Source organism: Sturnus vulgaris, chromosome 25 (assembly GCF_052056855.1).
Source record: "Sturnus vulgaris isolate bStuVul1 chromosome 25, bStuVul1.hap1, whole genome shotgun sequence".
Classification (NCBI taxonomy): domain Eukaryota; kingdom Metazoa; phylum Chordata; class Aves; order Passeriformes; family Sturnidae; genus Sturnus; species Sturnus vulgaris.
The window spans coordinates 3,595,714-3,666,436 of record NC_142267.1 but is presented as its reverse complement, the minus strand read 5'-3'; the positions used below and the strand labels follow the sequence as shown (position 1 = coordinate 3,666,436).

The 70,723-nt window shown below is 52.8% G+C and overlaps 1 protein-coding gene and 1 long non-coding RNA gene across 2 annotated transcripts; one reads left to right on the top strand and one right to left on the bottom strand.

Moving 5' to 3' along the window:
- Positions 1–15,699: 15,699 nt before the first annotated feature.
- AJAP1 (adherens junctions associated protein 1) lies at positions 15,700–53,658 on the bottom strand. The gene is made up of 6 exons (XM_014883891.2): positions 53,575–53,658; positions 36,468–37,141; positions 29,226–29,313; positions 26,230–26,472; positions 24,957–25,087; positions 15,700–20,361 (listed from the first exon to the last, which is right to left on the bottom strand). Exons 1-5 carry the CDS (start codon positions 53,601–53,603, stop codon positions 25,015–25,017), a joined length of 1,107 nt encoding a protein of 368 aa, XP_014739377.2. The 5' UTR covers positions 53,604–53,658; the 3' UTR covers positions 15,700–20,361; positions 24,957–25,014.
- On the top strand, positions 51,721–64,447 carry LOC148221246 (uncharacterized). Its single transcript, XR_015808455.1, has 3 exons — positions 51,721–53,041; positions 55,138–56,353; positions 62,866–64,447. It is a non-coding gene; the product is annotated as an uncharacterized LOC148221246 (long non-coding RNA).
- Positions 64,448–70,723: the final 6,276 nt, after the last annotated feature.

Genomic DNA, 70,723 nt, shown 5'->3' with positions numbered 1-70,723 from the left:
AGGAGAACTCTGGCCAAGGAGATGGATGCTTGGGACCTCCTGCTAGAGAAATGGCAGCTGTGAAAATCAGATTGAGCTGAAGTCTGAGCACTGCCTCGATCACAGCACTGGATCTGTCGTGGTGCTGTGTCTGCTCCCAGCCCTTGTCCCTCTGGTTGGTGATTTGGCTCCTTGGGGACTCTCACAGCAGCACAGCCTCCCTTGCCATGGCATGAGGGCAGAGCCATTGGGGCCCCACATCACTCCTGTGGCACCAGGAGCTCATCTGTAAATGTTCCAGAGGTGTTACACAACCCAACAAACCCAGCGCTGTGGAGAGTGTGGTACAAGACACAAGGAATTTAGTAGAGCATGTGAAAGATGTTACAAACCCATAAATTTTCCCCTAATGTAATCCTTATGCAGATCTGGGCACAGGGCTGGGCCCTCTCTGCCATCACTCACCCTGACAAATGAAACTTTCCCAAACTTTTGCACATGAAGGAAAGGTTTGCAGTTTGGTTTCCCGGTTTGCTTGTTTTTAAATGCATAACATGAGTGATTATGTCTCAAAACAAATGCTTCAACGGCCTTCTAACCTTCTGGAAGATTCATGGCACAGCTTCCCCATGTTTTTTGAAGAGGAAAGTACATTTATTTATTGCACTTTAAGGGAGAGATAGTATCTCTCAGCCAATTCCCTAAAACAGCTCTGCTGTCCTAAGGCACTTATCAAGTATTGCTCTGCTCAGCTAATATATTACTATATAAAAAGAGAACAAATGACCTTAAAATTCGGACATCTGTCTCTGATGGGTTTCTCTGTGGTTCTCAGAAAGAAGTAACAGAGACAGACCTCCCTCAGGCCTGTGCAGAAAGCAGGAGCTATTCTGGCTGTCCTGCTGCTCCTGCCAAAAATCTTTGGCTGGAGCAATGCCTGAGCATCTCTGTGTCAGCACAGGGAGAGGTGCCCTCTGTGAGGACCTGACCCAAAGGCAGGTTTTTCTTCATGACTTTGTGGACTCAGGACTTGCCCCATCCCTGGGCTCTGCCCCACGTGTGGCTTTGGGACAAGGTCACAGCACCTGGTGGGAGGCCAGCGATGGCTCCCAGGTACCCCTGTGCTCACACCCAGCTCACCTGGGTTTGAACATGGAGAACATGCCTAGGTCTCTGCAGGCACTTCTCTTCTGGTGGGGAAGGCTGAGGGCCCTGAGCCTGAGCCATGCACCAAGTTCCTGGTGCTTGAAGGTAGAGGAGATAATCCTGAGGCAGCACGCTGGCTGTGTGTGGCTGTGTCACAGCTCCTGTGTCACAGCTGGTCCCTGCAGTCACAGGCTGAGCATCTGCCCAGTGTCATCCCTGTGGCAGGGCCCTGAGGCCAGTGGGCACATACTGAGCCACATCCTGTGGCCTGAGATGCTGGAGGCAGCAGTAACTCCTCTGTCCTGATCTCCCCCCACTCTTCCTCGCAATGCTGCAGGTGATCAAAAACAGGCAAAGAACGAGCAGTCAGCATTTGTGCTTGAGATGTATTTAAAAAGGTTAAAGCAAAACAGATCAAAACATCCTTTATTCTACAGCCTTTTCCCCAAAGTAACACGTTAGCCCTAAGGTAAAAATCAATGTTCAAAGCCTGTACCAATTTTCAGAGAGATAAATGCTGTGTTTAACACTTTGCGTCCTCAGCGTGCGTGAGGTGCTGCCAGTGGTTCCCAGTTAATGCCTTTGTACTGGTGAGGTGGTTCTGCAGATTGAGAAGGAGCTAAACCAGGCACTTGTGAGAACTCCTTTCACAGCATTTCACACTGAATGACTTCAGAGGATGCCGACACTCTGAGTTTGTCAGCCACATCTCCCCGGGACAAATGCAGGAATTGGGCTTCCATGCCAAATCAAGACAGCACGTCCCCGAGGATGTGCCAAGCATGCACTGCCCAGCCCCGTGTCCCACTGGAAGAGTCTCAGTGGCCCAGCACAGTGCTGGGGCATCGCTGAAACCAAGCACGTACCAGTTTTGATGACCTTCTCAAGTCTTTAAACTCAGCAAAACAGGCAGCACTTGCTCAGACTTGTAAGGAAAGATTGGGTTTATCCACAGGAGCCTTTCAGTACTTGTGAAAGGTCAGTGAGGGATGTGAAACTCGCCATGGAACCACAGTGGTTTGTTCAATTTACAAGCATCATTCGTTTCAGTGTGACCAGAAAGTTATTCAGGTCCCTGCCTGCAGCTCTGCCCGCTCTCAGCAGAGGCTGGGGCTGGATCAGAGCATCAATGTCAGCCCCGAGCCAGTAGGTTGTGATGCCCTGGCAGAAGATGAGAGATGCCAACAAGGTTTCTCATTAGCCCACAGCAGTTTAATTATTCGTGGCATGGATGTCTCCTCAGAGAGAGGACAAGGGGCATGGATTCTTGCTGCTTCTTTCTAAGCAAATGCCAGGGGTCTAATTCCTAATTTTTCAGATATTTTCCTGACTAGAGGCTGCCTCAAGTGCCAGGGAAAAGCCAGCAATGGAGCAGAGGTTCAGGTGCCTCGTTGACCCTTGCTCTCCACAGAGATCCTGGCAGTGATCCCTGCTTCCCATCCCTGCAGAGCGGCTGCTCCTGCAGGCACCGGCTCATTCCACACAGAAACAAGTGGCCGATCAAACATGAAGCAATAAAAAATCCCCTCAGCCCACAAACACCTTCCCCAGTCAGCTGGGCATTTTCTGAGCTAAAATGGCTTTTTTTCTTCCTTGATGGATCCCTAGAACGATAATTGAACGATTTGCTGTAATAAAAAGTTAAATTGCATAAAATTAATATTGATCCAAATTAAACCATTTGTCTCCCTTCCCTTTTCGGCTCCACAAACACGATTATTGCTTTGGCTGTTACAAATCAAATACAATCACAAATTGCAATTACAGCTTGTTTTCTGCCCTTTGCTCCCCTTCCCCAGCTCCCTTCTCCTGCAGGGGAGAAGGCAGCACCTGGGCCAGCAGCTTTTGGATCTTCCCAAGCACCAGGATGCCTCTCTGGCCCTGGCCAGGCTGTGGCTCATGCTCCAGCCTCAAATGTTTGCAGGAGGAGCCACAGTGGACAAGGAAGGTGGAAATACCCCATTGACAGACTTTTCAGAGCCAGTTTCCTACTGCTTTCTCTTCCCCTCCACCATTTTCTCATGGTGATAATTGGAAAGGAAGGAAGGAGCTATAAATACCTCTGGAAATTAAAAGGAGCATGTATAGTCTTGGCAGAGAGGGAGAATATCTGGAGGGTCTCAGCTCTTCCCTACACCTACTGGCAAGTGTTTACTATGAAATTTTTCATTTGTCTCCTCTGGGATTACAGGCAAAACAATATTTGACAGCCCAGGAAAACTGCAGTTTCTATGGAGCCAGGGATGAAAATCTGGCTCGGAGTAAAGCAGGCGCAGGAAAGCAGGGTCTTAAAAACGAGTGAGCCTCTGCAGTGGGATGTGGGAAAAAGATACTTCCACTGCTTGCAATGAACCTCAGAGCAGGGATATGGTAACCAAACCACTCCTGCAACTGGTGAATGGAACCAGATTCCCAATGTCCACCTGCAGGTGGACACAGCACCACACAGAATCCCCACAGCACTACCCAGACAAACCCTGGGTTCCCTGGAAAACCCCCTGGCTGCCATCCCCATCCCCAGGAGCAGCTCAAGGCAGCAGCCTCCCCATCAAAACCTTCTCTCTACAGGCCAGGGAGCTGCTGCTCAGTGGCTCTGGGACATCACTGCTGGAACCAGAATTTGCTGGGGCAGAGTGAAGCAGAAGGAAATCCAGGCTTGCCTGGGTAGGAAACACATTTCACTGCATCTGGGCTTGTTCCAGAGCAAGTCCCTGACTGCAGGGCTGCTTGCCAGGTCTAGACCCCAGCCTGGGAGGCAGAGAAAGTTCATGGGACTAAAGAGGTTTCAAAGCAAACATTCCTGGCTCAGGGAAGCAGGGCTGTTCCTGCAGAGCCGTTCCAAACCAAATCCAATGCCAAACAGGTTTATTCTATAAACTTTACAGATGCAGAGGCAGGGCAGAGTTACTGAAATAGCTCTCAATGGGCAGGTTTGGGGCTAAGCTGCCACGTAAAACTCCAAGGAAATATTCGAGGTGAGCAGCTGGGGCCAAACTCCGCCAGTACTCAGCCTAGAGCATCGCACAGGACCAGGGACAGCTCCCGACTGCCGCTCCTCGTGTGCTGGATTTATCAGGACCAAGGAGCAAGGAAAGGAGATTGTTCATTGTTCATTCAGTTCAACCCCGGATTGTTCTTTCACCATGTTCAGCTGAGCTTTACAGTGCTTAATTTAAAGTGCTGTTCTGTGTGGGAAACTCGCAAAACAACACGATCCATATTTATTATCTCTTGATGATTCTGACTGAAATCTTCCCATTTTGTGAGATTAAGGGGAGGGAGAAAAGGCTTGTGCTGCTGTGCCAGAGGGTCACACATGGGTCTGCAGACTGACTGTGCTTGCTGCTCTGCTTGGCCACCTGCACAAGGAAGAGTCTGCAGCAGACACTGTCCTTACCAACATCAGCCTCCTGCCCCTTATCTCCCACTCCTTCCCCCCCAGGAAAACACAAACCAGCACCTCACAACGCCTTGGAGGAAGGCTTTTGAGCTGCTAGGTAGAGCCCAGCAAATTAATCTGTCCTTTTCCCTGGGAATCCACTGTGAGCAACTCCTCCAGTCCTCCCCGTGCCTCGCAGCCGCTCTCCAGCCCAGCTCTGCTCCTGCCTATTCTCCGATGCCTTGTTGTCCTCCAAAGTGAACATGAATTGCTGCCAGCTCGAATTAGTGTCTTACACTCGGCCAACTGAGCTGCTGAAGGAGGAGAAGGAACTGGGATCTTCCAGCCTTTAGAGTTTATTCAACTTCTGTTACACACTGTCTGATTGCCGAATGTGTGAGAGCCTTTGGAAATTGAGTCTCTCTGTCTCCTTTCCAGATTGGAATCTGGCTCTTCCTGGAGAAGCCACGGAGCAAACCTCTTGCACAGGGATCTCAGACAAGGCTCTGAGGAGATTAAACTTTGTACACAGGACAGAGAAGCAGCAGCAGCTGAGCCAAAGGTACCAAGGGCAGGGTTTCAGCAGGAAATGCCAAAGATGGTTATAAAACTGCAAACCAACGAACCAAACCAATCTACAACGACAAACTGGCTCCAGGAACAGCTCAGTGATCAGTAACTGGCCACAGCAGCAGTCCCTGTAGAACATCCTGGAAATGCCTTGTGCAGGAGTTGGGGAAGAGGGGAATCCCTATTACATTTCTTCAGAAACATTAATAACTCCAGGGACTGAACTGGATGAAGAAAACCTTTCACCAGGGCCATTGGTTATTTGATCATGCGTGGTTGATTGCACAGCTTTGGTGTCTAGCTGCCACGCATGACATCCCTCTGGAATGGCATTTAGCTGCCAAAAAAATGAACAGGATCCAGAAAAAAACCCAGCTCAATCCAGATACTTTTGCCTGGTTATTTTTGTTTGTCCTCCTGGTCTGCTTGCAGACCCCATGGAGAGGAATAGGCATTTTATTGACCAGATAGCTATGGCTGTAATCTCTCTGAAAATGCACATTAAAGGAATTTTAAAATCGAGATTATCTCCGTGAGTAGTCCTTAATGACTCCTTCACAGCTGTTACAATGCTTATGTAAATATTGCCAGTGAATATTTAAGGCTCTATTAAAGAGAAATTTACTGTGCTGTCCATAATTGAATCTCTACATAAATCCCACTCCACAGGTTGGCTCTCTGGAACACAACCACTGCTTCCCTGTTGAGCTCAGTGCCAGGATCCTCCCCTCCACAATCCTTATGTGATTGTGGATATGATGCCTGCAGCATCCTTGGAGAGACACGAGTCCCTGGAGAGGACCTTCACCCCAACTCCAGGAACTTTAAAATCAAAATGTAGGAATAATGTTCAAGTAGGGGAAAAAAGCTAAACTAGTAAGATGTAACAAAATGTGATTGAATTCAGTATAAATTAATATTCCAGGTGGGAAAAACACGTGTATGTATGCACAATTACCATCAGCTCTTTTGTTCTGAAGCTGGAGGAGCATGAAAACAGAAACTTGTCTTCTCTCTGAGCTCAAACTTGCCAGAAGTAGCTGAGACATGAGAAGAGGCTTTGGCATTTCTCTGGGCTCACGAAGAGAAAGCCAAATGAATTCAGATTCATCTGCACTTGAAAAGCAGGACTTCTCTGCAGGACTGGAGCAGCAGATGGATGGAGAACAGGAGCACCATGATCTTCCAGAGCATCTCCCACCACCCAGCACCACAGTGCCCAGGACAGGAGCTGAACCAAGAGCTGAGCCACAGAAATTCCAGCTTTCCCAGTAATGCTCTGAAAGATCAGTACAATAAACTGAACAAGACGGAGTTCTCTGAACCAGAGGGGCCTTTTCTTCTCCTTCTCCACTACCAGGTCTCAGTCTGCTCACACGCACCTGCCCCTGTGGCAGTGGCATCCCCGTGGGCTCAACCCATAGCTGCACACGCCCAGGAGCTTAAAGAGAAGAGGAAACCAAAGATCACAACTAGCTGGACCTTATTTTTCTTAGTAATTATTATTATTGAACATCTACAAGCAAATATAGCATCAGGATCTTAGGAAGATTTAATGGAAAAAAATTAATTTTCCTAAACTAATGAAGTACTTGAGCTCCAGGGCAACAACTGCTAATGGTGCTTCTATCTCAGCTGAAGAGGCAAAAAAAATGTGTTTAATAGTAATTTTAAATATAGATTTGAGGTTCTTTCCCATAAATCATGAAGTCAGATAAGGACTGTGCATAATATCTTGTCAGATTACATAAACAAAACTGATTTAAAATACTTTTAAAAACACTTTTATTCCATTTGCAGGGCTGCATGCTTGCAAGGAGACTTCACATCTGCGTGAGCCACCACGCACTTAACCCTTCACCCATGGTAACTCTTCCTATTTAACAGCACCAAATGTACTCATCACACAGCCTTTAAAAAAAGAATTTAAATTGTATATACATGAATTCTTCCAGGGAAGGATCCTGGCAGGTGTGCACAAATGGGAGCCGGAGGGGACCCAGTGTGACAGCAGCCCAGGCACCAGGAGATGTCCCAGGAGATGCTGAGGTCAAACACAGCCAAAACCTCTGCTGGTGGCTCAGGGCTGCTTCCCCCCAGGTTTCCAGCCCCAGCAGCCTCGCAGTGCCTGCTCACAGGAGCACTGTCCCTCCATCACAAGCCCTGCATGTCAGGGAAATGCAGCATCCATCAGTTTTATTCCCCATGTGCTGCCCTGAGACACCTCTCAGCTGCTGCTGTGCTGAGCTATTACTCTGAATGTAAATAATGGCCCATGCTCTTCCACACCTTTACAGCAGGTACTTTTTTAATGCTTCCCTCCTTGAATCTCTCTTCCCCCAAGGACCACAGCACCTCAGGCTGCCACGTTACTGCGGCAGAACTCCATCAGCAGAGCAACACCCGCCGGCTCAGCATCTCCAGGGCTTTCACTGAGGGAGCAAACACTCCTCTCTGATCCTCTGAAAACGTCAAGATGATCATTAACATCCTCCCTGAAACTCTGCTCCCTTCAGTAAAGGGATGCTAGGGGGAAAAAACCTCACTGACAAAACCTGAATTAGCACTTGAGGGTCTGTAGACAAATACTGGAGGATTTGTACCATGAGCCCTCCAAATTCACCATCCTCTGGTCTTGGACCATGCCTAAATCCCTGCTGCCAAGACAATCATCCATCCCCAGCTTGAGGGCATGTTGATTACCATTAATTATCACCAGTTTGTGCTAAATTGAACATTCCTATGAGGGGATGCCTGGGTTGAACCAGTGGCTTACACTGAACCCTCTGTCCCTGGCCAAAGTGCTTGTGCATGGAGGGAGCTGCCAGCAAAACCACCTTCAGGGACCAGTGGGAACTGGGACTCCTTGGAAAGCCCAAAAACGCTTCCCTTCTCCAGAACAAGAAGAGGGACTGAATATCTCCATCCCAAATGCCTTACCCTTTTCAGTGCTTTATAAACTTTTTATCCAGCTGTAAAATTTCTAATTACCTGAGTTAACTAACCAACGTTGCATGAACTCAAACAGAGACTATTCCAGTCAAATACATAATTAAAAATTTCTGCTGTGCTGGTTCCTTCCCCCAGTTACATGAATTACTGTGCAGGGTACAGCACCACAGCTGGGACCCCACCTTGGTGACCCTGATCGTGGTAAATGCCAGGACTAGGAGGAAGGAGATGCACCCTGCCCTTGCCTCCAGTGCAGTAGCACTGGCCAGCATTCTCAGCTCTCCCAGCCATCATTCCCTGCTCTCTCCATCTGCACTTGCTTTGGAGAGCCTCAAGCACTGGGAGCCCCAGGCTGCAGCTCAGGAGCAGACTCAGCTGGCAGAGAGGGTGCCAGAATTAGAGCAAAGCACATCCTCAGCTCGCCCCTCCTCAGAATCCACTCCGGGAAATGTTGTTCTGTAAGGAGCCAGCAGCAGCTGGAGACTGACAGTTTGGAAAGCCACAAAGAAGAGAGGCTGTGGCAGGGAGAAGCTGATGCTCCCAGTTTCTCCAGGCTATGCATGTCCCAGCTGCTGGGACCTCAGCGTTTGCATCTTACTGAGCATCGGGAAACTTCTGCGTCTCCTCAAGCTGTGCCAGAAAACCTGATATTCCTCCTAATGATTCACCTGCCTCCACACTGCATCAAAGACATCAAGTGGGTCTCATAGCAACTGCCAGATTAGCACTTCTCCCTAAGCCAGGCTTATCACCAGGGCTGGAAGGGAATGTGTGTGATGCCAGCTGGGAAACAGGAGCGATTCCCCCCGCCTGCCACATACCTGCTAGGGATGAGCTGCCACTGGGTCCCTAGAAAGGACGAGCAGGGGCTGAGCCCCAGGCAGCGCTGGCTCCTTGCTTGGCTCTTAAAAAACCTCTGCCCTGGCCTAATCAAGCCTGGGAGGCTCCTGCCCCACAAGCCTTCCTGCAAACCTGTGAGAGGAGCTGACTTTCAGAGCTCGGCTTTGGCTCAGCTGTCTCCAGCTGTAGCCTCTGGCACATCCATGTGTGCCGTATTCAGGATTCCCTTGGCTTCCCACAGTCCATGTGAGCAGGGAGAGGGTCTGCAGCAGCTTGCTGTGCTCGTGTCCATGCTCCATGTGCACTTGTGTTTGATGTGGGAGTGCTGACAGGGGATGTCAGCCCCGTTCAGCTGCAGGAAGGATTTAGAATCACAGAATCACAGATTGGTTTGGGTTGGGAGGGACCTTGAAGTTCATTTCATTCCAACTCCTTGCCATGGGCAGGGATAACTGGAACTAAACCAGGTTGTTCCATGGCTCCTTTTACTCCAAGGGTCCTGCTGGATCAGCCCCAGCCCAGGCTGGCTGGAAGTGCTGGTGGGAGAGGGAAGCCAGCCATGCTAAATGCTCCTGGCAGCGAACACGCGGGTGGACAAGCACATCCAACTCCACTCCAAATCCATTTTAGATCAAAGGCATTTGATTCTGTCTAATTTCAGAGAGCCATCCCGCTTCCCCCGTCCAACTGTAGGACTTCCTAGGCACAGCCCAAATCCTGCTGCTGCCCCAGTGCTGAGTGTGGGGCCTGCCTGTGGGTGCCATGTGTCTGATCTCCGTGGCAAGAAAGGAAAAGTCCTGAGCAGTCCGGACAGTTTCAGTGGCTTTTTCAAAAAGAGCTGTAGAAATCCTGTCCTTTGAGTCTCACTGCTGCTGCTTTGCCTGAGCATTTCCAGCTTCTCCTTCATCTCTGGGATTTACTCTGCTATCTGATGATTTGCCCTGCTATCTGCACTGATTAGTGATGCCAGGGAAAGTGGCAGGACCTTGTGACCCCATGCCTATTGTGCCACAGCTCTGGGGATTTTGCTTACCAGGGCAGCTGGATACAGAGACATCTCACACAGGAGTGTTTAACAGCTCCTCACAACAGATTATTGGAGGGCATTTTAAACCCCAGGGCCATTATCTGAGCCTAATTTTCCGTTCCAGCCCCTAACATTTCAATTTCCCCCTTCACTGATCTCTGGCTTTAATGGCTCTCCCAAAACTTTCCTCAAGTTGAGAAGTGCCCATTTGGTACTGTTCCTGCTGCATCCTACCAATTCCTCAGTTCTTTCTTTCTTTCTCCTACCCCTTTCCCTTTTCTCATCCTTTTCACCTTGAAAACACAGCCTCAATGTCCTCACTTCCCTGGGAGTTGTGGCACTGGCTCTGTCCCTGCGGGGGATGCTGCATTCCCCCTCTTGGCTCGCTCACATGGGGCTGCAGCCGGACCCTGGGAAGGAATTTCATGGAGCTTGGGAACCTTCACTTCCCCTTTTCTTTCGTCTCTTTGAGAGCCAGGCTGGAGCTGACACTCCATGTCTCTCTGGCTGGACTGAGGGCGGTGCTTGGCCACCAAACCGCTCCAAATCCATTCAGTGGGGCCCAGCAACACCCGGTGGTCTCCAGTGGTTCAGGGGGCTCTCGTCCCCCTGCTTTGTCTGCTCTGTCCGTGTGCCCAGGGCTGTTGGCTGGCTGCCTCCAGTGAGGCTGCACTGTCCGGTCTCTTCCCAGCCCCCTGGGGATAGGATGCTACTGGATTTTGGCAGCTGCTGCTCGGTGCCACTCAGCTGTCGCTGCCTTTGTCCCTGCCAGCAGGCTGCCTCCCTGGAGAGGGGCTTGCTCACCCATTCCCAGTCTCCCTGGCACTAAGCAATGCTGTGGGCTCTGGAGAGAGTTTTCTTGGGCTCTTGGCTGCTTCTTTTCCCATCCTGCAGAGTTGTTCCTCAGGCAGAGCCAGCTCTGGGATGTGTGCACAGCCCTGCACTGCTCTGCCCTCCCCTCTGCTCCAGGAGAGGTGACCTCAGTGCCTTTGGGAGTCAACTATTCAAAGCCAGACAATTCTAACACCTGCCAACACTCAGGGAAAGGGTTTTATTGGCATTTATTAGTCCTGGCACCTGATTTTCAGCCAAGTTCCCTGCCGGACTTGGAGAAATGCTGGTGGGACAAGGGACACTGAGCCAACTTCTGCCCGGGTGATGTGAGACATGCAGCCACAGCAAAGCTCCAGCATGCCAGTGTCTGCCAAAGAGGGACAGGTTTTGAGGGCTCCTGTCTCCTTAACCCCTGGGAGGATGCCAGGGCAAATATACCAGCCCAAACATTAACAGCACCCATGGATGCAGAATGGTCTTGGCCAAGAGGCTCTTGGGGCTGATTGAAAGCAGATTGGTGAATGTGGGGCTTTTTCTCTCCCAGGGGCTGAGCACGGCTAACTGCTCGGATGGACAGCTTTATGGACTGTTACATGGATATGGCTCTTCCCATGGCTTCACAGACCCATTTCACAAATGGTGCTGGCTGCAATCCACTGCTCTGTGCCGAGCTGCTGGTTGGGACATCGTCGTGGAGGCTGAAGTGATGAGAAGGAAAAAGACGGATGAGAAATAGACAGGGAAAAACAAATGTCAAGCTGTGCTTTTCATAGTGCGAGGGCAGAATACTGGCTGGGCTTTTAAGAAGAGAAGGATGTGCTGGTAATTGGAAAGATGCTGGGGGGAGGATGACAGCCTGGCTCCTGTACCTGCAAGCACTCAGCACCCCTGGCCAGCCAGTCCTGGGCTGGGATGCTGCACTCTGACTGCCCACATTGAGCCTGGCTGAGACCAAAGGCACTGTGTCCCTCGCAGTGCAGCCCAGGCATGGGCCAGTCCTGATCACCTGCAAAGTTAGAGAGAGCAGATTCAGAGGAAAGGACTGAGCTGGATCCCAGTTTTCAGGCAGGGTTGGCCTCATGTCACCACAAGCAAAGCAGTCCTCTGGGTTAGCAGAGGGCTTGAAAACACTCACTGGCAGCCAGAGGCTGAATTGGTGTTGCTTAATGGTGGCTTTTTCTGAGAAACTAAACCCCCAAGGCCGCATGTGGGCGGACCTGTTAGTGCTGTCCATCAGACACATCGGGCGATGTGCTCCTGCCAATGAATCCTGTGATCTATTCCTAAACATTGTGTTATCGAAGGCCAGAACAAGTATCAGGCAGAGAAATCAACTGTTCCCTGATCTAAGCCGACTGGAATCAATTGCTGCAGGGGGAAAGTGCGGTCAGCCACCTCGGAGCCCTCTGACAGGTCAATAAATACACCTGGGAGGACACTCTCGCCTGACGAGGTGGACGTGTTTCCCCTGGCATTGCTGCTTGACTGATGCCCTGCTGTGCCCCAGTGCTGCTGACCTGGGTGTCACATGGACTTCACACAGGGCTTCACACTGGGATGTCACCTTGCCACCAAGTGCCACCAGGGCTTTTGCTCCCGCCCCTCCTGTGGCAGAGGTGAGGAGCTGGCTCCCAGGACATCCACCACCAGCTCCCGCCTCCGTCCTCTGCGCCAGTCACAGAACTTATTCATGCTTGAAAATTTGCAAGGGAAAGATAATAATCCCCCCAAGAAAGTGTGTCTCTGTTTTGGCCTGACAAGGAATTAAGATAAATGTCAGTTTTCAGTTAAAATCATGCTCGGAAGATGAGCAGGAACAACGGGGATTTCATTCTGCTACGTTTATTAAACACATAGAGACATGTCACTGCTGGCAGAGCCAAGCAGGTCCCACAACCCTGAGGCTCAGTCCCTACCAGCATCAGAAATACCCGAGATTAGATCCAATACAAGCATGGCATTTGAAACCTGGGAACTGCATCCACATGAGCCTCCTGGGTCCTGAGAAGTCCCACTGGGAAACCAGTCCACAGCACAAGTCATGGGCAGCTGCCTCCCTGCCCATCCCAGGTAAGCAGGTGGAGACTGTGGGCTGAGCCCACTCTGGACTGAGCCCAGCACAGAGTGAGCCCACCGTGGGCTGTGCCAACATGTGCCACGCAGGTCTCCTCCACTGCAGCATCCTCAGGGCTCTTCCTCCCCAAGCCCTCCTGCCATAACTCATCTCTGCTGAGAGGCGTCGCTGCCTCGAACTGCTTATTAGCACAAATTTCCTGGCAGTAGCAAACTGCTCTCTCAGTGCTCGTCATTCACCGGGAGCTCGTGGCCAAGTGTGGTGACAGAGCCGGGCCCATGGGAGCTCACTCTGCTGCAGGACACCGCTGGGCTGGGCACGACCCACGGGCTGCTTCAGCAGTGAAAACCCCTCCATTCTGCAGCACAGCTTACTGATGGGTCAGTTAGTTGCAATTTTAATAAGAGGTTTTGTTCTGATGTGCTTGGGCCACGCCATCTGCCAGGAGCTGGGCATGTTCCAGGGGCTGGTACCTGTCTGGGGAGGGGAAAGCAGGGGGTAGGGATGAGGTGCTGGACAACCTTACCCATCAGTGTTCCCCCTGCTCTGCTGCAGAGCCACTCTGCCTGCCACCACAGGCACCTACATATGGTCCCCCATCCCACTGGGGACCTAAGACGCTCAGAGGGGTGCAGAGCATGGAGACAGATCTTGGCTGTGAGACCCATCAGCTGGGATGATGTACTTACACTTTTAATAAGAAATAGCACTTGATATAGAACCGTTCCAGCCTTTATTGAACCAAAGTGCCTTCCGCTGCTTCAGTGCAAAGCCCTGAAGCCTGTCCTGGATGATTTAAGAATGATCCATCTGGAAAATGATGCAGTCAATTTGTTACATCCAGCCAGAGAGCCATAGAAACCACCATAACAAGCTTAAATGATTTCAACATCACTACATCATCCAGCCCCAGCCAATCTTCCTCAGAGCCACTGCCGAGCTGGGGTTGCCCATCCTGCATGGCTCCTTTTCCTGAAGCTGATGCTGCTCCTGCAGCCCATCCTGTTGCTGGATCCAGGCTTCTAGGCAATGCTTTGTGGGACATGGAGGACCCCCTTCCACCTTCCCACTGCTTGTCTCATCCCCCACCTTCCCAAATCCCTGTTTTAAGACAAGAATTCCAAGCAGCTCACAAACCCTCCCGGTGGGCTCTTCTGGCTGCCAGCAGCTTGGGTGCCTGTTGATGGTTACCACCTCACCCTGGGTAAATCAGGGCTTCGGTTTTCAAAATAGCGTGTTGATTGAAGCTTAAAATATCCCCAGCAATTACTTCGCCCCGGTATAATTATAATAATTAAACTTGGATAATGCTTAGTCCTACTTTTTATCAGAACTGTGTGCTGCGGCACCAGTGTGTGGTGTTTTGTTTCCAGACTCATTTTCCAGCCTCGCCCTGCTGAGCAGGGCTGGAAGGGATATGAGCTGGCAGACTGCAGTGCTGACAAGGGGACAGTGACCCTGTCACGGCCCCTCCAGCCCTGGGGACCACTCGTGGCACCATTTAACCGAGGGCATGGTGTGTGGTGGCTGTGCCCTGGCCCTCACTGCACTGCAGGACGAGCAGCAAGAGGGGATGCTCCCGGCTTTGTGCTGGGGCAAAGGGTTCTGGAGGGAGTAGGGATGCTGGTTCTTCCCTTTGGCTGCTTGCCTTGTCCCACCCCAATCCCTCTCCCACAGCTCAGCACAATATTTCTCCTCCACGCTCCCAGCAGCGACACTTGGAACAGCTCAGGCTGGTGAGTACGTTTCCGGCTGTGATAAATAGCAGGGAAAGGAATGAGAACCTAACACTGTATTTCATGCCCTGAAATCCCACTTGCATCTGGAAATGAACAGAGTTCTCCGGCTGATATATGCAGCTCTGAGGCCATTCGCATCCTGTTCGCTTGTACACATTGTCTCGGTGATTTAAGCTGGCAATTTGGCCCTAAAATGAAGAGCAGCTCACTTTGTCCCTCCCCATTTTTCTATATATTTTCCTGCAGAATGGAGCTTTTGGAAATTTGCCTGGGCTGGGGCTGGGCATCATCTCTGGTCTTGGTTTAGTGCTGGCCTGGCACGGAGAGTTGTGGAGGGTCCTGGCACTGCAGGAAGGCTGCTGCCACAGCCTGGGAATGCAAGTGGCAGGTGCTGTGCTGGTCTCTGTCTTCCCAGGCCACCCCTCTTCAAAGCCAACATGGACAGCAATGAAGGCTTTTCGCCCTTTCCTGGTCAGATGGCATTGTGAGGATGACAGCCCCCACAGTTTCCTGGGGAAGGGGGATGCTCTGGGTCCAAGGGGGGCTATGGGAGCTGTCTGGCAAGAGCCCTCCTTGTGCTGCCCAGTCCCCACATCCATTTATCCATCCATCTGTTGAGCAGCACAGCAGCAGGGCTGGCCTGAGTGTGACCCATCGTCACCCACTCCACACCCAGTGTGCAGACCAGAGGCACCACTTACCAGGGACCTGGTCAGGGCCAGGACTCCACCTTGGGTAAAAGATGTAGCTGGGTGAAATTATTTCAGAGCAGAGCTGTTTGTTTAAGGCATCATTAGTGATGTTTAATTAACTCCCCAACAGTCCTATTTAATGGCTTCCTTCTTCCAAGCAGCTGCCTCAAGGTACATGGGGTCCCCTCAAAGCCTGGGGGGACATTGGGTGACCCTCCTGTTGTGCCAAGGGTGTGGAGGTAGTGCTGCTGTGGCGGGGACACCAAGGGGATGCACAAGACCCTCTTCCCAGGACGAAGGCAGGGCTATTTCCTTGCTGCTCACCCGAGGTGTGCACAGCTGGGAACAGTGGGATTTCCCCAGGGAAACCTCTGGACTCCTTGCTGAGACACGGATCCTCCTGGACACCAAACCAACCCCATCCCCTCCCCAGAGACTGTGCACGGAGGAACCCAGTCACCACCGGCTGCGCGGTTCTCATATCAGTTTTAATAGCAACATCAGAGTACTAAATATACAGAGGGCAAGGGGATAGGGTGGCATTTACAGTGCTTCCAAATACACGGCTTCCACGGACAGAGACAAATTAAAAACCGCTCGGGAAGAAAAGGTCCTTTTGGCACCGCCCCGGCTCGCACTGTGGGCGGGTGGGGCAGCCACAATGCCAAAAGGTGACGGCGCTTTCACCGGATGCCTCCTGGTGCAGGATTTCCCCAGGAAAATAAAGAAGTACTCAGTGATGTAAAACCGGTTACAAAGTAAAACTGTCTCATGTTAGAAAAACGGGTTTTGGCAAAATAAAAATAAAGTGTAAACTTCACTGTACATGTCCTATCAAACAAAAAAATAAACCCCTTGGAACCTAAAATAGAAGAATCTGGGTCAGAAATCTGTGCCCTTAGTGTACATTTTTGTGCAACATATACTTTTTTCAAAGTAAATATTATTTCCACTCGTGACACTATTAAAAATGTACCTACAAATGCTGAGAGTAATTCTTAAAAATGTGTGAGAAGCGTTAGATGAGCTCGGGAGACCAAACCCACAGACTTGGAAATGGCAAGGGATTTCTTGCTGGTTTTGAAAAAATCGCATACAGATTTAATATCCGGTTGAACGAAAATTCCAACCACATTCATCCTGAAATGGGTGGGCTGAGATAGGATAGATATATTTTTGTTCTATTTTATTTTTTTTTAAATTTTTTTTTTACAAAATATATATTATGTGTAGAATATCTACTATTTTACTACCGTTTCAGCTGAACTACCTTCCTTTCGCAACAAGCTGCCAGTGGAGAAGAGGTAACCTGAAATCTGCCATCGCTGCAGTGACCTCCTGGCAGGCTCGGTGCCCTCGACCCCACGGAGCACTGGTGCCCCATGGAGCACTGGTGTTCTCTGGAGCACGGCTCCTGACACCACCACCACCGGCCGCCCTTTCTCCAGCTGGGAAGACAGAGTGAAGGTAAACGATCGGATCTGGAGACAGGGGCGGCTGCCCAGGACCGGCTCTGCCTGGGCTGCTGTGGGGTGAAGCCGCCCTTGGGGGGAACCCCGGCTTTCAAAGGTCAGGGGATTGAGGACCAAACCCTGCCCACCCTACCTGTTGGTGCCATGATATGGGAGCTCCCACCTGGAGCCCCAAACCAGCTCAGTTTGGTGCAGGATAAAGCCCACCGGTGCCGGTGGCAGCAGGGGCACTGACTCCCTGGCCCGGTGGGAGCGGCACATCCTGCGGCTCCTGCTCAGGGTTTGCAGGGAATGTGGAGGGAGGAGAATCCTGGATGGCCCTGGGAAGCCTGGGCTTGCTGCAGAGCCCAAGGAGAGCCAACCTCTCCTTGCCATGGGTGGCTTGTCCCACATCACTGTTTCCAAGACAGAGCCACAAGTGACGCACAGACACTCCATGACATGTCTGGGGAATGTGGCAGACTCTTGGCTGCCATGGTGTGTTTCTCAGGGACTATTCAGGGGCTAAGCAATCTGGAAAATGAACTGAAAAGAAACAAGCAGCAGTGGGCTGAGGGCTTACAGCAAAGCAATGAGCAAAAACTTTTCTTTTTTCAACCTTCCAAGACCTCGGGGTGAGATGATGTGCCCAAAACATGACAGAGCTCCCACGGGAGCGTGTCTGAGAACACCACGCTTCCCTGCTTTTCCATGGAGGGAAGATCTACTCAATAGACTATGCCATGGAAATGCGACTTTCTATTTTTATTTCTTTTTTTTTTTTTGGCTTTCATCAATAGGAGGGAATGAAATCACCACAGCTCATTTCTCTTCACTGTGCAAGACCTTAGGATGCCTGGATCCTGCCTCATACATCACTGCATCAGTGGCTCCATCCCAGCCCTTCCTCCTCCTCCTCCTCCTCCTCTCCCTCCACCACAGTGGCCCAGCATGGATGGGGGGAGGCTTCCTCTGATAAAGTGCAAGTGCTGTTGGTCCTTATAAATAAGGGAAGATTGTGCATCTACTTTTGTTCCCTGGTTCACCGCTCAGCTCCGGGGAGACCAGGACATGTCCTGCTGCAGACTGGAGGGGAAGCTCATTCAAGTCCTGCCCTCTGAAACCTGTGCCCATCCTGGGGGTTGCAGTGATTCACCTTCCTTCTCTCTCTCTCTCTCGCACACACACATACACACACTCTTTCCCCTCCTCTTCCCCAGCTCCACAGGGAATTTCCTGTGAGCCAGGTGCCTCTCCATCACCACTGCCATCATCACCATCGCTTGCACCAGTGCTGCCCGTGCTGCCCTGGCATCTCCCAGCTCTGCCTGACAACTTCCCTGTGGGCAGCAGGTTTCATCCATGCAGAAACACAGAATGCTGCTTCAGATGCCCTGCAATGAGGGAGCTGAGATAGATTTCTTGTCATACTGCTACTGCGATTACACTGGAATACCTGTGGGAGTGAAATAAATAGGAAGATTAAGGGGAGAAGCACAAGAAACATGGCTCAAAGCCGGTGCAGATGGATTCCCATGAAGTCACAAAGGGAGAATAGCCTGTGGGCAGGGGCTGCACCACTGACACCACCATCACAGAAAAGCCCCAGGACACTGAGATGACCTTGGAGCAGTTGCTCAGACTTCATGCTTCCCAAGGACAGACAGTCCCCACGTCTTGCAGGGACAGCTAAAGCTTTGGGGGCCACTGCTGTAGCAAGACACTGTCTCCTCTACTCCCTGGAGGCATCCAATGCTCTGGAGAGCCGGACATGAGCCACCCAGGAGATAGTGCTCTGCCCAGGGGATGGTTGGCTCCAGGCCGCAGGTAATTGTCAGGGCTGGCAAGGAAGACTTCTGTCTGAGGCAGCGTCCAAAAATTCAGGACAAATAATCCAGACTGTGCAATTCCATGGGAAAAGGACAGAAAAGGACACAGGAACAAGAGACCGCACGCGTGGCTATGCCAACACCACAGGGTTCTACGTTTTTTTTTGTTTGTTTTTAAACTGCACGTTCTTTTTCATAAAGAAAAGGAGCTGAGTAATCAGTGGGGGAGTAGAAACGTGGATCTGGACAATTCTAAAAAACCACTAGTATTTACCAAGGGCAGTTTACAAAAAGAACTGGAGGACTTTGGTCTGATCTCTGCTGTCGTTTCCACCCATTTAACATCGAAGGGACCCGAGCGAGACCCATCCCAGTGTCTGATGTGCAGCACAGCATGGCAAGCACCCAACTCCATGGAAAGACTTGGACAGAGGGTTTAGGGTCAGCACCCACGAACACCACCCACCCCAGCAGGAGCTGGACAGGCGTGGACATGTTTCTAGAGCAACACACCAAACCGGAGCCTGCAGAATCGTTCTTCCCGGGCAAAAATTCCCTTTAAACACTATTAAGAGATCTCCAGGGTTGTGGACAGCTGACTGTGTCTTCTCCTGCTGCAGCAGAGCCAGCCAAGACCAGGAGAACAAAGGAAGAGGCTCTCTCAATCCCACAGCCCCAGGCTGGGGCAGGAGGCAATGAGCTCCTTCTTCTTGTTTCTCACACAGGGCTGAGTAAGCTTTGGTGCTGTGGCCAATTTAAAAGCCATTTTCAAAAAACCTTCCCACACCTCACTCCTAAAATTTTTCTTCTGTGCCAAGAGAGGCCCATCTTTTGGAAGTCCACCCCAAAAATCTGCCCTGTCCAGCCCCGAGGTGTCATGCCTAGCACGGTGGAGACTGCAGCTCTGTGGACACGGCAGGCCCAGGATTTCTGGCTTCTTCCCATCGATCTTGGTGATGTATTGGGATACAGAAGCCTGGAAATACCTTCAGCACTGCCTTGAGCTGTGCTCTGGATGGTTTTGGGAAGCTTCTCCTCTGCTTCCTGCCGGCAGCACAGCCCTGGCCATGTCCCACCACAGTCACGTCGCAACGCTGGAAAAGCATTTCCAAAAAGAACCAAAATTATATATATATATATGTATACATACATATATATGCCTATACATACACACACACACGTATATATAAGTATATATGTCTACCTATATATACACATATAGGTTGACAGGCAAGCTGCCAAAGTAGAAAACATCAGATCACCCAGTTTGCATGATGCGTGTTAAAGAAATGAGACTATTAGCCCATGACATCTTCTTTAAAAATGAGTATTTAAGATCTTCAAAAATTGCTACAGTACAAAAAGGGTTTGTGTGTGTATATATATATATATATTTTCTCTCTACATATACCGTATGTATGTAGGGGTATGGACCGGAATGGATGACCCCACCAGAAGAGATGCCCCACTCGTCCTCCACAACATTTCCAGGCGTTACTGACTCGGCTCTTTGCAAAGTCTTTGCATCGGTTCATGGCACATAATGGTATTATTGGCACAGGTTCAGAGTCACCGTCCATGGCCGGGCTCCAGGCGCTCATCCTTCCCTTTCCATCCCTTGCTGGTTCCTCCTCCTCCACGGGATTCTTTGTTCTCACACTTTCCTTTCTCTCCTCCTCAAAAAAAAACGTGCTCCTCGACAACGCAGTTACCTATAGGCGTGTTCATTTTTATAAAAATATATTTGGCCCATAGAACGCTGCTCTTTGAGTCTCCTACTGGTAAACAGAAATGGTAGGTACAGGTAACCCATTATTTTTTATATTTTTACAGGTTCACCAATGGAATCCTGTTGAGGACGAGAAGAAAAAGAAAAATTAAGTCATGACAAGGAATTTGCACCATGTCTTGCATCATTGTTTGGATGATCCCCCACAGCCTGGAGGTTTCCTCCTCTTCCCCCCTGGCTGTGGAGCTGTGGGATACCTGGGGGAGCAGAGCATGGAGGGAGCAGGGTATCAGTGACCTCCTCCTCCTTCTCCACAGCTGCTGGTCTGTGCTGCAGATTGGGAGGACCCTATTTCTCTCTCCTTGGGGCCTTTTCCAGAGTGGGATTTACTCCAAATCATCCCTGCATTCTGCAGCTTCTCGCACTCGGGCCTTTGAGAAGTGAGTACTCTGGCAGACAAGCAGATGATGACAAGCACTAATAAGATTTTCTGAAGTTAAATCTAAAGAATCAATAGGGAATTGGTTAAGCACCAAACCAGAGATCCTATCAAAGTCCTTAAGCTATTTATTTACCATCTACTGGAAGATGTCTCCCTATGCAATCTTGGATCCTCAATGTGAAGACAATCACTCCCCATCAAGTGGCGTGTGGCTGCTTGCTCTACATATCCGTGACATTTCATGAGCTGTAGCACAGCTGAGTGTGCCAAAGACAGCTGACAGCAGGTATACCTACACCCTGTACAGCAGTGCATTCCTAATCCACACATCCCTAATCTGTGCCCTCTGCCTGGCTGGGATCAGCATCCAGAACATGGTGTGCTTTTTGTCCCAGCGTTCTTTCTCTAAAAAACCCTCTATTTTTAAGCAAAATGCCCAATACACCATCTCCAAGAACAACCCTGAAGTCTTAATTAGCAAGACAGATTTTCCAGAGTCCTTAATCTCCTGTGCTGGGGCTGTGCTGGGACTGCTGCTACTCCTCCGAAGACAAGCCGGGATCTTTTATGATGACTCATTATCTGTTAATGTTAACACAAACCATTTGCTGTTGTTAGGCAGAACGGGGCCAGCACAGCAGCTGCTGCCGTGTTCGAGCACGGCATTACCACACAACGCTGTCAGCTCTCAGTGCCCTGTGCCAGGGCAGGGTCAGGCTGGTGTCACCAAACCAGCACAGCTGCTGGGCCCCGAAGTGCCCCTCCCTGCCAGCGGTGCCACTGTGCCGTGGCTCTGGGTGAGCACTGGTTAATGCACCATGGCAGGGTGTACAATTGGTATTGTATCCCAAATAGCCTCTTTGTGCAAAGTAGGTCAGCGCTTGATCAACCTTACAGATTTTTGTATAATCTCATTCCATGGGGTTTTTCAGTCAAAGAGAGTGGGATTAAGGACAAGAATAATGCAGAATCTCAAACTTCATTTTAGAAAGCCCCAAAGCCAGGATGAAACCAAGCCAAACCAGCCACCCTGTGCTGTGGTGCCTGGACAAAGCCACTCAAGTCTTTGGCACACGTCCTGTGCTGGTCTGCAGAGCGACAGTGCTCCTGCTCTCTGTCTGGGTGCTCCTCCAGCACCACTGGAACCAGTCAAGAGAAGTTTTCTTTTTCATCCCTCCCTTCAGGTAACTCCTGAGAGCTTCCACTGACTGCTCCACTCCTCACCTACCCAGCCCAGGGCCATTCTGAGGCTGTGCTGCTACACCAGGCTGCTGCAGACAGACTGACTTCTCTGCCTGCAGGAGTAGCTGCCAGCAGCTGCTATTGAGATGTGACATCCACTGAGGTGTGACATCTACCAAGGAGCTCCAGTGGGGCCTGGCTGCCAGCACAGGCAATCTGCTGGAAAGCTCCACCAGCTGTTTGCCATGGGCAGCATCACCTGCTGTGGGGAGGGACAGTGTCCTGGTGGGGACTGTGCCTGCAGCACAGGAACCCTCCCCGTGGCTCCTGCTGGCACAGGAGGAATCTGACCCCAGGAAATAGCTTCAACATCTGCTCCCCGTGTACATGGATGAGCTTCACCAGGTTTCCTGACACAACAGTGGCACTGCCTGCAGCTCTTGGGGCTGGAGATGCTCTGCAGTGCTGTCCCTTATATCTGCTGCCTCAACCTGCTCAGCCCAGCCTGATGATGCTGTCTGCATCACCCAAGGCCAGGGTGCCAGCTGGACAGACTTCACACCAGGCTGATGGACTGTCAGATGTGAAGTTCACATTAAATCCCAACTGGGCTTCCAGTGATCATCTTGACAAAACATCTGCAGCACCTCTGTCCTGCCATCCCTGTCCTGGGACATGCCACCTGCCTTGTGCCCACACCATCAGGAGCACTAATGTGCCAACAAGACAGCTCAGAGCTGTGAAGTGCTGTCAATTAAAATTTGTAAAACACTAGGAAAAAGGGGATGTGAGGAGAAAGCTGCATGTAACCCCTCCAGACAAAAAGCTGCACATTCTCCAGAGCATCCCTCTCCTCTGCTGTGGTGCAGTGGGTCAACAGCAACTGTCCCCTTCAGGTGACCTTGCTGTGGCTGTGGATGCCAGCCAGGAAACACTCACTACCCCGGAAGCAGAGCAGCCCAAGCAGCTGCATCTCTTTCACCAGCCTCTCCCCTAGAAACAAAAGCTGGAGAGGCATCCTCCATGCCTCCACTCCTCTGCTTCCCTCCATCCCCCTGCTCCTCTGGCACTTGGCAGCTGGTGACAGCACAAGGCAACCACAGTGGCAGGGACAGCCTAGCAGGGAGCTCATCTCAATGCCATCTGCACCTTACACAGTGACACATGAAACTTGGAATGCTCATTTCACCTGAGGGATTTCCCACCGGCACCTGGTTTCGACTGGGACACACCATTTCTGCAAGTGTGTCCCAGAAACACCCTGGTACAAACACACCTGTGCAGAGTAAACACACAGAGAACAGGTAGAACAGGTTTGGGATCAATCTCATTTTGTTATCGTTAATGAAACCAAACAGCAGCTTCCAGAATTGCATCTGTAATTGAAGTGCCATTACAGAGCTAATGCTCCAGGTACGAGCCGGATGGATTTTTCCAGAGCGCGTCAATGTGCGTTTTATGGATTCCATGAAAATGGGTCAATGAGAATTTCAAGGATTTAATAAGGCGTAATGGAATGGCTTCAGGCTATTTAAAGAAATCTATGGAGGTGACCAGGGCAGAGTCTCTGGCCCAGGGTTTCACAGGACCTGGGGCAGGAGCAGTGGGATCCATACAGGATTCCTACAGTGCTTCAAGCTGCTCCTTCCTTCCCTGTACCTGAGGCATGGAGAGCTGTAGATGGCATCGAGTGTAGCTGGCTTGCTTTATGTGTTATTTCTTTTTAATTCACTTTAAGCCAATGGAAAGACATCCCAAACTACACAACTGAGGGTGGAAAAGGCCCAGTGGGTTATTGCTGAGGCTGGTGTTCCCTGCAGATCCTCCATGCTCGTTCTCCTTCTTCCCTCACTCCTGGCACCAGCTCCTGCCTGGGTTCCTTTGCCCTCTGTCCCCTGAGGCAGTGGCCACAACAAGAATGAGAGAAAAAACATGAGCATATTGGTGGATGGGGAGTGAGAGCCTTTCACCTTCACCACTGAAGCTGCTGCAGACAGAATAAGCTCTGGGGGGCAGTGGGGCCATGCCAGATGAATCCCTGCTCTCTGCCCCACTGCACTGGCACACCCCTCACCTGCCCTGTCTAGACACCGCCAGCCCCAGCCTGGCTGAGACCATTAACTTTTTATTCGCTTCCACTCTAATCTAATTATATTTCTGTGTTCAATAGCTGTGCATAATGTTAAACAGGCTATTCCAAGTGAGCTGCAGCCAGGGAAGGCTGGAAATTTCATTTATACTGAATACATGATTCATTACAGCAGGGACTTGGGACAGAGCAATTAATTCACCTGAGCACGTGGCTTGAGTGGGCATCACTGCCCAGGGCGAGCTGGCACAGACAGACTTTTCCTGGCACAGCTATCAGCTGTGCCACCTTCAAAAGTGACACAAGGAGGTGAAAACGGCTTGGGCCAACTCAACAAAAGAGAAGAAAATCCCCAAAGATTGTACTCTTGCAACCAGAACAACATCACTGCACTTGTCCAGCTACAGCAACACCCCAGGTGTGACTGGCTGCTGGGGGCTGCTCGAAGGGTTGGCTTTGCAGAGCAGCAGCAGGAGGAGGAGAAAGAGGAGGAGGAGGAGAAGGAGGAGGAGGGGAGGAGGACCCCAGCACCCTTGCAGTGAGCATGGAAGTGTTAATGACAGCAAACATCACCAAATGAGCTTTCAGATACTGGTGGAGCGGGCATGCTGGACGTGTGGTGCTCAGACAAGGCAGACTGTCCATCATGCCACCAGAGGTTAATTACAGATCAGACCATTTCCCAGCACGGAAATTACTGTGGCTTGTTGAGGTTTTAGAGGTGGGCTGGAACCATGGGATCAGGCTGAAGTTCAAGGCTGCTCCAGAGACCCTTTGCTTTTCAATCCTTGTCCATTCCAGTCCTTGCCTGTTAGTGTGGGCCTGTCTGCAATTAACCTCCCTGGAAATGCTGTTTGGCTCCCAATGCCCCTTCCACGGCATGAAATATGTCCAGTCACACCGAAGGAAGTGCAGATGGGGGGATGGCACCAGGCAGGGTATGATGGGCACAGTGGGGGCACAGAACGGATGCAGGATGGACTCAGGGAGCGCGGTACGTACCAGGAAACAGCCCGCTGGCGTCTGCCCTGCCCCCAGAAGTCAAACAGGCTTCGGCCAGTCAGCAGGAGATTTCAAACCATTTCTCAGACACAAAGGCCACGGGAATAAGATGCCGGTCAGAAGAAGAGGGTCTGCAGTGAGCAGAAAGAGGGGCTGGTACACGCTGGTACGTAACACACGGTGCAAGCCAGGGTGGCCTGCTGCACAATCAGCTTTTTTACATCCCTCTAGAGTGATGCTTTGAGTGGGTCTGGGTTCACCAGGCTGCCTGGAAGTGCTCTAGGATAGTGGGTCCCAGAAAGCATCCCAGGATGGTGGAAAAGCCGTGATCTCTGCCAGCCAGAACACAGGCACTCTCAGTCACTTGGCTGCAGTTCATATCAAACCAAGGCTTGTGAACACCCAGCAAAATGGTGTGACAATCCCTGCCAGTTCTCCACCTTCCAGGATGTGAAGAAACCCTGGAAAATTCAGATGAGCAGAACCCCACATACACGCAAGAGATGCTGATTGAAAAGGCATCAATGAAGTTGTTGGCTCCAGACCTGTCCTTGGGGCAACCAGACATGGGTTGTGGCTGCCACACATGTTGTGGTTCCTCGAGGCTGCCTGGAGCATCAGCTGCTCATTTTCTCCCTCAAAACTCTCTTCCTCTCTCCCCTCTACCTCTGATGGGAACACACATTTACCATATGGTGAAACCACACCAGCACCCAGTGAAAGAACTCTGGAGACAGCCTGCAGTGTGGGAAACATCACTCCCAACCCCATCGCTCCTGATCCCCTCCCTCTGGGCAGGCAAGGGGCTGGCAGAGCACGGCCACATCCCCTGGCTGCCATTGATGGTCCTTGTTAGTGCTGTGCCGTCATTTCACAGCAGCCAAACGGTTCATTTGGCTCTCCTCCGCCTGCTCCTCCATTAATCACCCGCTTGTTTGCAGCCGATGCCACTGAGGAGACAGCACGGGCGCTGCAAAAATGGCTCCAGTGGCATTTTATGTGCTGGCAGCAGCAGCAGCAGCTCGAACTGAACACTGGTGCTGAGCTCGCCCAGCCCTGCAGGGCCAGGGGCTGCTGTGGCACCCACCCAGCCTCACCGCCAGGACTGGGGATCAGGGGCCGGTCCCACACTGAACTATGAGTGGGTGAGCACCCAAAAAGTAGGCGGCTCTGCCAAATGCTCCAAGATCGTCACCCCTGAGCACCAGGGGGCCCCGTCAGCACAGCGGGAGGGCACTCCCCACCTACAGGGAAAAGACGGCGCCCACCTCACCTGTTTCCATTGAAAGTGGTTTTATAATCCCCGGGCGAGTGCAACGTGTCCTCTGCGTAGACGGACACGGGGGTCCGGACGCACTCGTGGGAGCACTGCAGCGTCTCGTTGTAGGCGGTGAAGATGTCGAGGGCGCTGGGCACGCGAGCGGGGGCGAAGTCAGTCAGGTTCTGGCAACTCTCCTCCTGCTGGTCCAGCTTGCGTTGGTGGCTGTTGCGCCGTGGGCGCCCGCTCTGCGCGCAGCTGGGCGGGGGGGAGAGAGAATCAGACAATCATGGGATGGAAGGGACCTTAAAAATCCTCCAGTTCCATCCCCCTGCCACGGGCAGAGATGCCTTCCACTAGATCAGGTCCTGACTGGTCCCTGTCCAAGCTGGCCTTGGACACTTCCAAGGATGGGGCAGCCACAGCTGCTCTGGGCAGCTTGTGCTAGGGCATCACTACTCTCACAGGGAAGAAATTTCCCCTAAGATCTAATCTAAGTCTTCCCTTTAGTTGAAAACCATTCCCCTTGTCCCATCCCATTATCTGTCTGTAAAAATTCGCCCTCTGTCATTTTTATAAGTCTGTTACAGTCTGAAAGGCTAAAGCAGAAGGGGCAGGAGGCACAGTGTATCCCTGAAACTTGGCAAGGGAACTGACCTGATTGACCGGTCATTACAGATTGTTCAATACTACATTAGAATTCAGAAATTCCAATTCCAATTCAGAATTGGAAAGATCAGCCACAAGCAGTCATTTGGCTCGGTGCATTTAAGAATCAAATTTACATTTTAGACACAAGCTTTTTCCCATCAGAGGAATGACTTAATGAGTCACACATTTGTACCTGCAGGAAGCAAAAGCCTTTTCTTAAGTGAAAATATGTAGGTGAGAACAATGAAGTGAAGCCCTTTCCATTTGGGAGACACCAACAGGTTGGAATTTCTCAGGATAAATGAGCTCAGGACCTGGTGTGACACAGCAGAGGGATGGCTGGCAGGGCAGTCCTGCTCTCCAGGGGCTCCTCCAGCTCTAGAGGCTTCATCAGGATCTCGTGGCTGCACAACACTTCTGGCTCAGTATGTCAGAGAGGAGGAGAACCCCAGCTCACAGGAGCCGCCCTCAATCAGCCTGGTCCTATTTCAGGGTCTAGACACTGATTTAATTAAGATGCCACTTTTTCCAGATGGGATTGACAGCGCCTCGCAGAATGCTGGAGTTTTGGGAGGTGGCAGCTCCGAGGGTGGTGGGAGCTGGGGATGCCAGCACTGTCTGTGGAGGGGCACCCCTGGGGGCAGGAGCGTGGGGCTCTGCCAGGAGCAGCGCTGGCCGGGGTGGCAGCATCTGCCAGCAGCGGGCACTGCCAGCTCTGCTCTGGTTGATGCAACCAAAAGAGACAGCCTGAAACCAACTGCTGTCTCCCCACAGCACGTGTGCAGGAGGAGCAGTGACAAGAAGGACGCTGTCTTGGCATGCAGCCATCACTCACCCGTCCTGCTCAAGGGGGACAAATGCCAGCCAAAGGACGGGGACGGCGACTGTGTCCCCACTTGGGGTCGGGGCCAGAGTGTGTGGTGTGGGTCAGCCCTGCCATGGAGCACCCACACGCACCCCAGGGTCACCCAGTGAACCCAAGCAATTTGGTTCAAGTTGAGCAAACTCCCAGCTACAGTTCCTTCACCTGGGTCACACCTGGGTGCTGCCCACACTCCCCTACTGAGGATTTTCTCTGGTGATTTCTCAATTTTACTTACTGTAAAGCATTTCTATTCTACACTGATCACTGGATTTATTTTTTCCCCTTTTTGGCTTCAGCAGCAGTTACTGAGCTGTTCTGCCAAGCTGTGGTCAGCCGGATCAATGACTCGTACCGCTCACTGCTGCGACTGGAGACAAATCCCACAAGTGTTTTATAAACTATTTTCCCTGCCCCTTCACTGAGACACTGTGGCAACCAGGGAAGTTTAGTGAATTAAATCTCACTTGAGATACAGGAGGGAGCGTCACTGGCTGCTCCCCAAAGCAAGTTCAGCTATGGGGACAGAACCTCAGCACTTTCAGCCAGCTGCTGCTCAGCATTACAGCTTTGCCAAGATGAAGATGCCTCCATAGCCCTGCGAAGGGCTTCTCCTCTCATCCCAGTTAGCCAGCAGGCTCCTCGTCAACCTGGTATTGTAATTGCCTCCTGGCTGCAGGAATCGATTTGCTGCAGCACCCACGCAGAGCTCGGCCAGCCCAGAGGGGAGAGCCACCGGCCGCTCTCCCCCAGCCCCGTGCTGCAGCCGTGTCGTTATGCCAGCAACGCTGACCTCAAAGTAGGCCAGTTTCCCTGGGAAAATAGGTAAAGTGAGGAGCGCCTGGAGCAAAAGCTAACCTATTTTGCCATACGCCCAGCCACACTGGTGGAATAAATGGGAGCAAATGAAGCTGGAGGAGCACAGCAGCGCCCTGGGGGTTGGGGCATGCTTCAAACCATGGCACCTGAGGGGCTTCGAAGGTGCCCTTCCATCCCTGGGGTCCCAGGGAAGGGCAGGAGATGCAGCTGCTTCTTGCCAAGCCAGGCTGGGGATTTTAGGAGCAGCATCAAAGCTCCTTAGGGAAGGCAGTGGAGGAGCTGCTGCCGGCACTGGGCAGATCCTGGGAACACCCGCTGTGGCCCAACACACGGCTCTGACCTCTCCAGGTGGGATTGTGCTGAGGCACTCAGCCCCGGAGCAGCAATGTGCATGTATCCCATGAGACTTGTCCACCCAGCCCCAGCCACATCCTGGTCCCCAAAGCCACTGGCCAGGTGGTGTGAGGTGGGGAAGCTGCGGGGGTGCAGCCGAATCCTGATGCACCAACCTCACACACCCTTTGGTGTAAACGCCCTATTTTCTCCTGCAATATCTTTCCAAAACTATCCTGGCAGGTGCCACGGGCTTTGGCGCCTGCAGCAGAATGAGCACCTCCATCCCCACCCTGTCCCCACCCCACGCCACCCCCAAAGCCAAGCAGAGCAGGAGGGACCTTACCAGTTTTTTAAGACAAGAGTTGTTATCAGCGCAGCTATGACCATGATGAGGGACACTGTAATAGTGATTATCTGATGAACTGCCAGACCTGCAGACAGAAGAAAAGAGACAGTGGGGATGGGAACTGAGGGGACCCCTCCCCACAGAGCCCCCCACCACCCCCTCCCAGCCCTTCACAGCGCCGGGCCACACACAGCCCCCGGCAGCGGTGCCGCAATCCTCTCTCCTGCCTTACACAAATAATCTGTAAGCCAGGCTCCTCATTTCCTATCCTCTCAAGTATGTTCCTTGTCAGCCCGAATTAGGCACGAAGAACGGAAGAGAAGTGAAGACGTCTCCCCTCTGGGATGGAAAGGGAGACGAGTGCAGCCTTGCACCGGGTGCGGGATTCACCAGGGATAATAATTACAGCACTGACGGCTGCTCGCTTTGCAGGTTGGGTGGGTTCATTTCCCCCTCTTCACCTTCCACGGGGTATCATTTTGGCTCGTGGATCATTCCTAATGAGCAGTTTGGAAACAAAAGCAGCTCGCTGTACACTATGTTTGTGATTTTGTGCTGCCTTACAGTTGCAATTTCATAATGAAATGATTTTTCCTGGCTGCAGCCCAAGGATGTGCTATTTTTCACAAACAGATGTTGCAGCTCCTGATGGATGGTAGTTTTAATAAATAAATAAGTCTTAGAATGACAGGAAAATAAGCAGTTTTATATATATATCTGTATCCGTCTGTGGCAAGGATGGTGTCAGTGCCAGGGCCATGGCTCAGCTGGAGCTGGGGGTGCCTGAGGGCCATGGGGCAGCACTGGGGCAACCACCACTCATGGGGAAGGATCCACTTGTGATCCTCATGCTGGCAGGGTGGGCAGCAGCCAATTCCAGCCAGAGCCAGAGCTCTGGGTTTCATCTCCCAGGGGAATTCACAGGGGAAATGCCACAGTGGGAGGCACCCCACCTCCCGAAGGTGAAGTCCAGACAAATACTTCTGTATATCATAATACCACGCTATGAGCTCCCAGAGGGTGGTGACAATGGGAGCGTGTCCCGACGGGCCCGAGGAGTGGTGGCAGCTCGTGCCCACGCGTGCCAGGTTAGGAGTGACGCCCACCCTGGCAGCAGCCAGCCCGGCCGCATCCTGCACGGCACTCTTGGAGCAGCTCCCAGTGGGACGCTGCTGAAAAAGATAAAAGGAAAGACTCTAAAAATAAAATCAAACCAGCCCAGTGCCCGATTCCTTTGAAAACAGAAGTGGAGTCGGGGATGAGACCTTCCTCAACACCGGGAGCTGAGGCAGTGGCAGCAGGGCCGCGGGAGAACCTAACGATGCAATTAATCCTTGCATTTACGTAATGGGAAAGGCACAGGCAGAACAGATTGCAGGTGGCTGAGCACTGGTAGGGATGGCAGCTCCTCAGAGCAGGACACATGGATTTTAAGAAAGGCTGGATAATTTTAGACTCCATCACACACATAAGTTGCCATATGTACCGGCACAGCAAAGTTCCTTTGCATCATGTATTAATTCTGCACCAGAAGCCAGGAGGATTTCAAGGGGACGGGAGATCTTTGTCTCAATGGTGGTGTTGGACAGAGGGAATGGACCTGCCCGTGATGGTTCCCTGGGAAGCCCTACAGCAATACCTGCTGCAATAAACGCTACCAGGTCTTTATTCTTAATTTACAAATAAATCCTTTCCTCAAGGCCCTTGAAGAATGTAGAGCCATATGGAACAAGATCAAGCAAATATCCAATCTGTGAGGGGTGGGGTTAATAGGTGGGACCCTTTGAGAGGGAAATGCCCTGTAAGGAACATAAAGCACCCTGGTGGGTGAGGTGAGATGGACAGAGATGCTGCCTAGGGCAAAGCAGTATTTTAGACACAGCCCTAGAAGCCCAATTGGATGGAGGAAAAATCAATAGCTCATAGAGCAAAGTCCTCCTCCTCTGGTGTAGGAAGCTGCCAGGCACAGGCATTACTCCCCATGAGAGCCTGTGCCCCCAGAGACAGAGACCCTGGGAGCAGGAATTACAGAGCCTGGGTTTTGTTTGCTCATCTCCATGGCAAAAGCTCCGATCCCAGCGGGTCACGGAACCCGGCGGCCACGTAATTACACGTTATTAACTGTGGAAACAGGGAGCTGCAGGGAGGGCAGCGGCGGGGAGGGACACCCAGCACCGGCCCCCGCACCTGCGAGCGCCTCAGCCCTGCGAGGGCTCCCCCTGCCAAGGCTTTTACCAGGCAATTTGACGCAGTGACCATTTAACTAGAGGGTAATTACAGGAGAAGTATTTAATGGAACCGAAAGTGTGTCCAAGCCGCTGCGCTTCTGCTAGTGCAGCAGAATTCCGCGTGCCGCCTGCCAGGAGGGAAAGCTCTTCAAAGGCGCTCTCTGAACCCTCGGAAATGCTGAAATATCTCTGGGTTTTTCCACTCTTGTGCCGTCCGTGTGCACTACGCTATCACTGGGGCCTCTAATCCCCCTGATGGGGGGAGAGGGGCCACAGAATCCCAGCAGGCAGCACAACCCAGCTCCTGATTCCCCACATCCCGGGCAAAACCCCAGTCTTCTCAGAGCAAGCCAATGCCAGGACTTTTTTTTTTTTATCTGTTATTTTAAAGACCATATATTTGCTGCTGAGATGAAAGTGCTGAGGTTTGGCCTTTCTGGCCACCTTTTGAAACGGCTCCCGGACAGCTCTGCATCAATGGAATTAATTCCATGAGAAAATCCATTTGAGACTAATGTCTTGCTACTGCAGGAGCGCGCAATGGCAGCGAACAGGAGATATAAGCTCTTAATTAAAAACAAAGAGAACCTCTATCCCCCAAGGCCTTTATTTCAACAGCTCTGGTTAGGGAGCCTGTATTTTTCATTTTCCCAATAAAAACAGCTACGAGCTGCAACTCTTTGAAGACCCTCGTCAAGGCCTTGAAGCTGCATAAAATTAGAAAAATGAGAAAACAGCTCTATTTCATTTATAAGGGAGAAAACTGGAGTTACTTGTACGGGCCGGATATGGCTACCCCCAGTCTCTTCCCACACATACACTGTGTGGATCTCCCTCTCCTCAAGCATCCCGTCCTCATCCCTGCCACGAGTCTCCTTTCTATGTTCTCACATGCCCTGAGCACCAGGATGCCAATGCCTCCTCCTGAGCATTGTGGTGAAGCTGGGGCAAAGCGGCTGGACTGAAGAGGCTTTACAGCTTCCCCAGCGATCAGAAATCACATCTGAGCCCCAAAAACCTCATCCCCTGATAAAGCCGCTTGTGGAAAGAACAATTCAATCAGGAGCGTGGTGTGGCCTCCCTGCTGCCACTGCCGACCTTTCCCAGGGGGGATCAGCCAGATTTGGCCGTAACATGAACCTACTGCTGGTTAAGAGCTTGTAAGGAAAATAATTGACAAAAGCAACAAGGGTCTGATGCGGGGAGGAGACACAGCAGAAGCGTTCTTGAAAAGCCTTTTTACAGTACACAGCCTCTGTTGCCCAAACCACCACACCACAAATTGCCTCCGGTCTGCTTCCCAGGACCTTCTTTTTGGCAAATCTGGGGTCAGCAAAGCTGCTTGGTTTTCCACTTGGTAAATCAGTGATCTCTCTGAAACCCAGCCCAGGGAAGTTAGTCATCCTGAGGTGAAAATGCAGCTTTTCAGCAAAAAAACCACCAAGGTTCCTGGTAAATTCCTGGTATTTTGAGCTGGACTGATGAAAGAAGGAAAACATCCTCCCGCTGCTGCTGCTGCTGCTGCGAAATGTTCTTGCCAAGAAGGAAGATCCTGGACGCTTATGCTAAAGAGACTGGGACTTATCTTCTCAGGTGTTATAGCAAATATCACCGAGAAATAAATACTTGGAGAGCAGCAGAGGAGAGTTTCTGGCTCACTGAGATGCACGTGGGAGGATGTGCACAGGCACATTCGCCATCCGCACATCCGGGGAGTGTCCTGTCTCCCTCACAGAGAGAGCTCAGCTGATGACCATGCTCCTTCCTTGCTTCCACCATCATCTTCCACCCTTCAGGAGAACTGCAGCTGATGCACAGCCCTACAAGGGATCCTTCGGGCAGCTCCCAGGAAGGGTAACCGGTGGTGCCAGCCCATGAGATACCATCGAGCTCCTTCACCTCCTCTCTGTCCCTCAGCTGCGGCATTTCCCTACGCCTTGGCACAGCAGATCAAAGAGGCAACTCCATCCTCACAGCCCAGGCTTTTCTTTTAAACACATTTTATCTTTAATTAATTCCTTTGAAGCCTTTTGCATCTACTATCTCCTCGCCTCCAGCACCCCTCTACTGCACCCTTTTTCTGGAGGCAGGGTCATCACCAGTGGGAAGCAACACCTCTATTATTATTTATTCCTGGCACACTGCTGATTGGAGGTGGGGAGGGGGTGGTGAGTGGCCTGGGGCCACCACCAGCTCAGATCCAGCTGCCAAAACCCACATGGCCCCCTCCTTCCCCCAGGAGAACTCCAGCTCTGGTGAGGGAGTGCCCCTGAGCACCAGCTCTGCCACAAGCTCACAGAGCACGGTGCCAAATGCGCCGCGACCAGCCATCAAACACCACTAAGAGCAGCAGACAGCACATGGAGTTTTCTGCCTTATAAAGCACTTAAAGGTTTAATTAAAGACAGCTTTATCCTAAAGCTCCTGAAAGGAGCCTCGGACAAACCAGCGAGTGCCTTGCTCTGACAGTTCTGATTCATTCCACTCTTCTCTGCTTTGGCTGAGGCTGCAGGACCTGGGGATGATCTGCCTTGGTGGAGGAGCCCAGCCCACGTGGAGAGTGCCCGGTGAAAGCTCCTCACAGCCCTTCCCACTTACAGCATGCTGGAATTTTAATTATTCCTCTTTCCCCACTCTGGAGTAAAATGATTATGACAGCCCTGAAGAAGGAAGCACATTTTTGAAAAGCACAAGCATAAACTACGCCTGGGTGAACATCTTGCATGCCCAGCTGATGCCAGCAGTGCTGTGCCATGCAGCAGGGGTGGCACCGGGACAGGAACACCTGAGCCTCAGGTCACCTGAACCCCCACGGCAGCACCCACCGGGCCAGGGCACGCGCCAGCCTCTGCTCTCATCCCAAGCATTACCTGCCATCACTCCTCTGCTGCCTCTCCTGCCTATGAGCCGAGTAATTCCTATTCCAGGGGAATTTTTTAAAGCTTGTTTTTGCTGTCAGCGACTCACGGAGGCATTGTTTCTGCCTTTTTTCTCTCGCTCCTCAGCGAGGAGGAAGGGGGGCGAGAGGAAGATCTGACAGAGGAGAGCTGCTCCCACTGCTCATCTCAGTGAGCACTGCTGCCTCTGCTGAAGTGGTTCTTTTTACCACCCTGTGTGCACCCCAAGGACCCCATGGTCCCACAGAATCACCAGAGACCCAGAGGCAAAGCATGGAGGCATACAAGGACACAGCACAGGAGGGACATGGGGGCAGCAGCACAACAGCAGCACAACAGCAGCACAACAGCAGCCACCTGCTCCAATGGAACCGAGTACAGGGGATCTGCGTGGCTCCAGGAGCCCTGGAACAGCTCTGCCAGCTCCCAGAGTGACCCCAGCTCCTGTGGGTGCCACACACAGGTGGTTCCACCCTGACCCCCCAGGCATGTGCTGGGCACAGCTGAGGGATCACAGGCTGTGAGAGCAGCACCGTGCCCACCCCGGGCTCCCATCAAGGCGCCTCACCGGACAGGGACTGGCAATGCTCGCTGAGGCAAATAAACCGTACAGGCGAGTTACCTCATCCTCATTTGTAGCCATATGTTTTTCCCAGCAGAGAACAAACACTTCCAGCCGCTACAGCTTATATAACAGAGCGGAGCAGGGCTGGGAAGCTGCACGGCTTCGCACAGGCGCCGCACCAGCAAAACTGGCACTGGCACGGACCATGCTTTGAGACAGTGTTGGCTGCTCGCTCCCAAAACGCTGTCCCGAGGCACAGCAGGGGCATGGAGCTCCCACTGGGAACGTGCTGAGAGATTTCTTGGGTGCTCAGCCCAGCACTGGAAGGAATAGCTCATCTGGAGCCCAGGAGCTTTTCAATTGAGGGTGGATGAGCTGGGATCAAACAAGGCCTTTAGACCCGGGAAGGAATTTATCACATTCACTGCTTGAAGAGAAGTTAATTAGCAAAAACTCCGATCCTGGAGAAAGCCCCTAATGAGAGCTAAAGCCTGCAGATTAAAGCAGTTGGCCCCATGGGAGCTGCCGGGGCTGCAGTTCCCATTGTTCTGTGGCCACGCAGGACAGCAGTGGTGGCACTGGTGAGTGGGTGGCATCACTGTCAGCTCAACTTTGCCTAAACAAGGCAGCCCACTCCAGTAGGTCCCAGAGTCCCAGCACATGCCAAGATCTGCACATGCCTCCCACAGCTGGTGCCGGCAGAGGGACTCCTGCAGCTGGCTGATGGCAACAAGTCCACTGGACCCCACTCTCCTGGACTGGATTATGCCACTGAGGCCAGAGGCACTGACCAAGGCAGGTCTAGGGAGACCAGGCTGCTGCTCTCATCATGCAGAGAGCAGCAAAAGCTGCAGCCCTTATCGATACTCCCTTGCTGATCTATCCAGCGTTTTGTTGAAGGTGTGTAGGCTGGGAGTTATTTCTCAGCTATAAATAACTCCTTTAAGTCAGGAACAACATCCTGGTTGCATCGTCTCTTTCTGCCAAGCAGGGCAGGCTGGATAAATTAATTGGGATTAAGATTAGGCCATAAAATTCCTTTTCATTTCGACTAGAAAATCGCAGTGGGCTCAAAGCAGTCGATGCACAGTGAGTAAATTCTGTAAACTATCCACCGGTATCCCACGGTTTAATATCAGCAATAACAAATATAATTTGCAATAAATGGGAAGCAGCTTTCCCATCCATGTCCACGCAGCAGCCAGCGCTGGGGGAAGGCATTGCTGTGCCGAGCGTGGTGCTCAGCGCGATTATGGGAGATGGGCTGTGGATGGAGACTGTAATGGGAAAACACAGCAAGTGGCTGGAAAACGCCTCGGATAAAAGCGATAATCAGCACTGCCGTTCTCCTCCGAGCGCTTGTTTAATGTCACACTAACTCCTGTCCCAGGCAGAGCTGCCACCGGGACACTGGGTGAATGCCCTGCTCCAGGACCCGCCAGCCCTCCTGATGTCATCGCCACCCCTCTGATGTCCCCGACACCCCTCCTGATGTCCTCGCCATCCCTCTGATGTCGCCGCCACCTCCCCGGCCCCCGGCAGACCCTACCTGTGCTGTCTCCCAGCCCACGGGGCGGCCGAGCATCCTTGCCTCCGCTGCTGTGGCCGGCGGCCGGCTCGGCGGTGCTGGTGCGGCCGGGGCTGCTGCGGGACACGTCCCCGGCGGGCGCGGGAGCCGCGGTGCTGGGAGGCACTCGGGGCGGCGTGGCAGCCGTGACAGCGGTGACAGCGGCGGCAGTGGTGGCGGTGGTGGTGGCGGCGGCGGTGGTGGTGGCGGTGGCGAAGGCGCTGGGCAGCGTGCTGCTCTCCAGGGAGTCCTCCTCGCCCGTGGGGCCCCAGACGATGACCTCGGGCAGCGCCGTGGGCCGCCCGTCCCTCGGGACGAAGCCGCGGCCGCGCAGGTGCCGCCGGCCCCTCCGGGAGCGCGGCCGGCGCAGGGGGCGGCCGGCGGGCACGGGGGCAGCGGGGGGCGGCCGGCGGGAGCGGGGTCTCTGCACAGGGGGAGCGGGGGCGCAGGTCCAAGGGGGGCCGGGGCGTTGCAGCTCCTCCTCCCCGCTCCCCGTGCCCCACAGCGAGCCACGGGACAGTCTGTGCCGGAGCGCCGGCCGTGGCGACAGCCTCCCCCCAGTCCCGGTGGCTGCGGGCTGGCAGCTAGCAAGGTCCATGGCTAGGTGGAACATGGCTATTAAAATCCAAGCATGGCTTCCGAGCGGGCAACCTGACCTGTGGACAGACAGGGAGCGTGTTAGAAGGGCAGTGGGGCAACCCCGCTCTCCCTCTCAGTATGGCACACCTTAGATCTTCGAGCCCAGCCACCCAAAATATTCCCCAGCTTCACGGAGTATCATTGTCCTCTCGGGTTCTCGGGCCAGAGTCCCCTAAAATGGCATCGTAGGGCACATTGCACACTCTCCCCCTGAAAACTACCGCCACCAACATGGCAGGCTGAGGATCCCCATTCGCATCCGTGACTTTTCAGTTGGTCTGGGAATGATGGGAATGACCTGAGGATAGGTTTCACCAGGAAACACCCTGGAGGAGTGGCCAGTGCCTGCTCTGCCCAAACTCAGCCCTTCTGTGTGAATTATCCAAAGCAGACAGCCCAGCAGAACTCCAGCAGCACAAGCTTTCACTCCGGGGACACTGAGATGCAGGGTTATCAGAGAGCCCAACCCAAGCCCACAGGCAGCATGATGAATCCTTCAAAGGGCTGGAGCAGACGAGTCCGTGGGCTCTGGTGTTCGCACATGGAGCCCATCTCCCACTCTGGCAGACACCCACACTGCAGCAGCAACATCCTCCCATGGAGCACAGCACATCCCCTCCCACGGCGTGGGGCACCCAAGCTGAACATGATCCTGCAGCACAGGGAGGGCAGGAGGAGCAGCTCCTCTTGCTGCCCTTTCTGCCACAGAGCAGCTGGAACACCCCCGAGCTGCTGGCAGCTTCAGCAGTTACAATTTTTACAATTTTGCTTTCATGTCACCATCACGTCACAGCCCTCTCCCATCCCCAGTGGCATCACACCGAGGCTCTGCTCCCCTCTTATCTCCTCTACGATGCTGCCCCATGTAAAGTGGCAAGAAAATCTCTGATAGGCAATTTTTTGTTGCCTTTCTTTCCCCATACTGGGAAAAAAAATCTTTAGGCCAAAACCCAAAAATCTTTACTCCATTTTACTCAGCTTTTACTCTAGAAAGACTTTTGTCAAACTCAGCACGAGTTAATGAGAGCTTTACATGGCTAAACGGGCTAATCCTCTGCAGCAGCGCCCGCACAGTCCTTGGGAGCACGACAGAATGTGCATCTGGTTGACAGAAGCATTTGTACACTCCCTCCGTGCGTGAGCAAGCAAAGCTAAAGGAGCTGACCTGGATACTCCCAGGCACAGGCTTTTTCTGCTCAGAGGATCTCTGCTTTTTTCCTAATTGGGTATTTTTTCAAAGCGTAACAACATTTATTTTGGGGAGGGAGAAGGCAACGCAAGGAAACAGCGCAGAAGGAGAAAGGGAAGAGCCAGAAACAGACAACAGAAACCAAAATAGTTCAGGCTGGGGGAGGAAGGATTTCAAGGCTTCAAAAAAACCACTAACCACCCAAACCGTGGTGGTGGGTTTTTTTGGAGGCCGACAGAGTGGTGGCAGCACGAAGAGTGTCCCCCACGTGCTGTAGGCAATGCTGTGCTTCCACTGGTGAGCAGCCACAAGCTCATGCTCCAGCCGGATCATCAAGCACAGACTCACCTTTGCAATGCTCAGGATCACTCCTGTAGCATGTCAGGCTTGATTTCAGCCTCTGCCCAACTCCCCAACATCACCTGAAATGTCTCCTTGCAAGGAAGGAAAGGTGCTGGGCACGTCCTGACGTCACTCACCCCAGGTGCCACCTCTCATACCCTCTGTGTCCACCCCCAGACCTCATCCCCTTCCCAGCTCTCTAGGTTGCTCACACTCAGAACTTTTATGAACAGCTCCTGAACAGAGCAAGGGAAGATGTGCCCAGCCCAAACTTGGTGCTCGCTGCATTCCAGCCACTGCCTGGAAACTTCTGAAAGACAAAGTGCCAGTCCTTGGTGCTTGGGATTGGCACCTCACAGGAAAAACAGATATTCCCCCTGCTTCCATCTCCTCCTGTCTCCTTGTGACATTTCAGGCTGCAGCAATCGCAGCATGAACTTGCAGGGGCTTGCTCCTTCAAGAACCTGCCCGACGTGGCTGCATCGTTCATAGCTGCATCAGGAGGATGTGTGGGCAGAGGCAACATCCAACCCTTGTCTTCCCCTGGGTCATGCTGGAAACTTGTGTCCCAGCATGGTCAGGCAGCGCCGGTGACACCCAGCACCAGTGTCCCTCACTCTTGCCACTGCTCCCCAGAACAGAGGCTCTGGGATGAGGATGGACACAGTAGGGGACACCCAGATGGGGCAGATCCCACTCTGCCCCGAGGACAGCTTGGGTCACCCTCCCACCAACGTCCCTTCAAGTGATGCCACCTAAAGGACTATCACCCCAGGAGTGTCCTCCTAGCCACCACGCTGGCTGGCATGTCCCCAGGAGATGGCTTCAGGGACAGAAGCAGCGAGTCCAGTTACCTCGGAGGAATTTTGCGTGGCATGCGATCTTCTGAGGGCTTTGCAACAACAGATAAGAGCAAGTGTCCTTCAGAATAAATAGCAGCGTGTAGGAGTTGCCGTTGTCCTGGCAACGCAGCGTGATGTGCCCGGCGCGGCGGCGGGGATGGATGCGGCAGCGCGTGGCGTGGCCAGCGGCAGGACCACCCGGTCCCCTGCCATCCCCACCCCCGCCCCACACCAGCACCCTGCCCAGGCTGGCAGAGAGGGTGACACGTCCCCAAGGACACCCAGGGAGCGGGGCTATATCCCGCCCGGATCTCCTGCCTCCTTGTCCTTGCCCCAGAAAACCTGGGCTGTCCCAGGAGAGCTCGCTGCGGCTGGCACAGCACGGCCCGGCCCGGCGCAGCGCCCCGGGAGTCCCCGCGCCTCCGCCTCCCTTCGCCTGAGCAGGCAGGAGAGCACCGCGCTCCTCCCGGGAGCGCCAGCACAAAGTCACCGCTGCTCGGAGGCCGGGAGGGCGTTCCTGCTTTGCCGAGACATCAAACAGCTCAAACACCTCGCCAATGGCAGGAGCTGCTCCTCAGGGACAGCAGAGCAGATGCAGAGGACGCTGTGCTGCTCCCAGTGCATGGGATAACTCCCTAACTGCACCCAAGGAGGGGCTCTGGCCCCAAGGAGGGAACACATCATCCAAAGCCACACATAGCATCCATCTGCCTCAGTTTGGGGGCACGGAGCCTGCCCTGGCTGGGGGTTCACGTGGGCCAAAGGGATGCACCAGGCAGGGCTGTGGTTACGCTCCTCATTCGGGAATCCGGGCTTTGGTTACTCCTCACCCCCCTACAAGCACACAACCTATTTTGCAAACAAATTTGAGGAGCGTGGGCAATTTTCACATTACTTCTTTTCCCATCTTGGAGGTGAATGGGAATGTTATCCCAAAATACTGTTTGAACTCCAGGAAAAACTCAATAAAACTCCAAAACTGGGTTAGATAAAGAAACGCAGAGCAGATATATTTGGGAAAATGAAATCCTGTCCTTGATCTCCTCATCCAAGGCCTTGGCTCCCACCAGCCACAAATCCGCTCCCTGTGCTCCATGGATGGTGAGGCAGCTGCACTTGCACGCAGGAAATGGAACTCCTACAAATATTCACCTGCAAGAAGCATGAGGGCAAATTTCAAGGAAACTGCTGGGCTAATGACACGGATCAGGCACTCCAGGACTATTTCCTGAGCCCATCCGAGCCCATCCCAGTTCCAAAGGTGATGGAACAGCGAAAGTTGCACTGGAGCCACCACAGCCTCCCCACCCAACACACCTTTCAGAAGTCCTCTGCTGTATGAAACACCTTCTTAAATCTTTCCAGGTGCGGCCATGTGCTTTGAAGAGGAGGATAGTTGGCACTTGAGAGAGAGAGAGATTAATTTCAAGGATGCTGGAGGATGTGAGCTCACCGTGGTCCTTGGCAGTGGGGAGTAGGCTGCTGTGGGACTTGGCTGCTCCCACCACATGGTTCCAACCTCCACATGCAGGGAGAGAAAGCAGGAGCATCCAGCATGGAATGGGACAGAACAACCCCTGCCCCAGTCCTGGGGCGGCAGCACCTCAGGCAATTCTGATACTGCAGACAGGACATGGATTAATCCACTGCACCTGCTGTGCTCCCAGAACCCCCCAGCTCTGGTAATGTGTCTGAAAATTAACTGGGATCACGGCTCTGACAAACATCAAAACACCACCCGTCAGCACTAACCCACTTCCCCAAAGCCTCAAAGGCTCACTCAAGTGCAGTCCCTTTCATAAGGTCCTTTTCTGCTCTCCAGCATCAGCCCCTTTCTCCCGTGCCTGTGGAGACACTTCACAGGAGCATTAACTGTAGAATAGGCTGATTTTTAATACAGAATTATACAAATGGAGCCATTCTTCCATTTCATGCCTCCTGTTAGGTAATCTATCGGTATTGCACAGGGAATCAAGGTTATGTCCTTGTTGGGGTGATTTACGAACTCTGAGCTTTTCATATCTCTGAACACTAAGCAAGGCAGGGACAGAAATATTCCTGTGAATGCCTGGAGCAGGAGCTGTGGTCAGAGAGCTGGGGTGATGTTTCCTTTACCCAGGCAAGACAAGGCAGGAAAGCAGGCACCACGCTCTAGGAAAAGCATCCTTGGCAGGGCAGCTGTGTGTCCTACGAAGGCATTCGGAGCAGGGCAGGTTATAACAGTGTAAATGCAGGAACTCACTGGCTCCATACAGAATAGAACGAGGCCACTGCATCCCAGCGGGTGACTTTCACGCTGGAGCAGGAAGAAGAGGGGAAAACTTCAGTGGCAGGTACTTGGCCCACGACTGTGTGTCCTCGCTGAGGTGGGGACTGCAGCCACCGCCGCAGCCACTCTCCTCTCCAGCCTGCTGTCCTGTGTGATGATCCCTGCAGTGCAGAGACTGTCCTTTGTTGTCACACTACCAACCATCACCATGGAAATGGAGCATTGCCATTCTGCACTCTGGGCGGGACTGGGACTCTCCCCAGGGCTGGGAGGAGGAGAGATGTGCCATCCCATGTGAGGGTGGCATGGATGAGTGCCAAAAGGCGCGTGGCAAGTTATGGCACAGGATCAGCAGGTGACCTTGTGGACCACTCCCACAATGCATCCACCATGTCCCACACCCAGGCGTCAGCAGCGTCATAGACACCTCTCTCCTGAGCCACGTTCTGCTACAGGATGAGTTTTTCTGATCCCAGACCCAATGGGAACCAGGAACACACAACCCACTGCGCCATCTGTAGCCTCAACTTCTTCCCAGATAATTATAAATTTGTGAAAATATGGCTGCCAAGCTCTTTAAAGCCAGGACTGGGACTTAAGGCACAAAGGCTGACACACAGTAGCACCTAAGTAAATTAAATGTGCCACATCACTACCTATCTATATTACAGTCCTGAGCTTCAGGATTACCTGCTAATAAAAGTGATATTTAAAACAAGTCCTAAGTTCCTCCGCTGCCCCCTTCTCCCCACAAGTAATTAAACTGATGCCGCTTCCCGCAGCGGAGGGGATGAGATTTATCATGGAAGGAAATCAGCAGAGGGTGAAATAGGTTGAATCCTCCCTGCCACACTGCTGCGGCCAGGCAGACAGCAAACACCCACTTCCGTGTGAAAAACGAGGCAGGAAGGGGTTGGGTGGGGCTGGGAAGCCATGGGTCCCCCCAGGATGGAAATGCCAGGATGGAGGCAGCTGGATCCATCCCTGGCTGTGCTTGGGGAGTCGTGAGAGGGGTGCAGGAGGGCGGCCGTGGCAGTGGGGAGCCACTCGCTCTTCTGCCTCTGCCTTGAGCTCACCCAGCTGCAAATAAACAATTTTACCATTTGAATAGCCGCGAGTGCGGAAGGCATAATTAATACCCAGCGGTACCATCAGCCAATGTGCTGATGCGGGAGGTGCAGCCCCTGCCAACGCCGTCAGCGCGCAGCTTTGGCTGCTCCCGCCTCCAGGCCCGTCCTTCGCCAGAGGCAGAGAAAGGGCAAAGCCCCAGTGCAGGCACCTGGGGCTGGTGCTGGAGCCCGCCAGGGCAGGACCTGTCCGGTGGATCCCACACCCACACCATGGGAAGAGCCAAGATTTGGCAGAGTAGGGTGGAGAAAAATTAAAAAGGAGTGGGCAGAGAGCAGGTGCATGTGGCATTGCTGCAAGGGCCAGAGCTGTGCCCAGTTGCTGCCAAAGTTGAGCCAACCTTTAACCCTGAGTTTCAAGTTCAGTTTCCATTTTCAAGTATTTTAAAAGACACTGACAAGACAAAAGGCCCAGCGCCTCCAGCCAGCCTGAGGATGAGTGTGAGGGCTAACACAGCAAGCTGGCCAACACTGTCCATTGTGGTCAGCCCGGCATAGCTTGCTCTAGAGAGGGCAGGACATCTGCTTAAGAGAATTTTCCCTGGTCTTCAGGATTATTTCATACAGAATTTGAAAAGTGCCAGGGTAGGAAGCCCAGAAGTTTGCATGCATCTTCAGACAAAAACATGTCTCTTGCAAATTTCTGTCCAAGACCAGTGCTCAGTAATTTACCTGCCAGCACTCTGGCAGCAGGAGCTCTGAGCTCAGTCTGGCTCCCCTGGGAAGACTCAGACTGCTGCAGGTTCATCTGCCAGCATAGCGAGACAGCTCTCAGGCAAGCTAGGGGATGAACTGCCTCGAGTGTTCCCAAGGGGGTCAACACAGTGTCATGCTCAGGCCCTGCATTCCAGGGTACTGCTGGAGCATCCCTCCTGGCAAGGCAGAATGTGGGTGCTCCTGGGGCATCCCTCCCAGTGGGCACGGGGCAAGTACCACTGGAATATCTTCCCCCAGCAGCACAGCCTGGGTACTTCTTGAGCATCCCCCACAGTGGGCATGGCTTGGATACCACTGGAGCATCCCCTGTAACAGGAACAGCCTGGGTACCACCAGAGCATCCCCTTCAGTGGGCACAGATACCACTGGAGCAATGAACACAGTGTGAGTACCACTAGAGCACCCTTCCCACCACACACGGTGTGAGTACCACTGGATGCTCCTCAGCACACACAGAGCAGGTACCACTGGAGAATCCCTCCCAGCACACACAGAGCAGGTACCACCAGAGCATCCCTCCCAGCAACACAGTGATGGTACTGCTGAAGCATCCCTCAGCACACACAGTGTGGGTACTACTGGAGCATCCCTCCCAGAAAACAGAGTGTGAGTACCACTGGAGCATCCCCCTCAGCACACACAGTGTGGGTACCACCAGAGCATCCCTCCCAGCAAACACAGTGATGGTACTGCTGGAGCATCCCCCTCAGCACACACAGAGCAGGTACCACTGGAGCATCCCTCCCAGCAAACACAGTGATGGTACTGCTGGAGCCTCCCTCCCAGCACACACAGAGCAGGTACCACTGGAGCATCCCTCCCAGCAAACACAGTGATGGTGCTGCTGGAGCATCCCCCTCAGCACAGCCGTCACTTCCCCCACTGCAGCCCGGCCGCCCCAGCCAGCAAACACTGCGTGCATTTAGCGTGGCAGGGCCGGACAGTGGGGTGTTTCATCAACCCGGCAGCGATAACACTCGCCTTTTGTCCCTCCTGGATAAAGGGGGTTTGTGAGCACTGGCTTTCCAGACCAAACTGGCACCTGTCGCCAACTTATCCCACTCGTCCCCCCCTCGAGTTCTGCACTAGCACTGGGGACCAGGCAGCAGCAGGAGCTCCAGCTCAGACACAACTTGCTGGGAAGTTTCAGATTTCCAGATCTACCAAAGTCTTATGGAAGAGCCACAGTCTCAAGCTCTGCTCTTGCTGACATTAAAAACAATCCATAAACCGAAGGAAATCAGGGTTTTCCCCCTCATTTTAGCTTCTACCTAAACCTCCTCATCCACACCACAAAATTGCTGCCCTGGCTTCACATGCTGGCGGTCACCAAGGAGGTCCTGGCACATGAGACAGTGCTTCCTTCTCCCATCCCCAACACAGCAGCAGAAAACATCCCTCCATGTACCAAAATCAGTCTGCTGAGGGAACAGGACTGCGGCATATGTAGGAGCATACTAAAACCAGAGCTTAGAGATCATCCTTGGTGTTAGTTAATGCTGCCCACAATAAATAAGGCCAGCAGCTGAGCTGACAGGCTCCCTGCTGTGGACACAGGCACAGGCAGGACAGCGCACTTCCCCACAGCCACCATCCAGACAATTTCTGCTTTCCCTGCTTTGCTCATAAATTTTCTTCCATTGCCACACATCTGCCTCCTGTACAATGAACTGCAGGATGGTCAGGCCTCCCCTTTGGATTAAAGGACTGCATTGGTGTGTCCAAGCAGGATGCAATGACCAGAGCTGTTGGATGGGATGGGACGGGATGGCATGGCAGAAACGAGGCTCTCCCCACCAGGATGGTAATAGTCCTGCCAGATCCAAGATCGGGGTCTTATGAGGGGTTTTATTCCTCTGAATATATATCCACAAAGTGATACCAAGAGATAGAAACTAAGTTAACCCAGCCCTCAGCTGTGAAGGACCTACAGAGACGAAAACTGTGGCACAAAGCTACAGCTTATGCTGTCCTTTAACCCCGCCGCTTTCCAGATAAATAACCCAGCACTGATCGTATTTTCTAAATGAATGTGCTCAAGCGTGTCATTACAATGAATGCAGGAAATGCTTTGATCTAAAAAAAAAAAAATAAGTTGGCTCAGTACATCTAAAGTAGCAGCTTAACAAGCTTTAAAACAAAACAATTAAAAGAGGTCTGTTGTGTCTTTGTAGCACAATGTGTCTTCGTGGGAGCTGTGTATCAGAGCCCACTGTGGTATCCACATCAATGGGAAACACCTCCAACCATGGAACAGACCCAGGGAGAAAATACCTCATAATGGGATTTTTAATGATGATCTCCCAAAGTGCTCCACTTTCCCAGGAGCAAAGACAAGCATTGACCCACTGGAAGCATCTGGATGACCAGCATAGGGCCCAGCCAACCTTTCCCCATGGCAATCCCTGGATATCCACACAGAGAACTCCAGCTAACTCAGGTCTTCACTCCAGCACCATGGTCTAGGGGTGGAGCTGCTCTCAATTTGCCCTGCAGTGACTGAGATCCAAAACTGTCTTTCTCCTGGGAAGTCCCCAGCAGCCCAGAGATGCACAGCCTGCCTGGGAACCTCAGCAGCCATCCTCAGGAACGAACACAGGGAACACGTCAATGATTTCAAAAGCTCCATAAACTCTCACAGAAATGGACAAGATGAGAGGAATGAAGACTCTGAAAGCAGAAAGAGGAGCAGATGGCTTTTATGGAGCAAGAAATACAATAGGAAAAAATGGAGCAGCAGTGCTCTCTTTGAAGGTGTGAAACGTCAGTAGGGAAGCCTGGAGAAAGCCAAGGCCCAGCAGCTGGGAGCTCAATGCAGGGCACTGCATTGCCCAGCCGAGGGTCTGGCTGGTGGTCCTGGCGAGCTCCTGGCCCCCCTGGCTCCCGAGACAGCACTGGCTCTGCCCAGCCCCACCACAGGGACATCTCGCTGCCAGAGAAGGGTCAGCGTGACACGCAGCATGGAGAAAGAACAGCCCAAAAAGATGATGAAAAAGCCAAGCTAAAATAGAAAGCAAAGGCAGCGGGAATGAACTCTGGGGCAAAGACTCTTGATCCTGTCACAGAGAGTTTTAAATCCCTTTTAGCACCAAGCAATTTCTATTTCATGGAGAAGAGTCGTTCTCTCTGCCATGGCCATCTCACTGTGCAGACAGCAACCAGGCAGCTCACAGGCTCTCCCACTGCAGCCATGGCAAAATCCTGATGGACCGAAGTGCTGATGAGGATTTGCCTCCAAGACCTCAAGGACTGTGCCATTGGGGGCACAGCCCCTCGGAGCCCAACTGCCAGCGTGTCAGGGATCACTGTGCTATGCATCTCATTAAAAAAACCAATAATCTCCTTTGCAGGAAAGATTAAACTTTTGCAGCATTATCTCCAACGGACTGGCAGCAGGCAATGACCTCCTACATCCCTCAGTATCTCGACTTCCTTCAAAGCTACCTGTGCCAGCAGCCTTACTTCCATCCTCATCCATCAAAATTAGCAAAATTGATTTTGCCAGAGAATATGTCACTTTGACAGGAACCCAGAGTAAGTCCTGAGTGTGTCACGTCAGATGATGCCAAAGCAGAGCCTCTTACAAAGACAAGAAACAAGAAGATGAATAACTCATCCTTACCCTTGCCATGAAAAACTTTGCAAGAAAACCCATGAATGACAGATACTTGTAGAAAAAAGGTTGATTCATTTTGGGAGTTCTTTCTAAAATAACACTTGCCGGCATCTGGAATGGTCACACTTTCCCTACATAAACGCCCCGCCGCTGCAGACTCAGCCAAGCTTTGGCTCTGGCTGGGAAAAGGCAGAGCCAACCACGCTCCCGGCGGGATGTGAGGCTTCATCTCCTGGCATTTATCACCCATGTTCCAGTGGGTCCTTAAGTGGATGTCCTCGTCCATGTCAATTAACTGATGCTTCATTACTTGAGTCCTGTGAAGGGAGCAGAGATGCTATCGCAGGCTCTGGGAGCGGGGCTGGGTCATGCACGGGACTCAGGCAATTACAGAACGCGTCCCTGAGGAAGCCACGTGTGCTTGTGCTTGCTAGGCAGCCAGTTCCCAGGGGGGACAACCTGGGCTGCCCCCGACCTTGTCACATCTTCAACCTGAATGGCGTGCAGTCAAGTGGCAACATCAATTAGCGGTGTTTGCTCTCACCGGCGCTCGAATGCTGCTGAGGCTCCCCAGCCTTCCCATGCTGAGCACAGCAGCTCTACACAGCTCCTCAGCTGGCATCATGCAGCCACATTCCCCATCTACAGGGCTATGAAACATAGCTGGAGTTTCTCCTGACCATCCCAGGATGCTGCAGAAGAGGCATAGACAATACCCTCACGGAACAGGAGCCATCAATTCTCACCAAGGTGTAGCTGAAAGCCACAAATCCTCTCTCCTGTGTGGCACAGCACAGTCCCTCACATGGCGTGTGCTGTGTCCTGTGGCACATGGTCACTCCTGTGCCAGCATGTCCCCATCTCCGTGCCTCTCTTGTGCTAGGGCACGTGCACGCTGGTGAGCTCCAGTTTTTCCACCTCAAGCATCCACTCGCCTTTTGAAGGAAGTGCCTCGCCTCTCCCAAGCTATGTGTTGTTTTTGAAGCAGCTTCTGCTCAGCCTTTATTTGGAAGTCAGTGGAGCTGGCAGCGCTGGCATTGCAGCCAGGCCAGCAAAGCTTCACTGCTCCGCCTCACCACAGCTAAACCTCATCCCATGGATGCTTCAGCCAGGGTCCGGAGCAGCTCTGCAGCCAAGGCGCTGCTTCTCCTCCCTGCCAGCTTCTGCAGCAGGAGCTGAAGAGTCCTTTCCATACCCACAGAGATGCGGTGCCAGGGAACAGCTTCTGCTCCCAATGGCTCTGGCTCGTGGGGACACAGCAGCCATTGGCAGCAGGGACACAGTGCCCCTGGGATGCTCCAGCACTGCCAGGAAAGTGGAGCTGCCGAGAAAGACCTTCAGAGCAAACTTCAACAAAAATCATTGCATGTCAAAGCGTATCTCCTGCCTACGCATCATTTCCAAGTCACAAGGAGACATTTTGCAGATCGGAGTTGGAAATGAGCACTTTGTGAATGACTGGCTTTATTTATTTTTGTAAGTCCTCAGGCGAGTCCCAGTGGGTGCTTTGGCCTCCTGCCCCGGGGCACCCAGCACCTGCTGACCCCACCCTGCTCCTCTCCATGGAGCTGCTCATCCACCTCCAGCCAAGCTGGGTTGCTCCTCCTTTTCTCAGTGTTGCTTGGGACCATAAATGCCAAATCTGTCAGCACTGATGAGAGGACACTCCCACACAGCTGCACTTGGGGCAGGTCTCCACCCTGCTCCCAGAGCATCACACCCAGCATTCCTGGCCCCATGTGAGCACCCCACTACACAGCACCCCGCCCTGGCACCACACCACAGGCAGTGTGGGCGCTTTGCCTCCAGCTTGGGCAGAGTTTAAGGAGCACTGGGGGGTGATGGAGCCAAAATACCCATCAGTCCCCACCATGTCCCCAGTGAAGGAGCTTAGCACTGCACTGAATGGAGGCTTTAGCACAGCTTTGCCTTGCAGAGCCGCCGAGGCCAGAGAAAGCAACTGATAAACCCAGAAAGCAGAAGAGATTCAGCAGCAGACAAAACCTCATTTCACAAGGAATCCTCATAAAACCAAATTAATGTTGAAGGATGAAGGCAGGTAAACCTCCCACGGTTAAGTTCAGGCCACTGAGACTCAGTTTAAATCTCTCAGCAGTTCTGATTTAATCAATGCATTTCCAAGTGAAATTAGATGAAGTACATCTCCATCACAGGAAATTATATAAGCTATCAAAGTCTGTAGGTGCAAGTCCCAGTAAGAAGAGCCACAGGAAATATTCATATCAACTCAAATTCCATTTTTAAGGAGTCACTTCACATCCAGAGTTTAACATTATTTTAGTGAAAAAATCACGTGGATGAAAACAGTGAGCCAAGGCAAGCAAGGCAAGCAGCAGGTTCGGGAACAGCCCCACGTAACCAACAGTGACTGCTAGGATGCTGGCCTTGGCCAGGAACCCCCTCCCAGGCAGCACTACCCAGCATGAGAGGGAAGGAAGATGAAAGGGAGGAAGGATGGAAGGAAGAACAGAAGTAAAACTCCTTTGTTTTAAAGGAGGGGGTGAAAGCACCAACAGTGTCACACCATCCACCGATCCCACCCAACATGCTCAGCCTCCAGGAATTAATCTGCTAGAAGAGTGTTGCTGTCAAACCCAAGCTCTGTTGAGCTTGGTCTGCTGTTGCCCACTTGGTCACCACCAGCCCTCAAGGAGAACAACAGGCACCACAACCCAGAGCAGAGCAGATCCTGCTTCTCCTGCTCAGCAAACCAAAGTTCCGGAAATCTTGGTAATTTTTTCCTCCCAGTCCTTCTCCCATTAGCTATATTTAAAGGCTTAGGCATGCATACATTTTCATCATGAACCTCAGACCTGCTGGAAGTCCCTTGTCTTATTCACACCCTATGGAGTTGCCCTTGGGAGCTGCCTGCAGCACTCACCTCTGCCCTGTATCCATACATACCTATAGACACCGAGGTAAATAAGGCACACTGGGAGAGCCGGGGGATCAGATTGGGTGGGGGAAGGTGGGAACAAGTTTGGAGAGCTGTCCTCTGCCTGGCTGCCCTTCCCTGTTGCAGGCTGGGCTCTGAAGGAACATTAGCAACTCCTTCCCAGCAGATGACCATTACGTAGGGCAGAGCCAAGCCGTGGTGCTGCGGTCCTGGGAGCAGCTGGGCCGGCAGTTCGCCCATCCCGTGTCCCTCCTGCTGAAGGCTGGCACAGCAGCTGCCACACGGGGCAGCCCCAAAGCATCCCGGACAAGTGACAGCACCACGGCAACTCCCACCTGCCACCCCACTGGAGACACCACGACGACAAGGCGGTAGCTCCGGCGTTATTACAACAATTATTCATGCTCTGGGAAGCGGCTGCCGGAGCCCTGCTCCGCTCCCCTCGCCTCATCTGGGAAATTGCTGCCAGCGCGGAGGTACGAACCGCTGCATAAAAGTGCAGTTTATTCAAGCATTATTGTGGCTGTTAAGTATCATAGCCAGTGACACCAGACGAATTTCTGTGGCAATCAATCCACCCGGGAGCAGCCAGCTCAGCCCCTGTGTGGATGCAGGATGAGTAAGGACTCCTCAGTGGAGGCCATTAACTCCCACTGCTTACTGCTCTCATTACTTCCCAGACTGCAAGGCTTGCATCTTTGACGAGCGGCTGAATCTACACTTGACAGTGTGAACCTGATGAGTGAAATTCATGGAAAATGTTTGCTTTGGCAGTAACTACAAGGCCCATAAAGTTTCCACGGAGCCAATGTGCAGGGATGTATGCTTTTAATGAGTTGTTTTATACAATCGCCGAGAAATTGCAAACGGTGGTTTTACTCCTACTGCAAATCACTCCAGAGCTCAATGCTGTAAAAACTGTGGCATATTGTTTAAAACATTATATTCGTAGCTATGGAGGGGAAGTCCTCGGCAGCGCTGGAAGCGTGGCACGCTGCAGAAAGCTGCCATGCCCTCGCAGGCGGTCGCAGGCGCTGACGCAGGCGTGTGCACGCACACGTATGTCTGTGCACACTCAGGGACTGACAGAACCACTGCCACCTCCCCAAAGAACAGATTTTGCCCCGCAGCACCCACACCTGCCAAGAGCAGAGCGGGGCTGGAGCATCCCTGGGACCTCGCAGGGGTTTTCAGGGCAGCGCTGCTCGCTCAGCCCCGCTCCGAACCGGGGAGCGGCCGCTTCCCTTCACAGGAACCGAATAATTCTGAGCAATGCAGTTTTACAGGTCCTGCCCTCCCCGGCGGAGGAGCACAGCTCACCGCCAGGTCAGGCACTGCCACCGCCCCGGGCGAAAGGGATCCGACTTGAAAGGAGCAGCACGGTACCATCTCCCCGCCGCAGGCAGCCGCTCCAGGCAGTGGCTGCGCGGGGTGAAACGGGCGCTGCAAAGCTCTACTGCTTCTCCTGGAGCTATTTTTCTAGTAGTCTTAGAGAAAATGAGGAGAAATGACATGGGAAATGTCAGAAATAAAGCCAGAAGCAATTAGAGTAAGAGAGAAGGGAGAGCGGCAGGCAAGGTTAGCAGTAAAGTTATCTCTTATTAAAAATAAAACACGGAGGGACTGGAAGCTGATGAGGTGGCAGAAAGGACAGCCTGGTGCTGGGGATCCAGGATGCACAGCACAGAAATTCGCAAGGCGAATGAATCGAGGAGGGAAGCAAGCAGAGAGGGCTCCTGTTTCCATTGCTAAACTCTCCTCAAAAATAACAAAGCAGAGGGCGTCCTCTGTTCCCAGGATTACAGCCTTCTGCCGCGCCAGCCTTGGGAAACGGCCCTCCAGCTCCACTGGGCTTCTCACCTGACACGAAATAAATCCAAACGCGTGGCACCCTGAGAAAACCCTCGGGTGCTTTCGCCGGGAGGAATCCCTAAGGTCACTACATCACCACAGACTCTGTCCTTCCCACACGCAGCAGCGCATCCTCGGCTGACGGATGGACAGATATCTCCAGCGGCAGCGTGAAGGTGCTCGTGTGCCCGGGATGTCGGGGTGCACCAGCCAGAGGCACGGGACAAAGACTAGGGGCACTGGAAGCCGGCTCGCCACGTGCCTCTGGAATATGCAGCTCGGCACGGGAGTGTAACAGAGAGGCCAAGGGCCTCCCCCAGCTGCTCAGCACAGACAAAACCTCAGTTCAGGTTTCATCCTCCAGGACTCCATCCATATCCCGGGCAGAGGGACAAAGCCTCCAGCGATTCCCACGGGTGATGGACAAAGGCTTCTGGCATCACCACTCGCTGTCCGTGGATTCGGGGGCCCCTGCCTGCCTCCCTCCGTGCCCCCAAGCTGCAGCCATGTTCTGCCAGAGCGCAGGGGCGCGGGGGGCGGCGCGGACTGATGGGCTCCCCGAGGTGCTGTGTGGGGGCTATACCCACCCACCCATCCGCTCACCCCGCACCTCCCCTGCCCACCCAGTGCTGCTCCCCGGGGAGCAGCCACAGGGCCCGCTGCGAGCTGCGGGAGTGGGGTGGCAGCTCGGGACTCCTCGCTTTGGGACCCCTCTCCCCAGCAGCAGGTGATGTGCCGGAACCACCGTCCCGCTCGGTGGAAGGACGTTTGGGGTTTGACCCCTGTCCAGCACAGCTGCTCAAACCCAGGACTTTCCAAATACAAAACCGGGTTGAGGAGGACGAAATAGATCTTGGATTTCACTTTTCCTTAGGGTCTCACTTGTTTAACCCTGTGCTGCTTTCACTCGATTCCACTGAGACGGGCTCAAGCCACCAAAACCCAGGTACTACTGGGGCTCCGGGGCCGCACACAAGCAGGGGCCAGGGCTCTCCAGCCACAGCACCATGGAAATAACAAGATTTCGGCTCAGATGACTTCGCAGCGGTAATGAAAATGTGTTACGTAACACTTTGCCTCCGTCTCCTCTGCTTTGCAATTCTCGATTAATCTCCCAAACACATCCATCCATCTATCCGTCCATCCATTCATCCATCCATCCATCCGTCTATCCATCCATCTATCCATCCATCTGCCCGGGCCCCGGACGCCCCCCCAGCCCCTTCCCCTGAGCGGCCCCCGCCAGGGCGGCCAGGAGGGAGCAAGCAGCCGGCGAAGGGACGCTGACCGCGGATCCATCTCCTGGGCAGGGCGGGCGAGCGGGGCGGAGGGAACCGGATGGGGGGAGCCCGGCGGAGCGCGTACCGGTCGCCTCCCCGGGCGCCGGCAGCCGCCGGCTGCACCGCGCGCTCCCCGCTCCGCTCCACACACCGCTCCTCATCCCGCACCCCGCTCCGCTCCCCAGCCCTGTCCCCACTCCCCACTCCAAGTTCATGGTTTAACTCCGCCGCTCCCCGAGCGCGCCCGGCGGCGGGATGCCCCAAGCGCTGTCCCGCGGGGCCATCGCTCCCCGGTCCTACCTGCTTCCCGGGAGCCGTCGCATCCACATCGTCACGTCTCGGCCCGGCCCGGCCCGGCCCGGTGGGGCTCAGCGCCTCAGCGCTCCATCCGGGCGCGCCGCCCCGCGCCCGCGGCGGCGCTCAGCGGCGGGGCAGGCGGCGGCCGGCGGGGCGGGCATGCCCGGCGGCGGCGGCGAGGACGGGGGTCTGCGCTCCGGTGCTCCGGCCCCTCAGCGCCGGCGGGGCAGCTGCGCGCCCGCGGAGGCTGCGCGTCCCATGCGCGTCTCGGTGCGGCTCGGCTCGGCTCGGCTCGGCGCGGTGCGGTGCGGTGCGGTTCACCGGGGCTCGGCTCGGCTCGGCGCGGCGGGGCTGGGCGCGCGCGCGTCTCTGCGCGCACCCGCGGGGCGGGGGCGGGGGGCCGCGGCGCGGGGAAGTTGCGCGGGGCGGAGGCGGGGGCGGAGCGCGGCCCCTCCGCGCCGCGGCCGAGCGGGGGTGGACCCGGCTCGGCACCCGCACCCAGACCCGGTTGCGAGTCCGTCTCCATCTCCGTGGGGATCGCCGGGCAGTGCCGGGACCCCGCGGGTGAACGGCCCGTCCCTCTCCGGGACGCCGACTCCGGCAGCCGTTTTCCCCGCTGGAGAGCTTCTTTCCCCGGACCCCGCGAGCAGCCGCTCGCCGGCGGTCCCGGGGAGCGAAGCCCCCGCTCCGCCGGTGGGCACTGGCCCAGCAGCTCCGCACCCCGGGACCGCGGTGTCCCGTACAGCCCGTCTCCGCCCAGCGGGCAGCAGGGGAGTGCGGGTTCAATCCGTGCTTTGAGGGTAGGGTGAGGGGTCCCCCGCAGTTCGGCAGCCCCGGGAAGCCCCGGCCCGCTGCCCGGTTGAGCGGGCCCGGCTGCTTCTGCAGCGGGCTCCACCAGCCGGCCGAGCGGGCATCCTGCTCCCGGAGCGGGCATCCTGCTCCCGAGCCAACCCTGGGAGAGTTTCCATCCCGATGTGCACAGCTGGCCCGCAGGTACAATGTCGGGCCAGCGGGAGCGCGGATCCGCCACCGCCGCCTCGGGCCCCCGCACCCAGAGATACGCAGCCACCACCGAATTCCCTTCGGCTGGAAGTGCCTTTCGTGCTCCGTGCTCGCCCGAAGACAGCCGAGCACAAAGGGGAGCGTGCGGGGAGAGGCGCTGGTTATTTTGGGAGGTGTTTCATCAGAGCCTGATGCGTTTTCTCTCTTTCCGGGGGTGCTGCCAGTAAGGAGAGACATTATTCCTGGTGTACTGTAAGAAAAGTGTGTCTCTCAAAAGCCGAGCTGCTTTTCTGTTCAGCTGCTGCAATGAAATAAGTTTTTGTATGTATTTGCGGATAGATTCTTCAAAGCTGCTCCAAGCTAAAAGCGAGGAGCAGAACCGTGGTGCACAGAGCCAGCACTGCCGGAATGTCCCTTCGCAGGGACAAATCGCCTGCAAGGAAGGGGCACGACAGTGACCACGGTTTGCTCGGCTCTGAACACTCACAACAGAAATCAAGGCTTGTGTAGAGATGAGTCTCTCTGCTGCCTTTCTGACTCACTGAGTTTCTTTTCTGCCTCCAGAGAAACTTATTCCTCAGAGAGAAGAAGTGTCCTGTGAGCAGGGCAGCTGGATGGAAGGTCAGTGCTGTCCACTGGACGCCTTGCCAGCCCCTGCTCCTCACATGTGCTCCTGCTGGATCGGCTCCAGCTGCTGCTGGAAGTGCTGTAGTTCAGCATCCAAACCCCCACGTTCCCCGGAGCTGGACTCCTGGTCAGAAGGAACCTCGTGTGGGAAGGATGAAACGTCGGGGGCTGAACTGTGGACCAGCTTATCCTGGGAGGTGGCAGCTGCCTGAGGAACAGACGTCTCCCATCCCAGCCCAGGCAGAACCAAGGCTACAAAAGTACCTAATTAATGGACAAGCTGTGTTTGGTTTTCACTAATCACGATCCTCCCTTGTCCGGGTGGTTCGGGCTTGGTTCCTCACAGCCACAGGTGAATCCCACCTTCGGTGGTGCCAAAAGCCGACTGTTCCCTCCTCACCTCCTGGAAAGAGGCCAGTTACAAACTGGCTGTGGCTCTGTCGAGTCTGCCTCCGGCAGGGAAGGAGCCTCGAGCCCCAGGGTGTTCATTACAAAAATCCCGTGATCACAATGCTCACAGCTGATGATTAAGGCAGCTTTGGCACAGAGAGGTGACAAAAGGCAGGGTTCACTTGGGCACACCTTCCTGGGGGCTGCATGTGCTGGGACTTGAAAAAGAAAGCTCAGCTTTACTGCAAGCCCATGGACTTTATCAGCCACTAAAGCCAGCTCACTAACATGAAAGATTTTGAGAGAGAAGAAGGGAAGAGCATGTGATTGTCTCTTAAGAGGCTGAGAGAGATACTGGAATGCAGTTAAAAGACAATTAAGGCTTAAATAAACCCAAACTAGCAAATGTTAATGAGAGCTATCATGTATCTCAAACAAATCCTCTTAACTCAGCCTCACTTAAAAAAAATATTATTTCCCCATTTGTGCCAAATGCATGGAACTGGTGGGGGATTGCAGGGAGGACCATGCTGGGGATCTGGGGCCTGGCAGTGTGGGCTGAGATTCTGAATTTTTTGCTATAAATATGTTATAGTCTATACACTTTGGTCAGGCAAGTGACTGCAAGCATGGAAAGGCACCATGCCCTCATCATCATTCTTCCTCTTCTCAGGCTTCTAGCCTCAATTCCACATTGTATCATCACCAGCCAGAAGCTTCCAGAAACAAAGGAGAGCTGAGGTTTTTGACAGTGCCAAAGCAGGTGTGCAGGCAAAGCTTTTATATGCAGGCGATTATTTGCGTTCAGGGTTAGTTTGGGATTCTTGGAGTGGATACCTGGCCAGAGTGTGTGCATCCTTGCTGCCCTCTGGAGAGCCCTGCCTGTCACCTGCTCAGCGACACGTGCAGAACTCACTCTACGCCTCCCTAAAGCAGCCAGCACAGCGTTTTTTTGTGGTGTTTGAAAAGGCGGGCGGTGCTACCCTGCAATCTTGGCCCCCTTTGTCTCGCTGATCTCCTCAGCAGCGCTGCCTGCCATGGGCAGGCGATGGAGCAGCCCGCTGCGGGAGCAGGAACCATGAATTATCCCCCTATTTAAGTAGGAGGGAAGGAAGTCATTAGCGAATTCATTTGTCTAACTTGTTCTTCTCAGAGTCATTGCTCAGAGAGAGTAAAGTTCCTGATGCTGGCGCAAAGCTGCAGGCGCTGGCTGGGGCTGGCTGCTGTGCTGTGGGGCACAGATGCTCACACAGACCTGTGTTTGGGAAGAAAAGGGGGGTTTTCCCTGAAATTTGGTCTGTATTTCCCAGGTTGTCCATAACAGCTCCTGTGTGTTCACCCACCTACCCACCCACCGTGAGCTGGGCCAGGTGTGGGCACCCCAAGGATGCTGTGAACCACAGCAGGGGAGTGTTGCCAGCTGTGCTGCACTTCATCCACTGTGTTCTGAGGCAAAATCTGTTAATTTGCCTCTGAGTGGAGAGAAAGACAGTGCCCCAGCTACACTTGCCAAGGAGGAGTGAAAATTGTCTCTTCAGTAGAAGTAGGTTGTCATTACCCATTTTCCTTTCATACTGGAGAAGCAGAAGTGTTACTTGGAGCTTGTGAAGCACAGAGGAGTATAATGCAATTTCTGCCTCCTTGTAACATCGTCCTTTCGTTTTTCAGACCAATGCTGACAGGGAATAGGATTCTGGAAAGCACCCCGGGGATTTTATACACTGAGTAGCTCTCTTGAGACTTGCATTCCCTTCAGAAAGCATCCCCCACAGCCCCAAACTCCTCTAATGGTCTAAACCAGATTGTCTAGCCAGGCACAGCTCCAGCCTGGCATGCTGGACCCCTGGAAAGACAAACATGAGGCAGGAGAGCAGGAAGGGAGGGCTGAGATGGGGAAAAGCTGGATGAGATTTCATGGACCCATTCTGCAAGCCCGGAAGAATCATCCAAACTCCCAGAGCCTCTCAGGGGTGAGGACTGCCTGCCTGGAGGTGTCAGCCAGCTCTGCAGCCACAGCTCACTTTTCCAGGGAGGTGTGCTCCCTCTCCCCAGAGTCCTTCCCCAAGGAGGGGAGGCAGAGCCCCCCTCACATCCCTGTTCCAGGAGCCCAGTGGTCTCAGATAGTCCTGGGGCCCAGTGAGGGAGGGAGCTGAAAATGGGGGATAACTGAGGTTACTCCATTGTTCATAGGCCCCTTGGGGCCAATCAGAGTGAAAGGATACTGAATGACAGGTGTTTTTTATGTGTATATGTATGAGAGGTTTATTTTAAAACAACTTGGTTGCAATGGAAAGGGGATATGAACCCATTTTGGTTATCATTAATAAAAATATAGCAATATAAAAGTACAAAGATATCAGTTAAGAAAATAGATAAGGAAAATAAGAGAGAGAAAGAAGGGATAAGAGTAGGGAGTGGCAAGATCTCAGCACCTGGGGATCCAGGACAAGACTTGATTGTTGCAATTTAGATGTCTGTTGTTCGAAGTGATGGGCCCAGTCTTGATCTGTTGGGAGTGGGGAAAGCCCACAAATCCCAGAGTTCAGTGTGTTAATATAGGCTCAGGTTCAGGCGGGAATGCCCAGGAACCTCCCCTGATGGAAGTTTTACACTGAGTGTTGCAACACGGTGGGTCTTGTGCAGTCCTCCTGTGGAAGGCCCCAGGAATGAGTCTGCAGGGGCTTTGGGGGTCTTTGATGATTTAATTACCCTTTCTAAGGCATGACAGCTGCTTCTCATGCACCCATAGCTAAGCCTCCTCAGCAGGGATGATGAAAACCCTCAGGTGTGTGTGTGAATGTCCTGATATCTTTCCCTGGGAGGCAGAGCTCTACAGCTGAGCTGGTTGTGCAAGGGAGGACACTGCCCTGGCAAAAAAGCATATCCCACCTTGTAGGATCTGCTTCTTACCTGCCTTTCCTTTATTTGGCTCCAAACCCAGCTTGTTGCCAAAAAAAGGTTGGTTTGGCATGGTCACCATCCAGTGGTGGGTGCTCATTCCCTCTGAGCCTGGGCAGCTCTGGTGCAAATCAGAAGTTTAGCTACCACACCCCCCAAACCTTTCCTTCTTCCCTTTGGCTGTGGGCTGCAAACCTGGCACCTGATGCTTTGGAATTGGTGCATTGTTTGAGTCAATTACCTTCAACATTTCAGTCTCTCACAGAGCTGCTCCCCAAAGCTCACATCTTGTGTAGTATTTGTCTGGCCAGGCTGCTCTCATGCAGTTTCTTCCCTTTTCAAACTAAACATTGCTAATCAGCTTCTTCAAGCTCCAACATATGTCCTATAAATATCTCTTGTGGAAGCAAAATCTGTCTCGTGTGTGTATGCAAGACAAAAGAAAAAATTAGAAAGCGTGAAGCCCTGACTTAGCAGCCTGGCAGCAGAACTGTGCTAAAGCCTCGATGTTAATGAAAGCAGAGAACATGCCTGCCCCGTCCATACCCCTCCTCCAGCCCCAGAGCGAGCCAAAGCCCTGAAATCTCCATCCCTGACCGCCCCAAACTTTGCCCAGGTTCTGATCCTACCCTTAATTGCCTTAACTCCCTTAGGAGCCGCCCACAGGTACTGCGGGCTGGATGGGGACAGAGCTGGGGAACGCTTTGTCCTTGGAGCTGAGCAGGGAGCTCGGTGCTTCCTCTTCTTGATATTCAGGAGCAGCCCTGAGGCTCTCCTACACCTCTTATTTCCAGCTCTGGCTTAAGAAATTCATGAGCCCCTGGTTGAGCTGAGGGTAGTGTGGGATGCCTGTGTGTGGGGTGGGATGGGGACATGCTCCTCATGAGAGATATCTCCAGGTATAAGAATTCTGCAGGCAGGTCCAGGATTGTGTTGATGAAACTGCTCTGGCTCTGCCACTCCTCCAGCATGGATGATAGGAGCGAGGGCTGATAGGAGTGAGGGCTGATAGGAATGAGCTCAAATCAATCATCTGTCACTCACTCGCTTCCCTGGCCAGGCTGCAAAGCCCTGACTGAAGCAGGACCCCGAGGACAGATGAGTGAGCATCTTAATCACCTTCAGCACAGGCAGCAGGAATCCAGCCCACCTGCCCACCCTTCGTGTTGTCCTCAGGTACCTTTTGCTTTGGTGGAGGCACAGGCAGCACTCAACTGGATTCATCTCTGGCACATGGGCTGCAGAGATGGCAGGCAGGGAGTTGAGGGCTCAGGGGGGCCAAGCAGGGTCTGGAGAGCCCAGGAGGATGAGACAGGGGTTGGAGAAACTAGGAGCACTGTCTGGGGTCAAAAGCAGGTGCTTAAGAAGCAGCACTTGCAGGAGCATGGGGACGGTGCTTTGACCAGCAGGAGAGGTGCCTGTCTTTGTTACCTGTGCTGAGACATCCTCAGCAGCATTAGAAGAGTGACACTGGCCTCAGCATTGCCGTGGTTTCCCCATTGAGCTGCTGCAAGTTGAAGTGAGATGTCTCTCCTTCACGGTGGCTGTCAGCTGGGAGACATTAACAACCTGGAGAAGTGAAGCTGAAGCAAAGGTCTCCTTTGCCCTGTGAAGGAGACGAGCCGTCACAGGCCCCTCACGGGAAAGGAAAGCTAATCCCGTCCTGGTGTGTGAAGTAAAGAAACCTTTCCTGCTTCCTAGGACTCTTATCTGCACTGAATTTTGGGGTTTCACCTCGATGGGGTGCACGGCACTCACAGGTTGAGCCCTGCAGTTCCCATGCAAAGAGGTTTTTGTAAGAGCAGAAGTCTGACACTCAGCTTGGCTTATCTCCAACTCCAGCACCGGTGTCCTCATCCTGCACTCCTGGCTGATGAATTTTCCCAGCTCCCCATCGCTGGGAGGTGGCTCGGAGGGGGATGAAATTATAGCACTGGGTTTCATGAACAGTGTGTGGCTCTTAAACCTTGCAAGCTTCTATACCAGGGCTGTTATAGATTCCCTTTGCTTTGGCTGTATTTGTCTCATCAATCTCAGTGATGTTGACAATTGGGCACGGTTTAATTCTGCAAATCTGAGGAATGATCAGGCCAATTTAGTTCACATTTAAAGCATTTGTGTTCACATGCTGGAAAGCCTTTTTTCTTCTTTGCTCCTTGCCCAAGGCCCTTATTATCTGCTGGTGCTATTTATCAATGCACAGCAGGTATATTACAAGAAGGTCTTTCGTAAAGCGATACAAAATAATCATTCCTGTTCCTCGTCTGCTCAGCAAGAAAAGTGAGCCTGGCTCTCCTGCCTGTCAGCATTCCCGAGCCACAGCATTTTTATATTACTGCAGGAGAAGTGATTTAACTCAATAAGCTTCGCTCATAAATAGCAATAGTTTGATAAAATAAAAGGAGCGTGTCCATGAACACGGTGCTCCCCTTCAGCTGAGTGGCTTTGTGTCCTGTCCCCTGTGTGTGGGACACTGCAGGACACCCCAGCAGCCACTGAACTCAGCCCCTCTGCAGCTCTGAGCTTGTGGGAGGCACCTGGGTCTGGGAAACCGTCTATCGAGCAAGAGATATCTTATTGGGGTAGAAAACTTCCATTTTTGCTCCTGAAGTCCATGAGATGGAGGATCTGTCTTTAATAATGGCTCGTGCTTCTGAACAAACTCCTCCCCCTCCCCACATACTGTGGCTCCTCGTCCCCTCCCCAGTACCGATTAGTCTGGGTTTAGCTGGTTTTATCCCATTTCACTGACACAATTGCTCAGATTTGCACTGGATGCTGCCGTGTCACAGTGGTGACTGGAGCTGTCTGAGCCGGGTGCTTCTATCCGTGGCATGTAATTAAATCCCTGGTGAAGTGGCAGGGAATGCCTGCACACCTGGAAAGCACTGTGGAAAGCACAGTTAGGAAGGAGGATCAGGTGGTCCTGGGAGCTGGAGAGAAGCAAATTATGTGGAGAGCAAAAAATGCCAACCTGGAACCAGGCAGGCTCCTCAGGATGGGGTCTGTGGGAAGCCTGGAGGAGCCAGAGCCCAAGCTCTGCCCTTGGAACGATGGCCTCTGCAGAGCAAAGGGGTGATTTAACATGCTGCCATTCCTTGAGCACCGGGACCGTGTGTTTGTTTGGCTTCCTCCTCCCCCAGGGACTCAGGTGTAATATCACCTTCCCATTAATTTATACGAGAACATTTCCAAATAGTAAACTGCCAATAAATTAGTAATGCTGATCTATAAAAGGGAAAAAATGGCCTGTTGTGAGTTTATAGCCCTGTGGAAAAGACATTAAACAGAGGCTTCCTAAGCGTGAGCACTGGGAGGAGCTGGGGGGGAGAACTCGGGGCTGAGACTCACCTGGACGTGTTGTGTCTGGCTGGTTTTTAAACCTGCTCCCTGCAGCATCCCTTCGTGAGAGCCAGGCAGGGGAAAAAAGCACTAAAAGATTCCCAATGGACAATCCAAAGGTGATGAAAAATGAATGAGAGGGTGATGCAGCCTGGAGAGAACAAACAAACTACCTGGAGCAAATAGTTTATTTTAAGATGCTAACAAATTTGCGCCAGAGGCCTGTGGAAAAAAGTCCGGTACCACACAGCCAACCTTTCCCTTATTTATAGAATAATTGTGATGATTGATTAGCTGGGATCAGAACTATATTTACGGCATGGAAGTTTTCAGCAATATTTCAAGTAATTTACCTCCTCACACAACTCCCTGGCGCTGTCATCCTCGCTTCAGTTTTTCTCCCTGTGAAGCCTGCTTGCGCCAGGATTTATGGCTTTGTTTGTGGGAAGAGAAGGTGTCTTGCTCCAGAGAACAGCAGCAAAATAAGAGCTCAAGGGTAAACCCCTGGTGCTGCAGCCCCCCAGCACCTCCCTGTGTCAGCAAGGGTGGCCCTGCCTGGCTCCCAAGGTGGGCAATGTCCCTTGGCATGTCACCCCTTCTGCTGGCACTGTCCTCTGGCAGAAGGACACGGCTTCTCCTCGGTCCCCTGCTGCTCTCCCCAGAGCACTCTGAGGCACTGGGTGTTCCAGCAGCATCCTGACCATCCCACGAGGGCTCCTTTGGCCCTACACCCACCGGGCAGTGTGGGTGGAGAGGTGACAGCCAACATTCCACCCTCTGCAGGGCTCTGGGGAGACTGCTCACTGTCCCCAAAACAGCCCAGGAAAACCTCTGCACCTCTGCCCCTCATCCACCCAGATCCTGCTGCTGGAGACACTTGCTGATTGAAGTGCAGGGAGGGAACACTCCCAGGAGAATAAAAAATGAAATTAGTTCAGGAGAAAAGCCTAAATATTAGTAATATTAGTTACATTAGGGCTATTCCACAAACAAAGCACTTAACTTTTTTTTTCTTTTTTTTTTTTTGTGCCACAGCTGCAGCTTTTTTCCAGGTGAACAGCGAAGAGGGAAGGAAAGCAGTGGAGGACAGGTGCTCAGGTTCCCCGTATTTGCCTACAAAGGGATGCCCACTTGCTGCTGGAGTCAGTGCCAGAGGCTGTGAGGTGCTGGCCAGCATGGGCTGAGGCTGCAGACAGACAGACAGACTGACGGACAGGATCTGTTCACCAGCCTGGAGATGCCCATGACATCTCCTGCCTCTTCCCTGCTGCTTCCCACTGCCTCCAGCCTGGGCTGCACAGTTTTATTTAAGCCCTTCTCCACTCCTGCCTTGTCTCCATTGCTTTATCTCATAATAAAAGTAAGCTGTTATTTCCCTTGTGTTCCAACTGCCCTCATTCATCCCCTGGTACCCGCAGGGCCAGCAGCCAGAGACTGTGCCAGCACTTGAATACTGAGGGGAAAAAAGACATCCTACAGGCTGGAGCCCTTAGAAGTGAGGGAAGCTCGATGCTGCTGGAAATAGAAGCTGCTGCAGCCAAGGTCCTGCTGCAAACCAACTGATCCCCATTAGGTCATGTTTGCCTCCCTGCACGGCCTCAGGACTGGCTTATGGCACAAACATCCCCTCCTGCTGCCTGGCTTCTCTGGGCTTTTCTCCCAGCCAGGACCTGCCATGACCTGTCTAGGGAGGTTTAACGCTGCTTTTAAAAGGCGGTGGCATTTCACCACCTGAAACACCGGATTTACTACAAAGCTGGGATCTTAAACTTCATAAAAGGGGATTAACCCACCCCCCCCCCGAGCAGCTCAGCCACCACCAGGCAATGTCAGCTCCCTCTTTCTGAGGGCATGGACCTGGGCAAGGAGGCAAGAGGCAATTAGCCATCGTCAATTGTCTGCTGAGCCCCACTCCTGCCCCTTAAAAACCTGCTGTGGGAAACGGCTTCCAAAGGGTTTTACTTTCCAGCTTCTTAGAGGAACATGGATTTCATGTGCCAAGGACCAGACACAGAGGCTGACACTATCAGCATTAGTGACCCAGGACCAGGAACAGCTCCATTACTGTTTGGGAATTAGATGTACCTGGGAGCAGCCAGAACATCACTTGGCTCGTTTGTTAACACAACATCTATAAACAGAAGCCTCAAGCAAGCCCGTTCTCAGGGCCCCAGAAGACAGAAAGAAGGATGGCCCTTGTCCCAGCAGCATTTGTTTTCATTAAGTGGGTGGAAGGGCCCTGATGGAACCAGGGAGCTTGATTGCCAGGTGACCTTGTTGACTCTGGAGAAGTCGGAAGCTTTCAAACCGGAATTAGCAAACTAGCTTGATTAAAAATAAATAAAACCCAACCTAAGTCTACACTTCCACATGCCTCGGCATCTGTCCAAACTCTGGTTTCCCCCCAAAGACCACCCACAGAAGAAATGTTGGTGTTGTGTCAAAAAGGCCTTGCCAAACCAGGGAACTTTTGGAAGTCCTTGCACAGATGGAGACCTGGACACTGGAATTTCCTTCATAAAGGGCAACACATGGAGAGAAATGTTTAATTCCTTATGCTTCTTTGTTTTCTGTTTGGTCCCAAGGCACCAAAATTAAAGGAATTGGCTCACTAAAATTATTTGGAAATTTATGACTTTTTATATGACGCTTTCCTGCAGCATTTCCTTGACATCCATTTTTCCATCTACTTTTCCCAGAAGCAGAACCTTCCCAGTCTCTTCCTGGAGCTAGACATCTTTCCCCAGCCCTAAACCACCCAGAAATGTTTCCTGCACAGACAGCAGCCCTGCAAAGGGAGCTGTTGGATGCTCCTGCTCCTTGGCAGGCTGATGGGGACTTCTCAGGAGCTGTTTGGGATCTGTGTGTCCATCCCTGGGTGGTGGCAGGAGCAGCCTGAGGAGTGGGGGCTGGCCCAGCAGAGTGTGGACTTGCTGCCAACCCACTGTGCTACTCACTCACTCACTCACTCACTCACTCACTCACTCACTCACTCACTCACTCACTCACTCACTCATCTCTGTGGAGTTTGTCAGCACATCCTCCAAAAGTTCTTGGCAATGAAGTTGTTGAAGGCAGTTTAAATCTCTTTTCAGAATAGGTAAAGCAGCCCCCAGCCCTTTTGCCTCCTTGTTATCAGTCCTCTTCCCTGATGCTGTCAAGGTCATGGCTCCTGTCCCCCTGTCCCCGTTAGACCTGTCTAATTATGACTCCAAGCTTATGTGCTCTTTGACTAGTCCGGCTTATCCACCCTTGCTTGCTCTGCCCTGGCTCCTAATCTTTACCTCAAGTGGCTCCTGGAGGAGCCTGGGCTGCCCTGCTGTGGTTGCAGGCAGGATCCTCATCCAGGTAGGAGACAGGGAGCAAGGAGAAGCTTTTCATAGAGCCAGAGAAACATTTAAGTTGGAAAAGACCTCTTAGGATCATTGAATCCATCGGGTTTTGCTCAGGCTGAGAGGATGTGCACAGTGCAGAGGGATGAGTGACCTCCAAAGGACCTACAGCAGGGCATGGGGTGATGGAGACATGGGGTGATGAGAGCCCAGAGCCTGCTGCTTGTCCTCTCCCTGTATCTCTGGGACAGTTCCCACCTCCTGTCTGCAGGAAAATTACTGAGAAACTTTCTCTTTTCCCCATTTCTTTGGGTCTAGGCTGCAGCACTATTCCTGAGCATCCTCTTAGAGTGGCTGCTCCTCCTGCTCTGGCTCCTGCGGGATCCATCCTCTTTGTCACAGGCACCAGCAGTCCATGAAAGCGGCCCTGAGCTGCTCAGAGCCCTGTCCTTCCTCGCAGCAGCTCCAGGGCTGTGCACAGCGACAGAAAAGGTGCCTCACCGGAGGCTCTGCCATCTCGTCCCTCTGATGCTGGAGATTGTTTTGATAAGCTCCTTGTTTCCCAGGCACAGAGCACAGAACTCTTTTTCCTGCACTGAGCAGACAAGATGTTGAAATGTTTTTTCCTGTGATAACTGAAAGTGGAAAGAATCCTGCCTGCAATTCTTGTCAAGCCGAGGGATCTCTTTGTAGTTCAGTGAATCATTTCATCCGCAATGTTAATTTAAAAGCAAACAAACAGAGCTGAATGCATTTGATAGTAGAATTATTTCCAGTACATTTCAGGTTTTGTTGCTATGTGTTGTAAAACACCATGGCACGAGCAGTGCGTGGTAGAACCAGGAGACTGGAGGCTGGGCTGTGCCCCACTGCACCCCACTGAGCCCCCCTGCACCCCACTGTGCTCCACCGTATCCCACTGCACTTGCATCATGCCCGTGCTGGGAGAGAAGAGCACCCACTGCTCCCCAGGAGCATCCCAGGTGCATCCTCTGGGAAAGGCTCTCATGCCTGGCACAGCCACAACAGCAAACCAGGGGTTAAAAACTCCCCTTGAAAACAGGAGCTGCAAAACATCAGCCTCGTTCCACCTCAAAAGAGCAAGAATGAATCGGAAAAGGGCAAAGTGCGTGAAAGGCTGAATTGTAATAAAAACGGTGTTTAAATGTGCCACCGAGAATTAATCGCTCCTTTCTTTGGAGCTTCCCCTTTGAGGGCTATTCCTAGGAATTTGTGGGAGGCAGCAGGAACAAGGAGTCAGTTTTATTTTGCATGTAGGCTGTATCAGGTGTGGAACTGCCCTGGTTTAGAGGCACGAGATTGCAGAAGGGCAGCTGGGGTGCTCAGCCCTGCACCCCCTGCCTGGGGGGCTCTCAGAGGGAGCAGGTAGTCCTGGAGGGCAATTTTGGCTCTCCTGGGGGCTGGTGTCCCCAGTGACTTCCCAGCAGTGATGGAGACTTTCCCACCTGTTTCCGTGGTGGCAGGGTGTAGGTCAGAAGTGCCCTGGCACTGGGAGAGCAGGAGGTGGCCACAGTGCCAGCCCAGCACTGTGGGCACCCGGCTGCCCTCCAGGCTCAATAACTGCCTGGAACTGGGAATGCTTATCCCTGTTGAGTCAAGGACTGGCAATAACGCTTCCCAGCGAGAGGCAAAGTGCTCCATCTGCTCCACGCATCCCGAAGGAGCCAGTGGTGACTTTTTGGCTGCCTGGAGGAGCAGCAGGCACAGAGAGGCCCCACAGTGCCATGCTGAGTCCCAGCCACCCCCTGGCAGAGCTGCAGGGTGGGCAGTGAGGTGGGCAGCAGCAGAGAGCCCAGGGACCTGATGCTTCCCTTCCTCCCCATCACTTCACCTCCTCTTCCCACTCTGTTCCCTGAGTTTTCACAGTGCCCACTGGCCACTTGCTCTGTGTGGCAGAGACACACAGGGGATCAGTGGGAGGATCAGCACCAGCAGATCTTTGTCACCAAACCCCCACTCCCTGTAAGCCCAGGGAGTGTCACCTTTTCAGACACACAAAATCAATGCTGTCCTACGTCCCAAAACCTTTAAACACCAGACAGGCAATTTGTCTTTGCTGATGGTGGCTGAGCATTGAAAGGAACCCGGCCAGATTAAATAAACCAGCAATAGCAATTTGAGGTCATTTTCATCATATTAATTGGTTTCCTGCCTATGGTAAAAAGGGAGTCAAGGAGATGGGCTTGGATCAGCTCCACAATGGCATTGCTTTTCTGTTGAGAATCTGGGTTTGGTGATCATTCCAACAGACTGGGAGTGATAGGAGAAGAGTCAGCGATGGGTCTGGGCACACACAGCATCTTTGGGTCCTGCCAGGGATGGCACAACTGGGTGGGAACATGATGTGGCCTTTGTGGGCTGTTCCTCTCCTCAAAGAGCCAGTGGGAGGAGAAGTATTTGACACTTGGCTGTTTTCCCCCCTTTTAATCAAGAAGTAAACAGAGTCAGAGCTTTACGAGTCTGTCTGAGTGTTTCAGTGCCAAGATGCAGCTCAGTATTTTCCGAGAGGTTTGGGTAAGGAGCTCTGTGATTTATGTACACAGCACACCTCCCTCCTCTTCCTCTGAACTGAGGGAAAAGGTGGGGAGGAGCTGAAAGTCTGAGTATTCCTTAGGAACAGAAAGAAAATTTGAGATAGCATGAAAAACATCATTTGACGTATCTGAAAGCCTTTTGTAAGCACTTTCCAGGAATATTTTACAGCCTCAGCTTCATTAGTAGCAATACCTGCAGGAAGGCACCTCTCAGCGTGAGCACTCAGTGTTCAGTGCTTGCAGATGTTATATTACAGATTTCACTGTAAAACACACAACGTGTGCTCTCAGATAACTGCCATCAAGAGCGGGAAGAGCTGCGTGTGGCTTGTGGGATTCCCCAGCTTCACCAGGCTGAGAAACCCCGCAGAACTCCCTGCCAAGGGCAGCCTCAGAACCGGGTTTGTTTGCAGAAGGGATGTAGTTCTGCAGAGTGGCATTGGCATGGAGCAAAGGGCAGCTCATGGGTTCTTGGGGAGGAAAAGGTGCTCTCCTGTGTGCCACCAACCCTGTGTATGTTCACAAAACCCAAGTATGGTTCACAATGCTTCCTGCAGAAATTTGGGAATGACTGTGGGCCCATCTGATAACACTACTGGCTTCTCACCAGTGACTTATAAAGACCAAGAGAAACAAAACTCACCGAATATGGGACTGCTTGCAGGGGTTTAATTGAAGCTGTGTAGCAGCAGAGGCTGCCTGGGGCTGTGTGGCATGACAATGGGAGGCCAGTGCTCCCTCTGCCCCGTGAGGATCTGGGTCCCAGCCCTTCCCCAGCTCCCTGGGCAATTTGTCCTCAAGGTTTCCCTTCTTCAGCACATTGCTGAGAGAGACAGTGACAGATACAGAAGAGCTCCACATAACCTCGATTACCCAAGGATAATGAGGCCCAGTGCACCCACATGCTATCAGTAATATTTGTATCTATTCAGCTTTTTCAGTGCTAAAGGTAACAATTTATATCCATTAAAAGCAGACAACTGGATGGCAAGCGGAGCTCAGCTCTGGCTGCCTCTTGATGGGCAGCATCTATCACACCTCGTGTCCTCAGAGATCTCCTCCACAGCTCCTGGTGGTGCTGGGCTCTGCCAATGTCACGACACCCTGGAGAGCTGAGTGACATGCCAGCTTTGAGGCCATCCATCCCACTGCCCATTTGTGAGCGTCCTGTCCTGCCCAGTGGAGTCACCACTGTCCCACCCTGTGATTAACACACTTAATTCCCTTTGTCCCTCAGGAGACAATGCCCAGTGCCATCCCCACAGTGGCCATCACTTCTCTGTCACCTCCCAAGTGCAAGTGCTTTACTGTGGAGCCACAGCCAGATCCGTGGCCCTCGCTGGGCCGTATCCCCATGGATGCTGTGTGGTCCTGGTCCTGCTTAGAACCTTTCCAGCTCCTTCCCGTGGTGATATTCCAACATGGAACCAGGAGATCCTTTCCTTTGCCTTCACAGTTTCTATCCCAGCACTATAAACCTTGACATGCTACTTTTAATTTGAGGGGAAACATCATTAAGTCAGGTAATCTTCCCAACAAGCTCCTGTTTGATGGCTGTATCACACTGAATTGGATCAGATGGTTTGTACTCAGACCCCTCCAACACCTCTGCAGGGTGGGCCTGGCTAGCAAAAAATACTGGATTTCCTCCCATATTCATCTAGCTGGATGAAGAAGTAACATTTTTTAGCCCACGAAAATAGAAAATTACATGTATTGGTGCTAATTCCTTTTGTTAATTGAAGATGGTGTAAGAAATACTAAACAGAATTCAAGCAATGCAGGATGCTGCAGTTTCCTCAACAAATAGAGAACTTGGTGATGAACACAGACCACAAAATCGCCAGGTATTTGCTATCACTTTTGTTTTTTCCTGGAGGTCACTGCGTGTTTGATCAGCCCTTGTAGACTGTCCTTCGGATGCGACGCACAACCCACCTCAGGTAAATATTTGGCCGGTGGATGGGGTTACCTTCCCCTTTGTAAGTCTCTTATCTGTCCTGGTGCAGCCCGAGCTGCTGGCTCGCTCATCCCATCCCGTTTGCTATTCCAGCGGCGGCGGAAGCGCCGGCAGCGGCGGAGCTGGGGGATGGCAATAACAGCCACATGCCTGAGAGTGATACTGCTTTCCTCCCGGAGAAGGTAATTGCTTCAGCAGAAGAAATTAAGCATCATAATGAAACGGACATAAAAAGAGGCCCCTCGCTCACTCCCCGGATCACAAATATTGCAGATGTTGCACCCAGCCCAGCGGGGCACGAGCCCAGAGACTCTGCCAACACCGTTGTGGCTCCAGAGTACCCGTGGAGGGTTTGGATGGAACCACGCCATAAACTTGCCCCTTTCTGCCTTCACAGGCCTCTCAGCTTTCTCCTAATTTCCATTGTCTTGGCTGCCTTTTTCTTGGCTTTATTTCCATGCTTTGAAAGTGTGTGTGAGGGGCTCAGCAGCTTTAAAGTCTGTGCTGAGTCTCCCAAACCTGGGAAGGGAGGAGACATCCTTTTCTAGAGAAGCCACACATACTCGAGTCTCTGTTTTGCAATGCAGCAGGACAGATCACTTTACTGAAATGGACAAAAGCACAAAAGATGTATGAAGGCTCTTTTATCAGCTGGAGCCTTGCAGCAATCTGAACTGGGACAGGGCTGGCTGTGGCTTCCTCTTTTCCCCTTTCTCTGCAAGGTGCACAAAGTTCTGCCCAAAGCATCTTCCTATTCTTCCCAGCCTGCATTTTCTTCCTCAGCCTGCCACTCCTGCTGGGATGCTGCTGTAACTATCGCCAGTGCATCAACCCCCACCTCACCAGCTCCGAGGAAATGAGTTTTGTTCACTCTAGAGGTGCCCTCGAGGAAGGGTCGGCAGCTCCTTCACTGCTGGGAATCCACTCGAGGAGCAGCTCGCCCATTCATCATCTCCTTGGACATTACAAGAGAATCTGTCCACTTAAAACAGGATTATTTCTGGGTGGCAAACTGCAAAGTTAATTTGGCTCTAATCCCTTTAAAC

What these genes read in the sequence shown, in the direction of transcription:
- AJAP1 (XM_014883891.2), bottom strand. Translation starts at nt 53,603, where the DNA reads ATGTGGATGCGACGGCTCCCGGGAAGCAG. An exon ending in ACTCTTGTCTTAAAAAACTG is followed by an intron (nt 26,473 to 29,225) that starts GTAAGGTCCCTC and finishes CCCCCCGCCCAG; the next exon opens with CTGCGCGCAGAGCGGGCGCC. An exon ending in ACCACTTTCAATGGAAACAG is followed by an intron (nt 25,088 to 26,229) that starts GTGAGGTGGGCG and finishes TGCTCACTGCAG; the next exon opens with ACCCTCTTCTTCTGACCGGC.